Below are 71,571 nucleotides of genomic sequence, written 5' to 3'. Positions count from 1 at the left end.
TTTACTTTGTCTTATTTCTTGAAAGTAAGAATAGGTTTAAAGAAACCCCAAAAAAACACACATTTTCAGAGCAGCCCACTGTGGTGGCAAGACGTTAGAGTCCTACCCATCTTGCCCAATATGCTGCTCCTGTTCTGCAGAATTCACCCTTTGCATTACAAAGGGTTAGGCTTACAAGCCGTGAACTCCGTGTACATTACTTGCCGATTCTGCTGCGGATTTCCCCTCACTCATTTGAAAAGGGTGAAATCTGCAGTGATGATCCACAACATAAAATGACATGAGGTGAACTTCAAAACCTCACCGCATATCAATTTCCATAGAAATTCATTTCTACAGATGAGATATGCAACAAAGAGTCATCAACTTTGCTGCGACTGGAAATTGCCCCTAAAAATCTACAGCATATCTGCCCTGTATGAATATACTCTACTCTAAGGCAACAATCCCCAAACTGTCATAGCTTGTGAGTCAAATTCAGCTTTGAATGTTAACAGAGAGCCACATTCAAGCAAAAGTTTAAAAAAATATATAGATTGAGAGACATCGTAGGAGCCCGGGCCTCCTGCTGACTTGAAGAGATATGACAGGTCCTCTTTAATGTTCAAGTAGTTTGGCCAGAATAACAAGTTGTCCCCCATTCACAAAAAGGGGGGATAAGATGCTGATTGGTGGTGGTCTCACTGGTGAGACGCCTGACAATCTAGAGAACAGGACTCCTGTGTCCCGCTCTCCTGTCACTGTGGGGTGGGGGGGGTCGCTCCTTCCCTAGCCGTGACGTCATTCTGAATGGCGCACGGGCCGAGTATGCGCTGTCAGCACTCCATTTACTTTCAATGGGATGCAGAGTCGCTGAGTGCCACCCGCTTAGGTATTTCTGCCAGCCACATTGGAATGAATGGAGCTCTGACTGTCCAAGCTCGGCTAGTCCTCCATTCAGACTGACGACACGACTAGGAACAAAGCGACCCCCCCCCCCCACAGTGACAGCACAGGAGTCCCATTCTCAAGATTAGTGGGGTTCTCGGCTGTGTTCTTTTTCTCATCAGTTTTATTGCTGATTTTACAGTCTCCATCCTGAATCTCACATATTTCAGAAAATTGTTGAGAGGTTTATTGTTTGTTTGTTTTACATTTTTCTCTCTTAAAATATCTTAAAAAGGAGTTATTAGGAAGGCCCGATCATGCACGTAGTTGCACAAAGCTGTTAAGAATACCAGGGGTGGTTTTTGTGTGGCGTCTCCAGCAGTGTAGGAGACTAGCGTTACTCCAAAAGGAGAGTGTGAGGGGACCACTTCTCTGCCTCATCCAGTATCAGGTGGAGGGCAGTATTCCAAACCTTGAGTCACCCACATGGGTACAGGTAAGGTAACTATACGCGAGGTCAAACCCCTCAGCAATAATCCTCTAAAGCTTTGGTCAGGGCCTGTTATTCTGTGCTCAAGCCCTACCTTAAGGTTATAGTAATTAGAGTACTGCCATCACCCCGCACATACCAGTTGTACTAGCCAAGTAGTGGAAATGGGGAATAGCCAGCCCCCCACCCTCTATTGGCAGGCATAGAATTTCTAGCTTAATTCTCGGAGTGGAACCATGCCACGGTATATAGAGGAGTATGTTTCGGACAATTGTTAGCCCACTTCACCTTAATGAGTTTTTGGATATTGTTATAGACCAGAAACACACTTTTGATATTCCCCTTAAGCTCCAAAAATGTAATCTTTAATTGAGACACCAAGAAAACCTAAGTTTAAATGTTGCTCTTCTAGCCTTAACTAGTTAAAGGGGTTGTCTGTTACTTTTTGGAAAATTGAACAGGTGTAGCTGTGTGAAAATACAGCAGTACTTAACCCATCCTCAGCAATCCAGCTCTGCGGTTGTCCAGGTCTATTGATAATTAAGTCAGGTGACCGTTGCCTAACAATTAGAGCCTGTGTCACATCACCACCATTCGAAGCTCCTGGAATCGTGGTGCCCAAGATATTAGCACTGATACCAGGAAAACGGGCAATGGTGCTGTCCTCTAATTGTCAAGCAGCGGGCACCAGGACAACCGCAGGGGTGCAATGCTGAATCACTGAGGACTGGTAAGTACTGCTGTATTTGTTGTTTTCACACAGCTGCGCCTGCTATAAAATTTTTAAGAAGTGACTGGACAACCCCTTTAATGTCCTTAAGGCCTTTTCACTGCCGGCTGATATGCATGGATTCCAATGCATCAGATCACATGGGCATATTTGTGAGACCGGCCAAGCCAATATAACGCCGGGCGTTTTTAGGTCGGTCCCAAAACATAGCTCTGGAACTATGTTTTGGGACAGAATACGTCAGCGGATCCTATGGGAGCCCATGGCAGCGACCGTAAGTGGGAGAGAGTTCCCTCCCTCTGTTCTCCTCCCCCATGCAGGCTCACCTGTCTTCCTCCCATTCTGTACAATGGGTGGGGGTGGAGACAAGTGCCGGTCCAAACCACCTCCTCTGATTGATGCGATGGATAAGGGGCTGGATGGCCTGGAGCTACGTGCCTGCCCTCTCCCCGCCCCTTGTCCATTGCCATCAATGGGAGGAGTCGGGGAAGGTGCTTAGCTCTGCCCCCCCTCCCATTGTACAGAATGGGCTGGAAGAAAGAGTTCCACATTTCTTTGATTTAAAAATACTGGATGAATCTTTGTCTCCCGACGGTGAAAAACACCTAGAAGGATAACACCTGCCTTTTCCGACCGAAGGCCAACAAGAAGTGTATGTGTGTAAAAGAGAGATATCCATCTATTGACGCTAGGAGCCTTAAGGAATGGCATGCACCCTTCAGGTTGTCCGTCTCTGAAGAGACCCTTCCACCACACCCCCCTTGTCCAGAATGTTGCTCAATAAACTGTAGAATTCACTCGTTCCCCATTATATTTCTATTTAAGATCCTGTTTGTGCTCCATAGTGAATGATAGAGCCAACTGTAGTGGGCCTCACAGCACTTATCTAGCCATCTCATGTGCTGTGTGTAGATGTATTGTCAGTGGTGTTAACTTGTGTTTATTGGCCTAAACAGGTCACTAAGTGGTCGTGTGTTCCAACTAAAGGCCTATTTACATGAAGCGATAATCGTTGCGTCTAAACGCGTGGCCATTGTGCACTGCTCGGCGATTATTAAATTCAAGCCAGCCTAAAAGTCATTGTGCGGTCTTATCGGGAGCGCACGCCGAGTTCTCCGCGGGTAGGGCTGATAGTATTGTTTCAGCTATTTAACCCGTCGGAGAACAAAGGAGCTGAATGCAGATAAGATACCTCTAGCTATCAACTGCATTCAGCTAAAGGCTTCATTTGCACGCTAATACGCTATTAAAGGGAGCCGAGTAGCTACTTAATAGTTTATGCCAAATGATTGCTCAAAACTGTCACTCAAACTGTCGTTTGAGTGATCGCTCCATGTAAATGGGCCTTTACATGTGCATGATCGAGCATAAATTCATCCTAACCTGCTCTGTGCCTTGTCAGTCACCCTAGTATTGGCTAGTGGGCAGCTATAAAAGGTCAAAACAATGACGTGGTTGGGGGTCTAAGAGAGTCCAATATGTAGGCTAAGGGGGAGTCAAGGAGGAGGTCAAGCCAAGCCTCACAGAATCGAGCGAAGCCTGAGCTCAAATTAGATTAAGCTGGATTTAACATGGCTCAGATTTAGTCTGGATCAAGTCACAGAGCCTGGGGAATTCAAGTCATGAAGATGGCCACAGGAGTCATTTTCCACCCTACCAGAAGGCATCCGAGTTAGGTCATACCCCACACAGCTGGAAGGAAATCAGGCCTTGTAACCATGATTTTACCATATCCCTGCTTAGTCAGAAGTCTGTGTGTCCACGGGAGAGCCTGCAGTACTCCCTCCATTCCTCCACGAAGAGCAGCCAGGTAATGTAGTCAGACAGTCTCATTACTAGACAGGTTGAAGGAATCAATACATGTGATTGGAAGTGATTGAGAAGGAGTAAGTAGTTTACCACTGAATTGAACTTTTGTACTGAATCCATGATACTCCGTAAACTGTGCGCCTTCGGTTTTACTGCAACTCATTTGGTCTGGTCTCTTCATCACAGCATTACACAGAATTTACACTATTGTTTAAACCAACGACCCTTGTGTAATCAGTCTGCTGCACGAGCCACTGCTCTAAGAGGAGTAGCCACTGCCGTGACCAGGTTGACAGAGCACCCACTCAAGCTACTCTGGCCACCTCCTGCCCGCTGCGCAGCCGTTTACAGACCACCATATTAATGTCAGTGTGGTTGAGTTACTGCAGTGATTGGCCAGCCCACCCATGTGATGTACTTTCCACAAGGACTACACAGGACTTAGAAGAGATGCAGAAGGAGGTCTTAATATTAAAAGCTTATATGGAGTTTAGCATTTTAAAGTCTTGGACACAAGCTTCCCTTCCTACATCCATCCCAGGAAATTCTTTTAACCATGGTGACTGCAAGGTCCAAGATGAGCTCACCAGGTTTCAACCAGATCTTTCCTCGCTCATGTCACTACACAGTCTAGATTTTAGTTCAGTTTTCATAATGACATGTCAAAGAACCAAGTATACCGATTTCTTAGTTCTTGCGCAGCTTTACTGGAGATTATACCATCATTGACTGCAAGAACTTTACACACTAATCTGTTTTTGTTCTCCATTATCCTTTATTTGAAAAATGTACTCTGCCTAGAATTTCATACTCTAGAACAAGGTTATGACACAAACATCCAGTTACTGTATCCAAGTCATTATGATTTGGCCATTACACCCCGAGAGCTAGTTGTTTTCTCAAATAGTTGTCAAGTGTATCTTTACAATCTAGTGATCTTATGTACATATTTTATTAAGTGAAAGTCATTGGATCTGTGTCCAAGAAAAAGTGAGAACTTCATGGTCATCTCATGGGGTGTAAGGTGGTGGCTGAGCCTCTCCAGCAATCTTCTCATATGCAGGGGGTGCTCCAGGTACCTAGCATTGAAGAGGATAAAGAAAAAAAAAAAAAGGATATAGGCAATGTTATTTGCTGGCCAGAAAATACAAATCTTGATCGTTTTGGATTCTTAAAAATGAACAGTCATTTTTTTGGAGTAGAGACTTTATTAGACCCTCATTAGGGCTATTTCAGACGACCGTATATCGGCCGTTTATTCACGCCGGCCGATATACGGCATCTCTCTGCAGGGAGAGGAGGCTGGAACAGCCAGGAGCAGTGCTGAGCTCCCGCCCCTTCTCTGCCTCCTCTCCGCCACTCTGCACTATTTGTAATGAGGGGGAGGCGGACAGGGGCGGAGCTAATTCATGTAGTGCAGAGGGGCGAAGAGCAGGCAGAGAGGGAGTGGGAGCTCAGAGCACTGCTCCCGGCTCTTCCAGCCTCCTCCCCCTGCAGAGAGAGAGACAGTATATCGGCCGGCGTGAATACCCGGCCGATATACGGTCGTCTGAAATAACCCTAAAATCACCATTCTATTTCATGTTAAATATAGACCATGGTATTATATATAGAGTTTTATTGGAGTAATCTACTGTATTTAATGATAACATGAGTGGCATCAGGGGAGTGGGCACATCCCAGTTTATGCGCGATTTCCATGAAACGGGGACCAGACTTTATAGCAAAGCTTTAGGGGAGGAATGAAGGAGCGCAAGTATAAAAATAATTTACCACATTGTTCAAAGTGTTGTAATCCTGTAAAGGCAGTTTACATTCTCCAGTATCCCGTGTTGGAGCCATCATAGATCTGATTGCAGCTGGATTAAAGTGGTGGGTCTGAAAGAGGAAAAAATTTTTTTTTTTTTTTTTTTTTTATAAAGTGATTGTTACGTTTCAAATCACTTATTTTACACTATATTTTAAATAAGACGTATGCAGCAATGTCAGTGAGGCTTATAGAATTTGAGATTCATTGACTCTAGTTCTACAGCGACCAGGTTTCCATTGGTCATAAAATATACTCCACACAATACATGCAGGTTTGTTATAGAACATATACTAAAGAAGTTCTTATCCACCCGTCATATCTTCTGGGAAAATACATTTCTTACCCCAAGTATTTTGTAGCCATTTCGCCTCTTGAAATACCAACATCCAATGAGCAGGACAAGGGCAGCTATAATGACAAGCACTGCAATGCCAGCAGTCCTAGGAAGACAGAAGTGCAAGAACATTTCAAGTGTTACAGCTTAAAAGCAGTTTGTGACTATATTACCATAGTGGCCACAGCAGAACATCTCCAGGTCACCGTCCTAACACAAGCTTCTAGAAGTGTAGTCCTCATACTTCTTGGAAGGTACAAGGGTCCAAAAGGGGTGGACTTGCCGCAGAATGTCCATGCATACCCTCCGCATTTGGGGCTTATTCAGACAATCGTATATCGGTCGGGTTTTTACGCCCGACCGATACACACTGTCCCTCTGCAAGGGGGAGGCAGCGGCGGGCCGGGCGCTAGTGCGTTGAGTTCCTGCTCCCTCTCTGCAATGCGAGGGGCGGGACCTAGCTCCACCCCCACCCCTCCCATTGCAAATAGTGGCAAGGGGCAGAAGCTCAGTGCACTAGCTCCCAGCCTGGCCTTCCTCCTCCCCTTGCAGAAAGGGGCAGCGTATATGGGTTGGGCGTGAAAACCCAACTGATGCACGATCGTCTGAATAAGCCCTCACAGTAGCAGCAGAGGGCATAAGATTATGAAAATGTCATCCATAAACTGGAAATAATCCACAAAACCTTTGAGAAAGTGTACATGCGGTGCGAAATTTAATTCCGCAGCATGTCATTTTTAATCAGTTTCAGATGGGGGGAAAAAAAAACAAACAAAAAAATTCTCTTCTTCACCTTGTTCTCTGACCTTTGAGCCCCATAATGCCAGTTAGGGTTTAATAAAGAACAGCTGGGGAGGGGACCACACGCACGCACACGCCAAATGTAAGGCAATGGGGTTTTAAGACTGCAGATTACACACATAATACATGTGAGCGGCCACACAGCAATACTAGTGTACTTCAGCACAGTGACCATTTATAGCTAAACTAATTACTTACGCTTCCGCACTGAGGCCCATGTGTGGGCGGCCCTTGTTGGCATTGTATGCCCCCAGTGCCCGAGCAGAATCAGGGCGAGGCATTCTCCACGGTTCACAGAACCAGCTGTTGCCAAACTGCAAGAAAGAATTGTTTAAAATCATCCCTTCAGTCTTGACTTGTGTGTGTGCCCCTCCTCTAAGCACACCTAAATACCCTCCTAGTCATCCAATTAGTACTGGAGGCACATTAACCTCTTCATGGGGTGCTGCACAAGACCCCGGTTTATTCTGTTTTCTTGAAGGGTGGGTTCACACAGGGCGGAATTTCTGCCCGCGGCTCATAATCCCGGGATTAGCCAACAAAGTGGACGAGATTTTGCAAAATCCACACACTGCGGCTAATCAATTGCGGCAAATGTGCACGAAAACTGACTTGCGCCGCAGTATGCAATTCCGCAGCATGTCAATTGTTTTCTCTTTTCCGCAGTGGCCTCTCTATGGGGAGAGAAAGCCGCAGCGGAATTCCGACGGCGAAACGGCTCCAAAAGCCGCAGCAAAATCAGATGTGGTGCATAAAACGAGAAAAAGGCTGGATTCACACAAGTGTATTCTGAAAAAATGCTTGCGTAATCATAACGCATTTGCACCATGAATGACACGCTTTCACAAGTGCATTTGCACATATTACTGTACTGTTGGCGCTTGCTGGGTGATTTCACATGGGTGCGGGACACTGCTGCAGCCCAATTTAAATGGCCATTTCAGATGTGTTCTTTGCTCCTCAAAATTATGCAGCGTATTACGAAATTTCGGGTGTATTCAGTACGCATTTGCGCAACTCCAATACAACTCTATGGGGCCTTTGTTGCGCAAATGCACACAAAAGTAGGGCATGCTGCGTTCTTTTTCATGCGCATGGAATGAATGCACAAAAACGATTAATGGGTTCTATTCTTTGCGAATTGCATGCGCAAATGGCCTTGTGTGATTCCGCCCCCAGGCTGCATTCCCACACAGCAAAAAAAATAAAAACACCTGTGGCTGAAGCTCTACCCAACCGTGGCCACCAACAGCTAGATGTTATCCCTAGAGCCATGCAGTCATTGGTGGCTGGACAGGGTTGTAGCCATAAGTGGTTTTTACTATGTAGGAACGCAGCCTAAGGGTGGATTCAGACGACCGTATATCGGTTGGCTATTCACGCTGGCCGATATACGGCGTCTCTCTCTGCAGGGGGAGGAGGCTGGAAGAGCCAGGAGCAGGGCTAAGAGCTCCCGCCCCCTCTCTGCCTCCTCTCCACCCCCCTGCACTATTTTCAATGAGGAGAGGCGGGATGGGGTGGAGCTAATTCACTGAACTTAGCCCTGCCCCCATTCTGCCCCCTCTCATTGCAGAGTGCAGAGGGGTGGAGAGGGGGCGGGAGCTCAGAGCACTGCTCCCGACTCTTCCAGCCTCCTCCCCCTGCAGAGAGAGAGATGCCGTATATCGGCTGGCATGAAAACCCAGCCGATATACGGTCGTCTGAATGCACCCTAAGGGCTCTTTCAAACAAGCGTATAATGGACGCCGTTTTCCTAGCAGGCCAATATACGCAACAATCTGATGCATTGGATTCCAATGCATCAGATCACATGGCCGTATTCCTGCTGCGTAAAAGCGCCCGGCCGGCCAATATAACACCAGGCTCTTTTACGCCGGGCTGAAAAGATAGTCCTGAAACTATCTTCCCGGCCGAAATATGTTGGCCACTGCATTGACTCATGGGAGCCACTCACAGCGGCCGGAGAAGGGAGAGAGTTTAGCAGCGTGAGTGCTAAACTCCTTCCCCCATCTCTCCTCCCCTCTGGCTGTTTGCAATGAAAGGGGACGGGAACAGGGGTGGAGCTTAGCTCCACTCTGCCTCTTCTCATTGCTGGCTGCGGAGAAGGGGTGGGAGCTTAGCTCTGCCCCCGCTCCGCCCCCTCCCATTGCAAACAGCTGGAGGGGAGAAGAGAGGAGGTGAGCCAGCGAGGGGGAGGGATTGCGGCCTCCGCGTATATGCGCCTGGGCCCATGCTGTCTGAAAGGGCGCACAAACGTTAGATTTGTGTGCCTGTTCACGCGTTTTTATGGCGCCAGCGGGCACACATAAATACGGCTACGGCCGTGTGAAGGAGCCATAAGGCCCCCTTCACATGAGTGTATCTGCATTTGCACGCACATGAGTGTATTGTTCTTGTGGAATGAACAATGCTTTTTGACGTGAGCATCAGCGTATTTTCCTGTACGTTTTGCACATATAAGGCATATTTTTTTGCGCCGGTGCAGGAAAACAGAGCATGCTGCGGGTTTTTTGCACAACTGAAATGCACAGTAATATACATGGATGTGAACAAATCCATTGAAATCAACGGGTTCTATTCTCTACGTACTGTGCAAAAAATGTTTGCGTGTATAAATACACCCATGCCAAAAAGGCCTAAAGCCGGCTTCAGATGGGCATATTTGCGCATTTTCCGGCGCATTTCAATCACGCCCAAAAGAGGCAGCATAAATCTCCATAGAAGTCAATGGGGATGCGCAAATGCACACGCAATAGGAGATGTGTAAAACACAGGAAAAAGAACACATCTGGGACTTATGAGACTAATTAGCTATTTCAATCAGAGCATTTTTTTTTGCCACGTGTAAATGAACATGCCCTTGGATGCAGAAAAAGTACAGTAAAATATGCCGATGCGTGGAAAAAAACAAATATAATGTGCTCATGCGCTCATAAATACGTATAAGCCTGTGTGACGCTGGCCTTAGGGCTCCTGCACACTTGCATTTTTCTTGCGCGTTTTTTTCACGCGATTGTCAATGGGACTTTCTAATGTTAAAAATGCGTCGCACCAACTTGTGATGCGTTTTTAACATTAAAAAGTCCCATTGACATTTGCATGAAAAAACTTAGCGACATTGCATTAAAAAAACGTGCACGAAAAACGCAAGTGTGCAGGAGCCCTTAAAGGCATACTTCCATTTTAAAAAAAGGGGTTGAAGCCTATTGGTCCCATCAGATTTACTTCAATTTATATTAGAAATGGGCATAAATGATACCTGCAATCTGCGGCAGCTTGTATCTGATGTAGATTTCCGGACTGCCCAGACATGTGATACGTATAGTAAGAGGAGTGTGCCTCTTAGGCCAGCTGCACACAGGTGGATTTTTGCTGTGGATTCCATAGCGGGCATCCGCCTCCGGATTCTGCAGTAATAACCCTCCATAGCATGCTATGGAAAAACGATTCTTCATGCACACGAGCGGAAATCAATTGTGGTTTCTGCTCGCGCATGAAAAACCTTATCAAGCTCCATTTTACCGCGGTTCCCGCGCGGACAGCTTCCATTGAGGTCAATGGAAGCCATCCGACCTGCAGCCTGTCCACAGTTGACACTGCAGATGGGCCGCGGATTCCGTGGGAAAAGCAGGAAATCTAAAAAAAAAATCTGTACTGTGCATGTGCGCCGACGCGACGGCCGGCTCATCTGCACACATCCACAGTACAGAAGAAAGAAGACATGGACAGGTACACAGGGTCGCCGGCCACAAACACAGGTGTATTCTGTGCAGGATCCCCATGTGGAATCCGTACGTGCCCGTGGACATGACGCCTTAATGTCTTTGGCACACTGCACTCCGGGGCAGTCTTTACTTAGGCTAGATTTACACAGCAAAATATATGCACGCAATACGGAGAGAACAGACCACGTTGCTGTCAGTGGGTTCATTCATATGCTCGTTTTTTTGCATTTTGCATTTCGGTCGTGCAAAAAAAAAACCACGACATGCTCTATTTTTCTATGCATTTGCGCACCAAAGGTCCCCATTGGAGTCTATGGGGGAAGTGGTGTGCAATACTCAAGGAGATGCGTGAAACGCCGTGTCATTCTGCTGAAGAAAAGAACACATCTGGATATGGATCTCATTAGACTAATTAGTAGAGATGAGCGAACGTATTCGTTTCGAGTAATTACTCGATCGAGCACTGCGATTTTCGAGTACTTCAGTACTCGGGTGAAAAGATTCGGGGGACGGGGGGAGGCGTGGCGGCGCGGGGGGTAGCAGAGGGGAACAGGGGGGAGCCCTCTCTCTCTCCTTCTCCCCCCCACTCACCCACGGCGCCCCCCGAATCTTTTCGCCCGAGTACGGAAGTACTCGAAAATCGCGGCGCTCGGGCAAAAAAGGGGCGTGGCCGAGTACGTTCGCTCATCTCTACTAATTAGCCATTTCAATCTCTGGTCTTTGTTTGGAGCGCAGTAATGAACATGCAGGTGCACAGTTACATATGCTGATACACACGCAAAAAAGTTGCACTCGTGTGGATACACTATGAATAAGCATATTTGCTGACCATTGATTGCACTTGGTTCATTCACATAAGCATATTTCACGCGCACATTTTGTTTGTGCAAAAAAATGCACAGCATGCGCTGCTGTCATGCAGGAAAAAAGGACATATTGAACTAATTGCCCATCTTAATAAATAGGAGCATTTATGCGTGTTTTTTTGCGTGCGCAAAAAGGACAGTAAAACACACATCTGTGCACGGAAATACGGAACGCCCATTGCCCAAATACGTGCGTAAATACGCTTATGACTGTGTGACACCAGCCTGAAACTGCAGTGAAAGCATGCTGGGGGCTTTTATGTGTAGCCTTCATTAAAGGGTGCCTGCACACGGGACGGAATATTCTATTACAGCATTGCGGAATATGCGGTCCTGGAATTCCACACCAAAATCTGCATGTCTGACTGCGGATTTCGATGCAAAATTGCTAACAAAATTAAGCCATTTTCAATTCCACATTAAAATCTACATATGAGCAGGGCGGATTTTGGTGCTAAATATTCCGCAAGACGGCATATTCCACAACACAGTTGCAGAATACTTAATCCCGTGCAAAGCACCCTAATCCTACTCACACCAAAACACTATTTCTTGTCCCCTACTATATTTTTTAACCCTGGTGTTGCCTCCAAATACGTATATATATTTTTATATATATATATATATATATATATATATATATATATGTGTGTGTGTGTGTGTGTGTATATATATCTATATAAAATGTATGTATATATACACGCACATTTATTTGTATATATATATATGTCTATATACGCATATATGGTGTATATATATATATATGTATATACAGTATTGTGTACACTGTGTTGTACGTAATCTTAAATATATAATTATATATATATAAGTATACATTTCTTCAACTGCACATAGATTTTAAAATATGTTTGTAGAAAAATACAAGGCTAATTATGAGAACGTGCTCCAAAAATTGATTATAACCGGTCCAGAATGATTGCTGCATGAATGAGTTGTATTTTTATGCACTGGCATCAAAAACCAGAGGTTTTATGGAAAATCAGAATAATAACTTCAAAATCAAATTCTTCACACGTTCTTAAGGATCTGCAAACTGTTCCAGTCCCAACCTAATTGATGTAATTGACGTGATATACAATGGAAACCGCTGTGGATATCCTAATATCCGTGTTTAGATGATATCATGGGTCTTTAATATAATTCATCGAATATACAAAAATCTAATTTTCAGGAAAGCGACACATAAGCTCGGACTTACCTCTCGGTCAATGGAGCGGCTCTTTGTTTCTGGGCATAGATACTGCCTTCCTCTCTTAATCTTCTTGTTGGAATCTTGTGATCGTCACGGGTTGAACTCTGAAAAAAAACTTCTTTGATATGTTTTAATGAGCGTAAAAGCTGAAACCATTCATTGCTGCTGAATGCCCTCCAGAAACACATTCCCCACTGATGGTTGTAGGAAACATACAGTGCCGCAGGCATGGGCAAGAGTTACACCGTGTCTGTGGGCACTCTGGGCATAGTGATGGGCACAACACCGTACCCTTAGACCTTAACAGGCAGGTATATGACAGCATGGTGCCCTCTTAGATGGTTTCACACATAACTTTTTCTAGCCTTTTTTTTCTGCCGTTTTTGAGCCCAAACTAGAAATATGTTAAAAGGATAGGGGAGATATAAAGGAAAGACACCCATGCAGGATCAGCTGCGGAATTTCTGCTAGTGGAATCGCTGCAGAAATTCCACTGCATTTATAGTAGAAGCCCTGTGGAGGGGACTTACAAAATCCCCTTCACATGGTACAGAAAATTTCCATGATGAATTAGCAGCATTTTTTAAAAACGCCTTGGATTCTTATCCCGCAGGTTATCTATTTATGCTGCAGAATTCAGCCCCGGCAATACAATTTCACTATTCCGCAAGTGAGTATTCAGCCAAATGTCGCAATGATTCTGCCACGTCAGAAGGTGGTCTTAGTACCTCTTCACACGAGCGAATGCGCATTTGTGCATGCCTCAGTGTTGCATTTTTGTGGAGCAAACAATGCTTTTTGTGTGCGTATCAGCATATTTTACTGTACACTTTCAGCAGACAGGGCATGTTCATTTGCTCGCGGCAATCAAGAAGCACCACTTGAAATGGCTAATTAGTTCCAGATCTGTTCATTTAGCAGTGGAATAACGCAGTTTATTACACATCTCCTTGCGTTTTGCGCATTCATTTGCTCAACCCCCATTGTGTTCTATGGGGTCCTTTGGAGTATTTTGGGTTTTGGGTTTTTTTTTGTACCCCCTCTAGCTTGGATACAAGATGTAATACAGGTGGGCATGGAGGCTCTAGTACCCTGTTTTACCCCCTCTAGCTTGGATACAAGATGTGATATGGGTGGGCATGGAGGCTCTAGTACCCTGATGTCTCGTGCAATTGTGCTGTCATTGTCTTCTATGTGTGCATTTGATGTGTATTGCACCTCTGTAGCACTGAATAGGTTAACGTCAGGGTTATGTCTGAGAAATGTATCTTGTTGTGTGTCACGTGATCATGTTATATATATATATGTGTGTATGCAAGGTGCAGTACAAGGATCTTCTTTTTTTCTTTCTTGAAAAGAGCAGTTCAGGAGAGTTCGGAGTCAGTGTGCAAGTTGGTCTGAGAGTAGTCTTGGGAGGAGTAGAACTTTCATTTAGTAGGAGAAAGTGTTCATCGTCTTACGAGGATCCCCAAGATGAAAGAGGCTGAGCGATGGCCTGATGTTTGCCCTTGGAAGAAATCATCCAGTCCTCCTTGTTGCTAAGATAAAGAACTGAGAGAAAGCGAGAGGAACTGCGGGGCAGCGCTGAGTGTGGCTTCTAACTGAGTGTGTACCGGTACAGAGCTGGAGAGAGAGTAAAGAGAGTTGCCAGGAGCAGAACCCCACAGATAACTGGGACTGTGGATTTGTCTGCCATCCTGTGAATTCTCTCTGTCACAGCACTATTCTGTCTACACCAGTGTGCTGCTGGCTGATGCAAAGTTTGTGAACTGTTAATTGTTTATTCAAGTAAGCGAGCTCTACTGATCGTTCCCGGTTTTGCTCAGAAAGTTATCCCTCTGTGTGTGGACTATTTTATTTCAACTTCTGGATTCACCACTAAGGATGGAATGGTGGTGTCATTGCCTAGCAATGGTGCGGCATGATCTGTACTGCGCATGTGTGTCAGTGCAACGCTGGCACTTCTGCAGTACAGATAAAGAAGAATCCGGACAGGTAAGCGGGGTCACCAGCTGGGCACAAGGTCAAATCCCGTTGCCGGATCCGACTCTGTCCTGTGCAGGATGCCTTAGGCTGGGTTCACACAAGGCAGATTTGCAGCGGAAATTCCGGATGGAATTTTGCCGTAGCAAATCTGCCTGCGGCCGCTAATCCCGGGATTAGCCAGCCACGTGGACAAGATTTCTCAGAAATCTCGTCCACACTGGACGGCGAATCCGTCGCGGCAAAGCCGGCAGAAGCTGGTGTTGCGGCGCGGATTTACTGTCCGGAGCATGTCCATTCTTTTTTTTCCCCCGCTGCGGTCGCACTCTCCTCCATGAGAGCGCCGGCCTTAGCGGAAAAGCGTGCAGCCAAGCCGCTTCAAAACCTGCAGCTAAGTGCTGCAGGCTTTGAAGCACCGCTTTCCCAGCGGAAATCTAACGGTTTTTCGCTGCAGCCAAACTGTGAGATTTCCACCAGAAATACATCCTGTGTGACCCCAGCCTAAGACTGGTTTCCCATGGGACATAAATCTTGTGTCCGCAGCGGAATGTCCGCAGCGGGACCACATGGAAATACTGCAAGATTTCCACAGCAGCAAGGCGCTTCAAATCACGCGCCATTTGGCATGAGTTTGAAGCAGCTTTTCAGCCTGTATTCCGCTGCAGAAATCTCTCCCTATAGAGAGAAGAGCTCGCAGCGGAAACTGTACGGATTTGAATTCGGCACTGCATGTCAGTTTTTCATACGGCTTGTCCACAGCGGACTGTTGGCAGCATTTGGATGAGATTTTTGAAAATCTCGCCTATTTTGCTGCTTACAAAATCCCGCTACAAAAAAATCGCTTATGTGAAAGAACCCATTCGAAACCATGGGCTTCACATTGTAGCGATGTTTTGTAGCGAGATTTTGTAGCCTGTGCGGATGCAACCTCAGTCTCAGGTTAAATATGTATGCAGAAATTCTGCTGCAATTCCGGCCCGGGTGAACCCAGCCTTAGGCCTCGGTCAGACGACCGTTTTTTGCCGCGATTTGCGGATCGCATGTCGGATGCGCATCCGCAAATCGCGTGACCGTGGCTGACGATTCGCCGAAAAATCTGCAGCTAGCGGCGTTTTCGGCGAAACGGGCCCGATCAAAAGGAACGCTGTCCAGCCCATTGAAATTCAATGGAGCCGGCAATACAGCCGGCTCCATTGAAAGCAATGGGCTGCCGGCGAGCGCGGGATGAATTTTTGGGAAGGGCTTAAAAATATAAACCCTTCCCTGAAAATCATCCTAAAATGTGTAAAAATAAAAATATATACTCCCCTTGTCCCTGCAGACAGAGTTCAGCCGCGGCCGGCCAGCAGTTCTCCTGAACTGCTCTTTGTAGTATTCAGCTGGCTGCCTCTGATTGGTCACAGCCCTCACTAATCAGAGGCAGCTCTCAGTTATCCATTCATGAATTCAAATCCCCGCCTGCTGAATACTACACAGAGCAGTTCAGGAGAACTGCCGGCCGGCCGCGGCTGAACTCCAGCTGCAGGGACCAGGTGAGTATATATATATATTTTTTTTAACACATTTCTGGATGAATTTCCGGGAAGGGCTTATATTTTTAAGCCCTTTCCGAAAATTCATCCCACGCTCGCCGGCAGCCCATTGCTTTCAATGGAGCCGGCTGTATTGCCGGCTCCATTGAATTCAATGGGCGAACATCGTTCTTCTGTTACAGCTGTGGCAGAGGAGAATGATTTGTCTACTATATGTTCTCAATGGGGTCGGCGCTGCTGCCGCCGGCCCCATTGAGCGCATATAGAGAAGAACAGGAATCGCAGATCGCAGAACGCAGATAGGCACGATCTGCGATTCCTTGTGTCCTATAATTTATCGGACATGCGCTTAAAAAGCGGCCATGTGTCCGATACCATTGTGAAGCAATGGTTCTATATATGCGCAAATCGCACGAAAAAACGCCCGTCTGACCGAGGCCTTAGGATGCTTTCACACACAAGATGATGTGAAATATTCCGTTGTCTGAAACAATCCACATAAGCGTATTTTGAAGCGCATTTGAAAATGGCTTTACTCTGCCTGCAAATCTGCGTTAAAATCCACGTTTGAACATGCAGATTTTGGTGTGGATTTTCACAGCAAAATATTCTGCAGAGTCTTCCGGTAATATCCCTGTATGTGCGAAAGCATCCTAAGGCCGGATCCACACGGCCTAGAAAATCATGCAATATTTGGGCATTGTGACACGCACACATCTCGCACCATTTTTTTAATGGGGTCATATACATGAGTGATTTTTTTCCTGTACTGCACCACAGTGCAATACAATGGGGTTCGGGAAAAGCATTGCACGATGCTATGCGAGATCTCCCATTGAAAACAATGGGAAACACTTGCTGATTTTCATGTACGGAAATACCTCCACAAATACATTCATCGAAAATCTGACCCGCATAACGCGACGAAGCAAAGCCATTGATTTCAATGGCTTATTTCAGACAAATGTATTTCTGCTGTCCAAAAGTTTCCTACGAGAAAACATAGGACCTGCCTTAGCTTTGTCCATGTTATGCAGAAAACTGCCATAGAAGTCTATAGCAGCTTAAAAAAAGGGAGAGGCAGGGAGTTAACCTGCATACAACGGAGAGAAAAAAAGACAACTGGCGCTAATTTGGCGTTTAACTGCCATTCTATTCCATGGGCAAGGTGTAAAACACGAACATGTTATCTGGCATTTCAAGCACAAAAATATCAGTACTCCCCGCTGGCACATATATATCAGCCTGTTTCTTGCCATCTCCCAACCTAGTTCATACGCAAACACGATCCGCAGCGGCGAATGTATTAGTGCGTACACTTGTCTGAAGCTGCCCTAAGGAGGCTTGTAGAAAAATTACCGCGTGCAATGCGCAGGGAATAGATTCCATTGATTTCAATGGGTTTGTTCACATAAGCGGATTTTGCATGTGCAGTTGGTTTGTGCAAAATGATATGATCTATTTTCCTGCGCATTTGTGCATGACAACAGCACATATTCAACTAATTAATAGAGATGAGCGAGCGTACTCGGAAAAGCACTACTCGCTCGAGTAATTTGCTTTATCCGAGTATCGCTGTGCTCGTCCCTGAAGATTCGGGTGCTGGCACGGAGCGGGGAGCTGCAGGGGAGAGCGGGGAGGAACGGAGGTAAGATCTTTCTCTCCCTCTCTCCCGCCCGCTCTCCCCTGTTCCCCGCTGCGACTCACCTGTCAGCCGCAGCGGCACCCGAATCTTCAGGGACGAGCACAGCGATACTCGGATAAAGCAAATTACTCGAGCGAGTAGTGCTTTTCCGAGTACGCTCGCTCATCTCTACTAATTAACTTAATTGCCCATTTCAATGAACTGGAGCATGCCTGCGTGTAGTATTGCGCTCGCAAGTGCGTACGATTTACTCGTAAAAGTAGATTAAAAGACGCAGATTGTTGCTCAAATACACAATGTCCATTACACAGATATGCAGCACAAATCTGCTTACGCTTGGGTGACACTGGCTAGAAAAAACACCAAAAAAAAAACTGTGAAGTTGTTACTGAACTCTACACAGCGTGCCACATTGTCAGCTGATTCCTTGGATTCCCATGATAGTCATGGGTTTTAGTCTAATTCATTCCTTTACAATTAAAGACTTTATTAAAGTGACTTTCACTTAGAAAACAGTTCTGAGAGAAATGAAATGGTATCTAATTAAAGGGATCTTCAGAGATCCCCACAAATGCAGCAAAGAAAGACCTGCTGACTCTGCCCTCATTCCACTGCCACTGGTCTGACCTTGGAGCAATGCAATGACTAATTATGCGTATGACCGCTGGGACCAGTGACTGGCTGCACTGGTCCTGTGGGGAGTCGACTACATCATATCTGCAGCTAGACCACTCCAGCGATGATGTTACTGACTACCCACCTGACTGCTGAAGTAGCCTGCGGGTTTTGGTGTGAAATCTACGGTGGCTTGTGGTGTGTTGTGCAGCCTATTCCTTCCTGTGTGAACGTTCCCAAAACGAAGTAAGCAAACTTCTCGTGGATCCGTTTTGGAGTGAATTCACAACAGAATAGAAAAATCAAGCAATCTGAGCAACTTCAATGGGGCATTGTCATCAGTACTAGACTAGCCGATGATTGAGGAAAAACATCCACCAAAAGAGAATCCTGTGGCATCAACAACTCATTGACAAAAGGGGCCAGAGGAGGATGTCAAGAATCGTTCTGAAGAACAGGTGGTGCGCAGTCAAGCAAGATATAGCCAAATACAATGCTGGCGCTACAACTACAGTGCCCAGTGGCATAACTATAGGGATCACAAGGATCGCAATTGCCACAGCAAATGCTCTGACCCCTGTGCAGTGGCAGGCGCTTGTAACTGCAGGCACAGCTCCCATTGATTTCTATGAGAGCTGTGCCTGCAATTAGAAGCGCTGGCCACAACACAAGGGTCGGAGCAGCGGCTATCGCTCCGACCCCTGTGTATTTGCGGCGCTGTCAGCGAGTGCGCAATCAACTGATCGGTCGGAGTCCCTATCCTGAGGATAGGTCATCAATAGTATTTTCCGCTGAAAACCCCTTTGAGGGTGAAAATATAATTGCACTAGAAGGTTGAAGTCACATTAGCCCCACTGACCCAAATGTGGGTAGCGTCTATGGTGGAATAACGAACAGTAGATGAGACAAAGACAACAAACAAATGTAAGTGGAGAGAAGGAAGAGAGTGGTAGAATGAATAAGAGAAAAGGATAAAGGGGGGCAGAGAAGAGGGAGGTAAGGAGAAGAAAAAAATGTTTAAAGAAACTTGCTGGAGTTGTATTGGAAGGGCCTGAAAGATGCACAGGAATCGAGGTAAAACATCCATTTTTGTGATGTTTATATGCCCCAACCATGAAAGAGGTTTAGTATCATAACTAAGTGGACTCTGAAACTGGTTATTAGTTTAGGGAATAAAGTAGGCATCGGTCTGAGGGGATATGTATACCAAGGTATTTGACAAATTTCTCCATTTAAAAGGGAAGGACTTTGAGACATGAGCAGCCTTCTCTCCAGGAAGTGAAATGTTTACGGCGGCAGTTTTGGTTAGGTTTATACTTTAAAATGACTTAAATGAGTAAATCTCTGCAACTCTTGAAGAATTGGAGGAAATGAGATACTTGGCTGGGAAGCATAATAACAAAATGTTTCATAGAGACAAGAGCCAATCTGTGAACCGTACACACTGGGGTTGTCCTCGAAAACAATTGTCATTCCTAATAGAAAAGGGCCCAGAGAGGATACCATTGGCTCTGACCTGGGCAGTTGGAACACTATAGTGGGACATGATTTTCTCAATAAAAGTACAACAAAGTCCAATTTTTTCCACAGGGGCCCGAAGGAAACCCCAGTGTACATAGCCAAACGCCTTCCCCGCGCCAACAGTAAGAAGGTATACAGGAGATTTGTGAGTCTGAGCATTATGAATCAATAGTAGGGTCTTGTTAGTATTGTCCATAGCTTGACTTTCCCTGTATAAACCCAACCTGGTCATTGGGAAGCAAACCTGATAGCAAAGGAGCTAATCAATTTACTAGGATCTTGCAGAATAGATTGTGACATCGATATTGATGAGAGAAATTGGTCTGTAGCTTATGGAGGTGGGATCTTTACCCGATTTCGGGATAATTGTGATAAGAGCTGAAAGTGACTGTTTAGGACAAAGAGAGGATGGAGAAATGGAGAGAGGTATTCCCTAAATAACTTACAAAAAAGGGAAGTGAAACCATCTGGCCCTGGACACTTGCCCGTCAAGAGTAGATTGAATCACGAGATCACTTTTGTCCTTTGTCATATTCCTCTACAAGGAGGATCTGATCTCACTAGACATGGTGGGAAGAGCAGTGTCAGAAATATAGGCTCTGATTTTGGCCTGTAAGGTCTCTGGAGGAAGGTCCCCAAATTGCTCCTTGATATTATATAAATCTTGGTAGCAAGTCTGGAATACTTCGGATATTTCTATAGGGTCATGAACCTCCACACCACTTGATGTCTTAATCTGGGGAATAAAGGTATGAGAAATGTGAGGGTAAACCTAAGGTATTGGTAAAATTCCTCTAAGTTTTTCTCAAGTGTTGAGAAGCTCGTTGAGTGAGTTGGTAAAGTGAACACTAATGACTGAGTTATGGCGAGTGGATTTTGGATAATAAGAAGGATATCTTGGAGGCCCATTTTTTTCTTCAAACATTCTTAATTAAAACTCCTCTCAAGACGCACTTCAGTACTACATTACTTTGTCTCCAGCCTCCTCTGTTCAGCTCCCGCTGAGTGCACCACCTGACCAGTGTTGGCGGTACCTTTAGATCTATAGCATGTCAATTTATGCTATGGAAGTTGCATATTTGTTTGAATTCAATGTCTTGTCAAAATCCACAACAAGTACACATTGTTCATCCACAAAACAACAGCACATAGAGGCAATTAGATAGGGGATAGAACTGTATGCCAACTATATGCGGTTTTGACTAATCTATTTTTCTTTTCTTTTTTTTACAGTTAGTGGATATTTTTTTGACAGAGACAAATGTAAGCCTATTTCTGGTACCATATCTATGTATTGGTTGGTTCTAAGTAGGCTGGGCTCTGTAATCATACATATGCAGTAATTTTATTTCTGATATTGTATATACCTTGATTTTGATACTATACCTACGTAGTAAACGTTGTTCTGGTATCATCCCTATGTAATAAGGTTGGGTCTGGTACCGTATCTATGTAGTAAGCTTGGTTCTAGTGTCTAATCTATGAAGAAAGCTTGGTTCTGGTACCATATCTATGTATAAAGCTTAGTTGTGATATCATTTCTACATATTAAGGATGTCACATAAGGAGTCTGAGGAGGAAATTGTTCAGTGGTGCCAGGATGAGAGAAGCCACAGGAGCTACCTGCCTGCTATTGGATTTACAGGTTTTGCAGAGCAGCACAGGTGATCTAGGTACTGGAATCTAATAACTTTTTAAAATTTAGTCTGTTCTGGCCTGAGGTCTGAGAACTGGGGTAAAACTGAATCATATTTGCTTTAATTGTACTGAGTTGACTGAATGTGACTGTGTTCTGTGGCTGGCTGGTAAATTTTAGCCTTTGGGGCAAGCACACAGCAATGGCCCATGAGTAGCAGACCACCCTAATTTGTTCACATGGTAGAAATCTGACGCAGAATTTTCTGCAGATTCCACCTCTAAAGCCACAGCAGAAATCTGCAAGCAGTTTTAGCCCTGTCTATGGACAAAATCTGCATGCAGAATTTCATTCACTATTCTGCGCGCATCTCACTTCTTCACGTGGACAGGGCGAAAACTATGTGTGGATCCACGGCAGAACAGGTGCAGATTTTTGCCACAGTTTTAGGGTGAATGCCCACGGACGGATTATCGCTGCGGAATTCACGGCCAAACGCCTGCCGCGAATTCCGCAGCAATAACCGGCCATAGACATGCTGTGGTAATCGATTCTCCCCTGCCCATGAGTGGAAATCAGCTGCAATTGGAGAATCACAGCATGTTCTAAATTGTGCTGAAAAACGCACGGACGGCTTCCATTGCAGTCAATGGAAGCCGTCCTTCCATACTTCCACTGTGAGCACAGCGGAAGTATCACAGGAAATTGCGTCACCGCCCAACGCCGGCGCATTGTGCACTGCACTGCGCATGTGCGCTGGCTTGCCGGCAGAGAATCTCGCCCGGAGAAGTGAGTATAGGGTCTCTGGGGGGGCGCCAGGTCTGATTCCGCTGTGATATTTCGCAGTCGGAATCCGACCTGGCCTTAGAGGCAGAATACGCACTAAAAATTCTGAGTCTGTCCTTCCATTTGTAGCCTGTTTATCTATTTAGTATAAATACAACATAAGAACTAACGTCAGTACATCAACAAAGCACCAAGCTCATAAAATCAATGTAGTACCAAAATTAACCTCAGTACATAGATACAATACCAGAACCAAGCTCATAACATAAATACAGCACCAGAACCAATGTCATAACATGAATAAGAATTTCTCCTGCTCCTGCCCTGGCTGACCCACACTCCACAGGCAAACAGATCTAATCATTAACCCTTTTGGGACCCACCAATTGCTTGTATGTTTTAAACACCAGCTGAACTGACGAAGGGGTTATCCCCGAAACGCGTTTTCATAAGCTGATCACGTACTTTATTAAATAAAAGGAGAAGTTTCCTAAACCTTTGGTCACTTCCTATTTGCTCTAACCTGGAGTGTTGCGCCTTCTCCACTGCCAGATTTTTTAATTCTATTCTCTTATAACATGAATAAAGCACCACAACCAAGCTTATAAAACAAATACAGCACCAGAACCAGGATCAATATTTCTTCTTTTTATGGCCAGTTTCAGACACGTATCCTAGCTTGATTGTGGGTCTACAGCTATTATATAATGTACTCAAGCACCAGCTCTACACAGTGATAGTGATTACAGTGCAGTTACCTCCAGTGATCAGAGATAATGTTGTCTCTGTTTGGAGTTGTCTGTATTCAGTTTTCTTCTCTGTGGGTCCAGCCACCACTGAGATTTCTTCCAGCCATGACTCGCTTCTGCACAGTCTCCTTATCCTGCTTCCACAACCCCTAATGAACTGCTCAGTGCATCCTTTTAGTATTAGTGCCCCTGTTGTTGTTCTACTATGCAAAAATGCCCCTGCTTTGGCCCCACTAAGTAATAGTGCCCCCTCTGTTGTCCCACTAAATAATAGTGCCCCCACTATGGTGCCCCTTAATAAGAGTGCCCTCATTGTTGTCCCAAAAAGTAATAGTGTCCCCCATATGGTCTCAGTAAGTTATGGGACCTGCATGTGGGCAACTTAGTAATAAGATCTCTTCTGTGGTCCCAGTAAGTAATAGGTCCTCCACTGTGGTCCTAATTAGTAATAGTGAGCCCTCTGTATCCCCAATTAGTAAAAGGACTCCCGCTTTGGTCCCACTTAGTAAAAGTGCCCGCATTGTTGTCCCAAAAAGTAATAGTGTCCCCCATATGGTCTCAGTAAGTTATGGGACCTGTATGTGGGCCACTTAGTAATAAGATCTCTTCTGTGGTCCCAGTTAGTAATAGGTCCTTCACTGTGGTCCTAATTAGTAATAGTGACCCCTCTGTAACCCCAATTAGTAAAAAGACTCCCGCTTTGGTCCCACTTAGTAAAAGTGCCCCCATTGTTGTCCCAAAACGCAATTGTCCCGCTGCTGTAGTCCCACTAAGTAATAAGACCTACCCTGTGGCCCCAATGAGTAATAGGCCCCCCACTGTGACCCCAATTGGTAATAGTGACCCCTTCAATTAATATAAGCCCTCCTTTGTGGACCCCAAAATCCGTTAATTTGCAGAACTTACAGCAGCTTCCTGGCTGACCTAGACATAATCACACAGGAGCTGCAGCCACTTCTAACAATAGCCAAATTGGGGCAAGGCCTAGCCAGCAGTGGGAATGGATGCCATATCAAGAGCTCCAGCGTGGGGGAGGCTTCCCAGGGAATTCCTGCTTTCCTGAGTGCCCCCCAAGATCTGAGGACCCCACCGGACCAGAAGCTATAGTGTAGTGGCCCAGAGCATATATTTCTGGCCCCTCCATAAATGTCATGCATGTAATGTCTTGTGTAGATGCACTATGCAGAAATTGTCTAGTCATTTGTTATGTAGCTGCAGCAAATGAAGAGTTAATGTCTGCATGTGGCTGGGATATGTCTGCAGATGTAACAATTCATGTCCTGTCATGTGGTATGCTTGAGATTATAAATATGAGTGATTTGGGTGTGGTAGTGAATTCCATCACAGAGTCAGCCAGAGTCAGAGATCCATCAGAGAATCCATTAGAGATTGGGGTTCTCTTCGGACCTGTGCAGAGGTATTGTGCTTGGAGTGTATCTGTGGAGAGTCTATCCCTTTCCCCCTTCCAGGAGCAGTCCCTTCCAGGAACATATAACAAGGACTGTCAGGTCGGTGTCATCCTGAGTATATCCCCTTCCAGGAGTGGTCCCATACAAGTATCAAGTACTGTAGTGCCAGCATCATCCTGAGTTCCTCCCAGACCTTCTTTCTCTGTGTTGCCTGCATTGGTGTATCATTGTGCTTTTCTAAAGTGTTCCAGTTATCTACAGTAAAAGTCTGACCAGGCCCTGACCATTCCCAGGGACTGAGATACTTAAAGGGGTTGTCTCGCGGCAGCAAGTGGGGTTATACACTTCTGTATGGCCATATTAATGCACTTTGTAATATACATCGTGCATTAAATATGAGCCACACAGAAGTTATTCACTTACCTGCTCCGTTGCTGGCGTCCTCGTCTCCATGGTTCCATCTAATTTCGCTGGCGGCTTGCTTTTTTAGACGCGCTTGCGCAGTCCGTTCTTCTGCTCTGAGCACGAGCCGCTTCAGCGTGCCCGCCGCTACAGCTCTTCTGCGCATGCGCAGACGAGCTGTAACTTCTCGGGAGCGCGCTGGAGCGGCCATTCTGCTACCATCCTCTCTTAGAGGAAGGTGCAGAAACTTGAGCCGCCCAGCCATGCCGAGAAGCCGCCCAGCCGTGCCGAGAAGCCGCCCAGCCGTGCCGAGAAGCCGCCCAGCCGCCCAGGTAAGTGATGGGTCAGGGGTGATGTGTGACCAACTGGCCTGGGCCCCGGAGCCTAGCGCTGGGCCCCGGAGCCTACATCTGTAGCGAGGGGACTGCCGCTGGGCCCCGGGGCCTATCGCTGGGCCCCGGAGCCTACATCTGTAGCGAGGGGACTGCCGCTGGGCCCCGGGGCCTACCGCTGTGGCCCCGGAGCCTTCGTCTGTTGTCAGGGGACTGCCGCGGGGGAGCCGGGGCCTAGCGCGGGGGAGGCGGGGCCTAGCGCCGGTTACCTGCTGCCTGGCGGTGGGTGACTGTGGCCCAAGAGCGTGTGCCGTGGTCGGCCGCGTTCAATCCCGAGGCCCAGTCGGTGGCTGTGGGGTCCGGTCGGCGGCCACGGTGGGTCTGGTCAGCGGCTGCGGGGCGTCTGGTTGTCAGGGAGACACAGCTGGTAGCGTCTCGGGAGCGTGCACGTCGGGCTACAGCAAGCGCGGTGCACCATGGGAGAAACCCGCGGTGCACCTTGGGAAAAGAACCGGCAGCCATCTTTGGGAAACGTTTTATAAGTTGCTGAAACACAAGAACTGTGAGTAGAAACCTGCTTTAAAACCCATTTACACGTGTGCATAGTAATGTATGCTTAAGATGGGGGACTGGGCAATAAAAAAATTCCACCCTTGCCTCGAGACAACCCCTTTAATTATTACACAGTGTGTGGACTCTGCTTATTACCCCCCGAAGTCTTATTCCAGGGAACAGTGGTGTCCCGCATGACAACCTGCAATACCACCAAATGTTTATTGGCCATCCCTATCCTAGGGGTGTCAGGAAGAGGCCTAGTGGTACTTGGGCCGAGGTTGCAGTTAGCCCTCTGGAAAGGAGACTGGTGAATGCCGCCGTGACAAGTGACAGCTTTACCCTCCCAGCTGCCATTGGCAGGAGAAAGCCAGCCAGAGAGGAGACACCGCCTGAGGGGAGGTGAAAGGGGCTCAAGCCTGCCCATGACTGCCAGGAGTGCAGAGGTCATCTGGCGCAGTGGGACAGAAGCTGCAGAAAAGGGAGGCAAGATCAGGACTGAGGGCCTCCCGTGTGAGCTGTCTGGAGGGCTCTAGAAGAAGAGGAGGGGGACTATTCTCTGCCTTGGGACTGGTAGCAGTGAGGATCAGCAGGGGAGCAGGAGTGCACTGTGTGCAGAACAGGGAGTGCTGTGGCATATAAAACCCCACTGAAGATATGGCTATAGTTAACCATTAACCAAGGCAGATCACCAGTGCATTAAAGTGGACTATAATTTTAAAAAAAAGCATTATTAGAAGAGCCTAGCTCCAATTTTTTTTATTAGATATCACCCCAGAGATCTAGACACTGTACATCTTATGATCAGCAGGATAAAGGTGCTGGTCTGCTTTTCAACATCAGTTGTGTGCTGGACATTTAGAAACCTGCTGGTTGTTCCAGTTTCTAAAAGTCTACATTGTTCTCCACTGGAATCCTGCTGCCACCTACTGTCAGATCAGGGAATAGTGGTAGTTTAGATTTTCTATTATCAACATAGGCCCTCCTACGACGCTTGTGCAGAGCGGGATACTTCAGACTTGATTATATATTGATATCTAAGTTCCTTTTACCCCACCTAACAACCACCAGACATCACCCTTGTGTCTGGTCAGATCATGACCTTGTACTTTCTCAGATTAATTGTGATATGGCCCCTAGAAATATATTTAGATGGCGGCTGAATGAGGCTCTTATCCGGGATCCTATCATTCCGGGTCAAATTTTCAATCAGATCTCTGATTTCTTTGGTCTTAATACCAGCCCTGAGATGCGACCTCAATAGATATGGTTGTCTCATAAAACGTATATCCGAGGACAAGTTATATGATTGTCTTCCCAAAGGAAAAAGGAAAAGTCGCAAGCTTTTTTGGCTCTGGAAAGAAGGCTGTTTTTGTAGGAAAATTATAACCAATGCCTTCCTTCACGAGTGACAACCAAGGAGGTCAGAGATGTCAAGTTGCAGCTCAATGCCCTACTGTCAGAAAGGGTGGAACAGGCACTCCAATGGACTAAATACAAATATTATAAATACGCAAATAAACCAGACAGGTTATTAACCACAAAATTGCAATATACACATAGGATGAATTTGGTCTTTAAGCTCTATACACCCCATAATACAACCACCACCAACCCGGATAAGATTTATATTACTTTTGCCAATTTTTATGCATCTTTACACAAGGAACATAAAGGAGGTGGGGAGCTTGTGGGGCGCGATTTTATGGAGTCCCTCCTGATTCCCACCATTTCCCAGGAAGAGAGGGAATCTCTGAACACAGACATTACGGCTGAGGAAATAGCTGAGACTATCAATAACTTGAGAATGGGAAAGGCCCCGAGCTCGGACGGCTTTATAGCCATTTACTACAAAAAATATAAAGACATACTAATTGAGCCTCTACAGAATATGCTCCAGACTTTAATGAATGAAGAAATCCCACCTCAGGAATTTATCAATTCTAATCTATCGGTGATCCCTGAAGCCAATAAGGACCCTCTTTCCCCCAAGAATTACAGATCCATTTCGCTGTTGAACATAGACTATAACATTTTTATGTCAATTCTGGCGGTCCGCATAAATCAGTTTCTTCCTGATCTGATCCATAAAGATAAGGTGGGGTTTATCCCACATAGACAAGCCCGGGATAATATTAGAAAGGTTCTAAATATCATGGACCGGGCGCAAAAGAGGAACACTCCCTGACTCTCTTAGCCCTAGATATAGAGAAGGCATTTGATTCCTTGTCGTGAGATTATTTATTCTATGTACTGCAGCATATGGGGTTTGGGGGGGCGTTCATACAAGCCCTCGGGTCCCTCTATTCTACTCCTTCTGCTCTTTCAAAACTCCCTACTAATAAGAAAACTCCTATCTTAATTAGGCGGGGTATACGCCAGGGGTGTCCCCTCTCACCAGCACTTTTCGCACTAGCAATTGAACCCTTGGCAATAGCAATTCGACAAAATCCCAATAAAAAAGGCGTTAGTCTGTGGGAAGGGGAATATAAATTAAGCTTATTTGCAGACGAGGCCCACACTAAGGAGCTGGCGGGGTAGAGTTGGCTCTACCAGATTCCTCCCCGGAGGGACACACGCAACCTCTGCCCACGTACCGCTAGGCCTCTTCCAGGCAATGCTGGGATAGCGGTTACCTGTATAAGTGTGGTGGATAGTAGAGTTGTCACGCGTGACGCCACCATTCCTTCTCACTGTAGCTTGTACCCGGCAGTTAAATGAAGAGACTCCACACACACAGTTGAAACTTGAATACCTCCGTCACTGGCAATAGGCAGTGACCGGAGAACTTTACTGGAAGCTTGTCAGAGTATAACATTACACACGCCAGTGCAGGAAAGACAAAGGATGTGAGGTCAGGGAGGAGACACGGGATGACACCAGTCCTACAGTCCAGGTTATCTGTAAGGTACCGCTCCTGCAAGGGGAACACTCCGGAGGAGGATGGAGTTAGGAACACTCCACAGACACTCACTCAGTATTTGCAGCTCTGCACGGCGGACTCTTCACATCAGTCGCTCCTTAGAGATGGTACCTGGAATAGCAAGCCTCAGGAAACCCCTCCTCTTCTTCTGTCTTTTAACCACATGAGGGTTGAAGGTACCCCCATGTGGCCGGCACTCCACTCCGCACTCAACCGTAGAAGATGATGAAAGACCCTTTCCCGCTCTCAGACACTCACATTTATAGGGTCTAACATACTACGTGACAGGACATAAATTGATACTTTTCCAGACATATCCCAGTCACTTTCAGACATTAACCTCTCACATGCTGCAGCTATGAAATACACATAACAGCAGACAAGACACTTTGCACAGCACATCCACACTGAAGACATGACATGCATGACATTTATGGAGGGGCCAAAATATAGACTTCGGGCCACTACAGGGCCACTGTTGTGAAACAATCTCTAAAGGCAGTCATCAGGTTACCTTGATGGAAACTTCTTTAAAAATATTGCACTGTACCCATTTGGTACCTGCCAGATTAAACAAATTTTACCCAGCATCATCACCCCTTTGTTTCAGAGGTTGTATAGAGGTAGGAACCCAGTAGCATATTTGATGGACTTGTCCTGAGGTGGCTCGGCTCTGGGCGCAGGTGCATAGGCTACTTCATAGACTTTTTGTCGGCCTATTTCAAAAATCTCGATCAGTATTTCTCCAAGGAGATCGTCAACCAACGGTAAAATATCAGGTGCATAAACTGATTCAGGTTATCAGGGTGCATATTGCGCCCATGTGGAAACAGCCACATCTTTCTTTTCAAGACATGTTGAGTAGAATCTCGCAGATTGCATTGTATGAAAAGATTAGTTGCTATTGGGTCAAATATGCTAGAAAGATATGGGCAGGTTTGGGGACCATGTCTAGAGCTAGTTGATGTTTCAGGACTCCGGCATACCCTCATGTCGACCTAGAGCGACCTGATTGACTGGTTTCAGATTGAAATTTTTTCATAAACCTGTTGAAGGGATTAGGCTACTTAATAAAAAGACGAGCTTAGTTTAGTTTGGTTAAGTTTTATTGTTGAAATGTCAAATACAAAGCGTAATATATATCTTATATCTTAAAATTAAGGCGAAAAAGCCCTTCCCTGAAAATCATTCCTAGCTAGTATAAAATATATATATATACTCTCCTCTCCAAATGGGACCCTAAAAATCCTCCCCAGCTTGTGTTAAAAATAAAAATATATAAATACTCACCTCTCCACTGCTGTCGGGGTCCGGTGGGGCTTGCCGCGTGGCATCCTGGCTCTGTACTGAAGAACTTTCAGCTGGCGGGGATTTAAGATCCCCGCCAGCTGAAAGCACTGTGTCTAATTGGCTGAGCGCTCAGCCAATCACAGGTAGCACTCAGCTGTCATTCAATAAATGGCTGAGCGTTACCTGTGATTGGCTGAGGGCTCAGCCAATCAAACACAGCGCTTTCAGCAGGCGGGGATTTTTAAATCCCCGCCGGCTGAAAGATCTTCAGTACAGAGCCAGGATGCAACGCGGCAAAACCCGCCGGACACCGACAGTGGACGCTGAGGTGGGTATATATATATTTTTTTTTACACGTTTGGGATGATTTTCGAGAAAGGGCTTGTATTTCAAGCCCCATCCCCCCAAAATCATCGCCACGGGGACCCCTCATCACTGAACACTGCATTGGGATTAATGCTGCATAATTGATACTTTTTCCAGTTTTCATACTGTAATAAAAATCTTTTGAAACTAAAAATAGCCACATGCTACAAAATTTGCGCCAAATTTTGGCACAGTTAAACTGAGCATACCTAGTGGGCACTTACTGATTGGCTAATGCCTAGCAGATAAAAGGGATTTTCTGTCACAGGAAGAGCACAGGGACGAAGTGATTGAACCGAGGTGCTGTTGGGAAGCTGCTGGTTTAGAGAGGGCACCTGGAGGAAAGAGATTGGGCTAAACTGAGTCAAGTACTAGACATCGAGGAAGGCCCAGAGATCTTCTGTCAGTGTCAGGAGAAAACAGAGAGCAACAGCAGGAGATAGGATGGCCATCCAAGGGAGGAGAACCTGCACTTCAGCCCTGAATTGGAGGAAACAACTGGACTGTGGCAAGGAGCACAAAGTCATCTTTCTGACCCCCTGAAAGTATCGGGTTAGTAGAAGCAATGACTCCCATTCCACAACTTGTAAGTGAGGCTGGCCTCAATAAAAAGAAGTGTCCACACCACTGGAAATCAAATAGTTAGCCAGCAGGCCTGCTGCAAAATGGGACAGAGCCGTTAGTAAACATTTGATAGGCCAGAGTGGACTAGAGATAGTTATAGATCAGAGTTGAGCCTGCAATCACACAGACACTGACGCCTCATGTCGACTTGCACGCATGGATTCCACTGCTGAATCCCGCATCGGAATCCCTGCATGCCTGCGGACATGCATACATTTTCTTAACTATCCAGATCCAGTGCGGGTCTCCTCCTTGCCGTCTGGATCTTCTTTCCTCAGTACGGTGGATGCGTCTGGCGTTGCCGGCTGACATACAGGACACATGCGCAGTGCAATGTTTTTTTTAAATCTCCTTCTTTCCCGCGGATCCGTGGCACGTCCACAGTGACAGCTGTGACTATGCTGTGGATCAGGTGGCTTCCATTGACTTCAATGGAAGATGTCCCGCGGGATCCGCAGAAAAATGGAGCATGCTGCGATTACTTCCTGCGAGTGTGAGACGCAAAAAAAAAATCACATCTGCATGCTTTAAATTGTTTTGCGGATGCGAATGCATCCCTATGGACGCCTTCATTTGCGAAAATATCTTTGGAAAAAAATAAAATTATCTACCGCCATCTTCTGACCGCCATAACATTTTTTATTTTTCCGTCTACAATAAGTCGTGTAACGCTCATTTTTTGTATAACATCCTGTATTTGCTATTAGTCCCATTTAGGAGTACATAAAACTTTTTGATAACTTTTTTATTACTTTTTTTTCTCATAGACAGAGTGACCAAGAAAGAGCAACTCTGGCGTTGTGTATTTTTTTATGACGTTCACCGTGCGGGGCAAAATAAGCTTGACTTTGATACATCGGACTTTTATGGACGCAGCGATACAAAATTTGTTTTTGCTTTTTTTATTTTCTTATTATAAATATGGGAAAAGGGGTTTTTTTTACAATTTTTATTTCCTTTTATTTTTTCTTAAAATCAATAAGTTTTTTTTTTTACTCCTTTTTTTTTTTCCAAAAGTTCCTACAGGGGTCTTGATCCTGCAATCATTTGATCGCTCATGCAGTATAATGTAATATCGTAGTATTACATCATACCGCCATCTGACAGCTATTCTACCAAGCCATGGCAGAGCTGGGGGCCTTCAGAAGGCGCAAGTTTGCCATGGCAACGGAATGGCACCTCGCGATCGCATCACCAGGGATGGCTGTGCGAGACCCCCAAATTGATCAGGGGATTTATATGTTGTTCTCAGAACTGACAACAGCATTTAAAGGCTTAACAGCTGCGCTCAGCATTTAAGCGGGTGTCAGCTTTAAGGCTGGGGTCACACGGGTCATATTCCGGGCAGAAATCTCGTGGTTTTGCAGCAGCGAAAAAATGTGAGACTTCCGCCGGGTAAGTGCAGCTTCAAAACCTGTGACACTTAGCCGCGGGTTTTAGAGGGGCTTGGCTGCATGCTTTTCCGTTGCGGCCGGCGCTCCCATAGAGAGCAGCGTGGCTGCAACCGGAAAAAAAGTAGAAATGCTGCAGTCGGGGAATCCGCATGGCTGCGACGGATTGGCCATCCCGAGTGGACGAGAATTTTGTCAAATTCTGCACGGAATTTCCGCAACAAATCCACCCTGATGTGAGACAACATAGGACATGCCGCCATTTTTTTTAACGTGCATTAAAAACGTACGTCCGCATAATCAATGGCGTTTACGCTGTCCGTATTACGTGCACCAAAAATATGCGCAAAACTGAAAATACGCCAGTGCGAATAACGTGTAGTCAGCAGAAGGTGAAATGTACTTGTTTCTATATTATTAGTGCATTTTGCAGTATTGTCCCCTGCACGCCCGCACACTGCCCAGGGCACTCCACTCCCGGCTTGTGAATGAGTGACGAGGTTTGACCCTCCCCGCCCCCTGTTACTTGCCGGCAAGGACAAGCGGGGATTCTCTGCTTGTCAGCTGGTTCCCGCTCTACTGTGATTGGACGAGTCCCTGACAGCGCGTTATGTGATTGGCTGGGGGTTACCATGACGACGGGAGGCGGAGCTCTGGAGTGTCAGGCATGGAGAGGTCTGGAGGCGCGGGGTTGGCGGTCCGCAGGTCCCGGCATAATGCGCTCAGCTCTGGCTCAGCGTCCGGCCATGGGAACCGGCGGGAGGATAACGGCGGCAGTGACCGGAAGACCCGGAGCCGCGGCCTGGTGTTCGGGGCCGGGGTCCCGGCTGTGCTCCTGCTCTATGTGCTCGGGATGAGAGGGCTGGTGCACCTATCACTGCGGCAGTTAGTGACCCCCGGCGCCCGCAGCTCCGGCTTCAACGCCACCACTGCCAGGTAACTGCCGGCCGCTGTAGCACGGGGGCTGCAGAGCATAGGAGGCGTGCGGGCACAGGTGCCCGCTGCAGGGGAAGAAGGAGGCGTGAGGGCACTGGGGGCGCTGCAGGGAGAGAAGGGGGCGGCAGGGGGAGTAAGGGGGCGTGCAGGAGGTGCCCCCTGCAGGGGGAGTAAGGGGGCGTGCAGGAGGTGCCCCCTGCAGGGGGAGTAAGGGGGCGTGCAGGAGCTGCCCCCTGCAGGGGGAGTAAGGGGGCGTGCAGGAGGTGCCCCCTGCAGGGGGAGTAAGGGGGCGTGCAGGAGGTGCCCCCTGCAGGGGGAGTAAGGGGGCGTGCAGGAGGTGCCCCCTGCAGGGGGAGTAAGGGGGCGTGCAGGAGGTGCCCCCTGCAGGGGGAGTAAGGGGGCGTGCAGGAGGTGCCCCCTGCAGGGGGAGTAAGGGGGCGTGCAGGAGGTGCCCCCTGCAGGGGGAGTAAGGGGGCGTGCAGGAGGTGCCCCCTGCAGGGGGAGTAAGGGGGCGTGCAGGAGGTGCCCCCTGCAGGGGGAGTAAGGGGGCGTGCAGGAGGTGCCCCCTGCAGGGGGAGTAAGGGGGCGTGCAGGAGGTGCCCCCTGCAGGGGGAGTAAGGGGGCGTGCAGGAGGTGCCCCCTGCAGGGGGAGTAAGGGGGCGTGCAGGAGGTGCCCCCTGCAGGGGGAGTAAGGGGGCGTGCAGGAGGTGCCCCCTGCAGGGGGAGTAAGGGGGCGTGCAGGAGGTGCCCCCTGCAGGGGGAGTAAGGGGGCGTGCAGGAGGTGCCCCCTGCAGGGGGAGTAAGGGGGCGTGCAGGAGGTGCCCCCTGCAGGGGGAGTAAGGGGGCGTGCAGGAGGTGCCCCCTGCAGGGGGAGTAAGGGGGCGTGCAGGAGGTGCCCCCTGCAGGGGGAGTAAGGGGGCGTGCAGGAGGTGCCCCCTGCAGGGGGAGTAAGGGGGCGTGCAGGAGGTGCCCCCTGCAGGGGGAGTAAGGGGGCGTGCAGGAGGTGCCCCCTGCAGGGGGAGTAGGGGGGCGTGCAGGAGGTGCCCCCTGCAGGGGGAGTAGGGTGGCGTGCAGGAGGTGCCCCCTGCAGGGGGAGTAGGGGGGCGTGCAGGAGGTGCCCCCTGCAGGGGGAGTAGGGGGGCGTGCAGGAGGTGCCCCCTGCAGGGGGAGTAGGGGGGCGTGCAGGAGGTGCCCCCTGCAGGGGGAGTAGGGGGGCGTGCAGGAGGTGCCCCCTGCAGGGGGAGTAGGGGGGCGTGCAGGAGGTGCCCCCTGCACCTGCTGCAGGTGCTACACCTGTGCTTTACGTGTGCCCCCTAGTGTATGGTGCTGTTGGCTGATGTATGTGCCTCCTAGTGTCCATGGTGCCATAGGCTGGCACGTGTACCCCTTCTCTATGCATGGTGCCATAGGCTGGCACGTGTGCCCACCTAGTCATCATGGTTCGTTAGGCTGGCACGTGTGCCCCCCACACTCTATGCATGGTGGTGTAGGCTGGCACATGTGCTCTCCACTGTACCCGCGGTGCTGTAGGCAGATAAGGCAGCTTTCTCCTAACATTCCGCGGGTGTGAAGTCTGGCAGCTGAGTTGGACGCAGCTGATCGGGGCTCAGTAGTTAGGTGGCCCTTGTGGACGATGTGTCAGCGCCTCCAGCAGGGGCGGTCAGTGGATGCAGTAGACATAGCGGTCTATTTCTGAAGGGCAGCTTCACATGGGTATAAGTGCGTTTGCGGGATGAACAGCGCAGCGGCGGTTGTAACTGTACTTTTTGCGCCGCAGGGCGTGTTAATTTCCAAACAAAGGTCCAGCGATTGAAATGGTTAATTAGTGTTAGGCCTCGTGTCCACGGGCGGGTCGGAATCCCACCCTGCCTGCGGGCGCTGACCGTGCATACCCGGCCGGGTCTTCTGTTTTCTTCATAGTGGATGTGTGGCCTGTCCGCAATTCAATTGGGATCAGATTGCTTCCATTGACTTCAGCGGAAGCCGTCCGTGCGGGATCCACTCTGAAATGGCGCATGCTGCGACTTATTTTCCGGACCGAAGGGTCTGCAGAATGAATCCGTTCAGGTGCGGACGCCATGTTTCTCTACAGGCGGCTTCATTTGCGGATCTTCCACAATGCCGATCCGGCTGTGGACATTGGGCTTAATGTTTTTTTTCCAGTGCATTTGCTCGGTGTTCCACACGTCTCCTTGCGTGTTCTGCACACCATTCCCCCCCCCCCCCCTTAACTTCTATGTGGACCTTGGGTATGCTAATTCTCCTCCGCCGCGGTCTTGGCACCCCTGGAGTAAATGATTAGACCGATGGATACTTGTTCTGCGACCAGAGCGCTGCAGGATCGGGCATGCGGAATCTGGTGGCGCGCCCGTGTGTAGCCAGGATAATGCTTTTCTTTGGAAACTTCTTAATCATGGCTTTATTTGAAGTTCTGTAAGTTTTTATCCTCCCATGGATGGAACTCTTAGAGGGCTTGTCTCCTTGGGTGAGGGCCAGTAGTTCTTACTGGTACCGTATTTGAGTACGGACGGCCCTTTTTTCATTGCATTTTATTTTGGTAGGCAGAATGAATGAAATTAGTGTTCAACTGATCGTACCGATACGATGATGCCAAATAAGGGGTTTTATGTATTTTTTTTTTTGTTTTGAATTTTTTTTTAATGCCTTTGTAGGGACTTGAACCAGAAAAACTATGACAATGCAGTGCAATACTTCTGTATTACGTTGTATTATTGCTTACAGTAACTAACAGGCGTGGATGCCATTGTCTGGTGGTTATGGTAACCGATTGGCTCTCTGTGATTTAAATAGTGGAGGGCTGATGTTGGAGAGGGACCGCGCTCCCGCTGTGACCCCTTTATATGCTGTGATCTACACTGATATAAGGGGTCAGCAGCAGGGATCAGAGTTCCCACCGATCCCCACTGTTGCAGCTGGAGGCTAGCTGTTGGCATGAGACCCCGCGCGCAGGATTTAAGCTTGTACCCTGTTGTCTGCGTGAAACGAACAGTGAAAGATGAGCAAGCCATAGACTATCGTCCAGTCGTTGGCCTCGTTTACGTGGAGCGATCACTTGATTTTTGCACAATTCAGCAATTACTTAAACCATATCGTTCTCTATAAAGGGACCGGAGGCCCTCATTCCGTAAGCTGAGGATCATGTAATCCTTCGGCTGCCTTCACACTGGCGAGAAAATTGTACGCTATTTGTGCGTTGCGAGATGCACATATATTCTTTTGAATGCGGTCGTACGCATGAGCGATGTCTCCCTGACGGCACAACGATGCAGGAAACAAGTCGCAGCATGTTGTAACTTTCTGCAATATTGCCCCTTGTCCTCAATGGGATCGGCGGCAGCAGCAACATCTGCCCCATTGAAAGCAATGGAAGACCTCTGTGATCCCCTGCCGCGGCTGTGACGGCCACGCCAGGGGATTCCTTCAACCCCCTGGGATGTGAGGCTGTTTCCACAGGGCATCCAGGGGTTTCACATGCCCGATATCGCCCTTGCCGTTGTGAACTAGTCCTTACTGGAGTACGACCCACCTGTGTATGTAGAGGGCACCTACACACAACTGTGCCAGCCATGAGCTGGAGGAGATTTCTATCATTTATACCTGTTTCTGGTGCAAATTAGACTTAAATCCCTCAGGTGGGGGTGGCCGTGCCCCTCACAACAAGCTTCACCCACTTTATTATAAAGTAGCATAACTTCAATTAGTGAATATGTTTTGCGCAAGTCAACCCATACCCCCCCCCCCACGTCCGCAGCGGCGGGCACAGCAGATCGGTAGTGGAGAGCATGCCTCCAACCACCTTGTGCGTATTTCTGTGCGGAATTCGCCCCCTGCCCTACTTTCTGTAGAGCGGTGTGAGCGAGGGAAATCCTATCAGTCCATCAGCTGGCCGCTGCCAGGTCTTGTTACAAGGTGACCTCCTCCCACCCTGCTGGCTGTTAACGAAGTGTTCTCAGCTCAGATGTGTGTCGGATAACACCTACACCCATTTCCCAGGCCTATTCATTACCAGCTCCCTGTGGCACCGCCGTCTAATCTGCTCCTCTGTAGGATGAACCGGGGGCTTCGCATCCTGCCGCTTGTTGCACATTTCTGTTTACGGCTCTCATACCGCTCTGTTTTATCATCAAAAACTAGATAAAGTAAAACAAAACTTTTTGCTTCTCTTTATGGTTCACATCAGCGACAAAATCTTCATTCGGTGAGTGGTAGCGACTCGCCGGCACCTGCAGTCCTACCCGCTCTCCTGTTATGTGGCTCCCTCCGAAGAGTACAGTGTTAGTAAAAGCACAAGACGTGGCGAGCAGATCTGAAGTCCTTCAGCATGGCTCTTAAGTGTGAGCAATAGTGTCACCGAGTCACTTCCGTCTTCTACGTGAAGATGGGTAAACCACGTCTCTGACTACCGGATGGACAGTGTGCACGTTGGTAGTCTAAGGCTGATTTCACACTGGCGATAAAATCGCATGATTTTCGCTCAATGCGAGCGTGAGTAAAAACGCAGAATTATGAAACCAATGGTTTCCTTCACATCTGAGATGTTTTCACTCATGCGATGTTGCGAGGGGAAAAAAATTGCGACATTTTGCGTTTTGTTTTTTTTTTTCTCAGCTCCCTATGGAGCCTCCTTTTTATCGCATCGCAAAGCATGAACTTGCAATTTTTGTGCGATGCGTCTATTATTATGAGATAGACCTATTGACTTTCGTGCTAAAAAAAGTGTGAGAAAATCACAAGCGGCAGCGATGTTTTTGCGAGAAAAAACAACGCTTACACTAAAAAATTGCAAGGAAAAAGATGCGCTTTTTGCTTTGTTTTTTTTTGCAGCAAAATCCAAATTGCCCGTGTGAAAGTAGCCTTAGACACCCCTGGCTGATCTGACACTGCCCCTGAGCGTGGGCCGGGCTGGTGCGGCCCCTGAGCGTCAGCTGTGATCTTCAGTGGAAAAGTCAGGAGACAAAGCCTTTTTCCTCCCCATACACTTTTAGTAGCATCTTGGGTAAAAAGTGCCGTTGGATGACTGAGATGAGACTTATGATGATTCTGTGAGCTGCGCTACTGGCTATACAGAGGTCGCACTTGGTAAGACCAGGTCTATGTTGCCTCCCCTGAAAAGTTTTCATAAGAAACTTTTTGTTCTTTCTGAAGCCATGTCCTAATATGAAGGAGCAGTCGTAAGGTGCCTTTACCCCTGATCTTTCTTTAGAATCTAGATCGTTAGGATCAGTGTTTGTTACTTTGACTTCAGTTGGAAGTTCTTACATGATAAGCGATCTACAAACAAATCCTTCTTGCTTCAGTTTAGAGCTGAAGCTAAACTCTGCTTGGGCTTGTCCTGAGGTGTAGCACCCTGTGTGCAGTCTGGGTGGAATATTAGATTCTTTTCTTGAAGTCGCCCTTCCCTTTTTATCAAGATCCTAGGAATAATGAAGTGGGTGAAGCTCTACAGCCAGAGCCAGTTGGATCCCGGGGACTAGCGAGCCGGTATAGAATGTCCATTCATGCATGAGAACTGCATTCTTCTTGAAAAACGTTTTGCAATCACATGTAAGATCGTACGTCCAAGGCTGGGTCCAAGCGCAGCCACAACAGGAGAAAAAAGACATGCTGCGGCCGGCAATCTGCAGCGACGGATTTGTGTCCGCTGGTGGATTTGCTGCGGTGAAATTCCGGACAGCAAATCCGCCTCGTGTGAACCCAGCCTAAAAGCTTGATTTCGATCTGAGTTTCTTGGGCCAATGTCGGACTCACCTGTGTGAATACAACCTAAAGGGGGATGGCATCCATGTCTGAGAAGAGAAGCAAGAGAGAGGTGGGGTGAACAGGAGTGCGACATTTGTAAACTAGATTCCTGCTACTACTTTCCATGAAGGGGTAGTAAGTAGAAGACTTGACTGCAATGGAGACTGAGGCCTCTTCCACACATGCATTTTTCTCGTGCGTTTTTTTTCCACGCAGTGTCGCATTTAAAACGCATCGCACAAAAATTGCAAGTTTGTGCTTTGCGATATTTTTTTTTTTTTTTTTGCGATGCGTTTTTAACATTAGTCCTATTTACAGTCACATGGGAAAAAAAAGGCCGCGATATCGCGTGAGAAAAGTGCAAAAATAACGCAAGTGTGGAAGAGCCCTTAAGCTGCAGTTTTGGCGCTCGAAGGCCGGCGCGCTCTCTGGCTGAATGGCCCTTTCATTCACCTAGGCTGATAGGAAAACTACTATATAATGACCTAATTTACATCTGCTGCTTCATAGCTGCTGGCGTGTCTGGTTTCAGGTGATTATCAGATTTTATGACAGACACACCTGTGCTACATGATAGGCATAACTTTCTGATAACATCCACTTTACTTAACCCTTTAAGGACGTGGCCCTTTTCCCCTTTTTTTCCCCCCCTCCACCTTTAAAAAAATAAATAGAAGAAAAAAATCATAACTTTTTTTAAAATTAATACTTATCCATTGGCATAGATGTCCTGAGGGCTTGTTTTTTGTGGCACGAGTTGTATTTTTCATTGGTACTATTTACTGTTCCGTATAATGTACTAAAACATTTAAAAAGTTCTTTAAGTTGAGTGAAATGTTAAAAAAAACAATTCTGTGATCTTTGTGGGAGTGTCTTTTTTTTTTTTTTTGCTTTTCTCTTTTTCCAAAGATATTTATTTTTTAATTCTATTTTGGCAGCCATAACTCTGCACTGCGCATGTACGGCTGTCCGCCTGTCTGGCAAAGACGCTGGACAGATAAGCCTCGGGTCACTGCGAGGCCCCTGAGCGTCGGCTTGGCCGGCGAGGCCCCTGAGCGTGAATCGCAGTCGGAATCCGACCTAGCTGTCTGCGTTCAGCCTTAAAGGGGTTGTCTCGCGGCAGCAAGTGGGGTTATACACTTCTGTATGGCCATATTAATGCACTTTGTAATGTATATCGTGCATTAAATATGAGCCATACAGAAGTTATTCACTTACCTGCTCCGTTGCTGGCGTCCCCGTCGCCATGGATCCGTCTAATTCTGATGTCTTCTTGCTTTTTTAGACGCGCTTGCGCTGTGCGGTCTTCTTCCTGGTGAATGGGGCCGCTTGTGCCGGAGAGCTGGTCATCGTAGCTCCGCCCCGTCATGTGTGCCGATTCCAGCCAATCAGGAGGCTGGAATCGGCAATGGACCGCACAGAGCCCACGGTGCACCATGGGAGAAGACCCGCGGTGCATCGTGGGTGAAGATCCCGGCGGCTATCTTGGTGAAGGAAGACGTCGCAGAGCGGGGATTTGGGTAAGCAATTTTTTTTTTTAACACATCCCTTGGGGTTGTCCTGCGCTGAACGGGGGGGCCTATGGAAAAAAAAAAAAAAGTTTCGGCGCGAGACAACCCCTTTAATGTCGTAGACTCCATATGTAGCTGTCACTGCCATAAACTGGCGTCTGCTTCTGAGTTGATACAATGTTATCTACTCAGCCAACCAAGAGGAAGTAAGAGAAGTTTTTGCAAAGAATGCAAAAGAGCTTTTTGATGTAGTTCTGAATTATGAATGGCTGTAATGTATTTTCAGTGTGCAGTCTGGGTATGTCCACAATAGGAGATGGCTAAGAATGCTGGCTGTCCCTTTTCTAGTAATGTTTTATTGATTTAAGGTAGTACACTGCGCAGCTCTTCTGGAAGCCATAAGAAGCTGAACAGAGGCATAGCTAAAGACTCATGTACCCGGGCGCAAATGTTCACCTTGGGAGGTGCTCCACAACTTTACTTCATGGCCGTGTCTTGTCCATCGCTTTTAGCTGCATCACTGACTTATTAAGTGACCCATCAATGAAACACAAACCAAAAAAAAGGTTAGGATCATAAGACTGTTAGTAATACAATGGCAACTAGTGTCCCAAAAGAGGCACTGGGTTTAACTTTCGGGGAATGGCTTATTATTCTTGCCTAGCAGGCTCGGTCCTTTTCCCTCCTGCTGCTTTTCAGAGCTCTGATGCGCTGAGCCGCTGCATTGATTGTCCAATTCATAAATCCCGCCTCCGCAAAGCAATGGCTGTAATTCGCTGAGCAACGATCAAAGAACCAATCAATGCAGCACTCGATGAACTAATCGCAGCCATTGCATTGGTTCATCGAGCTCTGAATTGATTGGTTGAGAAGCACTCGAGAGCCATTGCTTCCTGGAGGTGGGATTTATGAATCCCGTAACCAGGAAGTGAGCATTTGTGGGTGTACGAGGGCTGCTGGATGCATGGCGGAGCTCTGGAGAGCAGCAGGAGGACACAGACCAACCCTACTAGGGAAGTATTCCTTTTTTTTTTCTTTTTTAAATCGAAGCTAGAGCTTATTTACAGGATAGGGCTTTTATTTGAAGCTTTCCCAAAAAGTCAGGGTAGGTCATATTTTCAGGAAAATTGGGTACTAACTGTGCAGTATGAAGAAGTCAGACAAAGAGTTGTTACTAGTAAATGAAGGGGGGAAAAAATATTATATATAATACATATGTGCGCTAAGTGTTCCAAAAATCTGGCGCTGTCTGTCACCAGCGCATTAAAGCAATGCGAACAATATGCTAATTCGCCGACTATTACAGATGCAGTCTGCAACGGGTTCGTTCACATAAGCATATTTTTTCCCCGAGATGTTCAATTGCGGGGAAAAATGTGTCAAGCCCTAATTTGGCGCAAATTATGCACCACAATTGGCCGGTGAAGAGAATGAGCCAGTACAAATACACGCTCAGACAAAAACCTGCAGGAGGTACAAAATATGTTGGCGCAAGCAATTTCCTGACGTGTGAATGGGCAGCGTATTTACGCAGACAAAATGTGCTTATGCCCTGTGAGTTCTAAATACATGTTTAGCATTTCTTTTAAGATCGTAGGGGTACCAGATTGAACCATGTGCTCTACTCATAGCTGATTGCATAAAAACGTTGGGTAGGGTAAGGGATGTATAGATGGATAGTGCAAAATTGTAGCCACTGATGTCCTGACCTGGAGGCTATAAAATAGTGTCTCCAACCGTGACCCCCTGTAATAAAGTGCTATTATATCAATTGTGGACACTATAGCCTTTTTAGCATGATTGCATGACCAGAAGGGTCTACAAAACATAGGTAAACTGCAAATTTAGTTGCTCCTTATGGTCTTCCCCATGCATGTAGTAGTTGGTGAGGTTGTGAACATTTATTGGGTGACATTTCAAAGTATCCTAGAATGGTAGAGTTGGAAGGGACCTCCAGGGTCATCGGGTCCAACCTCCTGCTCAGTGCAGGATTCACTAAATCATCCCAGACAGATATTTGTCCAGCCTCTGTTTGAACACTTCCATTGAAGGAGAACTCACCACCTCCCATGGTAACCTCTTCCACTCATTGATCACCCTCACTGTCAGAAAGTTTTTTTTCTAATTTGTGTCTCCTCCCTTTCAGTTTCATCCCATTGCTTCTAGTCTTCCCTTGTGCAAATGAATATAGGGCTGATCCCTCTGCACTGTGACAGCCCTTCAGATATTTGTAGACAGCTATTAAGTCTCCTCTCAGCCTTCTTTTTTGCAAGCTAAACATTCCCAGATCCTTAACCGACATGGTTTGCAGACCGCTCACCATCTTGGTAGCTCTTCTCTGAACTTGCTCCAGTTTGTCTATGTCTTTTTTTTAAAGTGGGGTGCCCAGAACTGAACACAGTATTCCAGATGAGGTCTGACTAAGGAAGAGTAGAGGGGTATAATTACCTCACGTGATCTAGACTCTATGGTTCTCTTAATACATCCCAGAATTGTGTTCGCCTTTTTGGCTGCTGCATCACATTGTTCACTCATGTTCAGTCTATGATCTATTAGTATACCCAAGTTTTTTTCACATGTGCTGCTGCTTAGCCCAATTCCTCCCATTCTGTATGTGCTTGTTTTCATTTTTCTTGCCCAGATGCAGGACTTTGCATTTCTTATTGTTCATGCTTTTCTAGATCTTTTTGAATACTCTCCCTCTCTTCCCTAGTGTTAGCTATCCCTCCTAGCTTTGTGTCGTCGGCAAATGTGATCAGTTTCCCATCAATTCCCTCCTCCAGATCATGAATAAAAATATTGAACAACACTGGGCCTAGGACGTAGCCTTAGGGAACTGCAGTTGATACTCATCTTGTATTCTGTGACTATAAGAATCCTTGTAATGTGATCAGTTTGACTTGACATTCTTGTGTTTTAATCTATTTGTGGTTTTTACAGGGTTTACTTGGAACATATTACTGCCATAGACTCCAGGACAGTAGGGAGCCCTGCAAATGAAATACTTACTGTCAACTACTTATTTGACAAGATCAAGGAGATAGAAAAGAAGAGCAACAAGGTGCACAAAGTCACAGTTGACATCCAAAGACCTACTGGCTCATTCAGCATAGACTTCCTTGGAGGTTTTACCAGCTACTATGACAATATAACGAACATTGCTGTTAAGCTGGAGCCAAGCCGCGGGGCACAGCACGCTGTACTAGCAAATTGCCACTTTGACTCTGTAGCCAACACTCCAGGTAAGAATGACCTTGGCTTGTTTGTAGGACACGGGTCATCGCTTGTATAAAAATATACAGTGATGTTTACAAAATTTTTGTACATGCTCCTTTATAATTCCATTCACAAATCGGTAATACGAAGGCTGCTTTTAGACGGAACGACATTGTTCAAACGAGTGAAAGTGAACGATCTCGTTCAGTCTAATCGCGAGCCAATGGATGAACTACGAACAAGAATCATTGGCTTCTGGATTTTTGTTCATTTTACGCAGGCATACAAATCGTAGTTGGCTCGTCCACTTAGTGGTCCATTTTAACAGCGCTCGTTCAGTCTTTCACATTTGCCCTTCTGAAAGACTGAACGGGTCAACGATGGATCTGCTAGCCTAAACGGGCTGCGTGAGAGCAAACAAGGCTGCACAAGAGGGGCACTCACTCTCTCACTCGTTCGCTCGTGCGAACAAGAAGCGGCACGTCTAAAAGGTGCCTTAGGCTTTGTTGTTTGTCTCTAGCCAAAAGCAGGAGTGGACATAAGCCACAAAAAGCCTATTAGAGCCCAACTCCAGATGAAGTCTGAAAGTTGAGTTTCTGTTACCTCATTCTGTGTGAATCCCCCCACACACAAACGTTTTTGGGGAAGCTGAGATATGGGAAGTTGTTTGAGATGCTAACCTTTAAGATCTGCTAGCACTTTGATTTGCTAACACTCAAGAACCTGTGATGCTGTAGTCATTGGAGCATATAGAATGCTGGACTCCTATGGAAGTGACATAGAGGTAGTAGGATATTGAGTTAGTGTTTCTCCGGCGGACATTCATAAGCAGTGATCTCAAAATGTAAAATAAAGCAACTTCCCAGTTCACTTTCAGAAGTCCCGGATGGTTCTTGTAGCTAATGAACTGAACCAGGCAACCAGCCCCTTTGGGCACATTAGCCATGGGAGATGGGGAGGAAGCACTATGCTGCATGAGACTGACAATGGCTTATGTGAAACCTCCGCTTCTGTGACCATGAAAGCAATTCACGATCCATGCCGTTTTTAAAAAGAAAGCTCCTTCAGTAATCTGCTTTATTCTACTAGCAGTGCTTAATGAGGTTTTCCAATGGCAAAACTTTATAACACCAGTCACATCTAAATGTTCAGTTTTTACTGCGGTTAGACATTACTTGGGTTAATTTGCAAATTAAAGGGCCTTTCCAGAGAACCCTTTTTTTTTTTTTTTTTTTTTTTTTTTCCTTCTCCTCTTCATCGCTGCACATGTTACATTGCCACATCATCTCGGTAGCGGTTGCAGGGTGACTGTGTGCTGCACTCTTGGAGATGACTGTGCAGTATTCAGAGGTGAGAGAAGCACTTGCTTGCAGGTTTAAATCGGCTGCAGATGGGCTGCTGAACCTGAGTCAAAATTTGCAGTGGTGCAGATTTTGACACTGTTTTTGATGCAGAAAGGCTACAGATTTTGGCGCTAAAATGTTCGATGTGAAGGTACACTAAGGCTTTATAACGGCATAGTGCTGATTTTTCTTCTGTCAGATTGATGACAAATTAACTTTTCTTTTTACACTTTGACCACTTGTCAGTACATATTGCCGGCATTCATGTTACATCAAGTAAGCTGTATGAAAGGGAACCTGTCACCAGTTTCATGTTGCACTAATCTTGGGCATGAAACAGTGAAGGGCTCCCTGACTACGAAGCACTATAGCTCTTAGTGAAGAGGTGTTTGGGTGGTTTCCCATACGGGTTCTGGCGTGCTGACTCCAATTGATTGACAGGTCTCTCCCTATACCAAAGAAAAACCTGTGAGTCAAGCTGAGCTGGTTGGGTAGACGGCGGAGGTCACACGCCCGGTGGATGCTTCTCCACATGTTTTGCTGCTATGAAACGGTTTTCTTGGAAACGCCGAAGCTTTCAGAGTTAAACATAGTCCTTTTATAATGAGAGAGTCTGTCTCTGTATCATGCTGCCTGTGGTTGGGGTAGCAGGAATCTTATCGGAGATTCTCTTTAAAGCCTTCCCTGGATAGTTTGGTCAGTCATTTCTTTAGTAATACACTATATGGCATTACAGACATTCGGCCATTTATTGACTGGTACAAAATTGATACGCTTGTAGCCGCTCTTTTATAATGTGTGATCAGCTGCAAATTAGCCATTTAATAAGGTCACGTGATCATTTCGTTCAATCTGAGCCGATCTGTAGGACATAATAACATAACCAATTTATGGCGGCTGGTCATGAAAAATAGTCAAAATTGTATGTTCTGCCCAACAAATATCTCATGTCTGTAGTTGGTTGAAGGTACTGAATATGTTTCACAAATATTTGGGTCGGGAGGGGTATCATGTCTCATTAAGGAGAGCACCTAGAAGGTGAGTGAGTTGACTTATAAGGCCATGCATGCTCCTCTGGGAAATATATGTAAATAGCGATGGAACAATACCTCTGCAGCGCCACCTATTGGATGGCAGCATTCCACCTTGTAGGCCTCTCACTAAACAGGCCAGAAACCTACTGCACACTAATGAGGGGCAAAAACCCTGAAACAGCTGTCTGTGTATGGATTCTGGCTTGGTTTTCAATCCCCAATTATTGTTATAAAGATCTGTATAAAGGGTCGTAGATTGATTTGCAGGAATGCTGCCATCCAATAGGTGGCGCTGCAGAGATATTGTTCAATCTCCCTTATTCACAAATATTTGTGACTGACCGTTTCAGAACCTTTTCATCACCTCCATCCCTGTTGCAAATTGTTTTAGTCAAAGTAGTACTACCCAGCAAATATGGCACGCTGTGGAGGGATACAGCGGGTCACATCTCTAATCCTACAAATATATCCCTGGCCTGTAGCTTGGCATATAACTCTGTCGGTTCAGACATTCAAAAGTGACAACTAATTTGGCTGCTGTTTTTGACACATTTCCTAAAAATATGGCTAACGTAGCAGACTGGACAATACATTCTCTCTAAGTAAAGACAACCTTATCAACAAGATTTGGCTGCTGCTTATTTATCAATTTACGTGGCCAAATTGATGTACTGGCCCATGCCCTAATGTTGTTAAATATATTGGTCTGACTTGCGCAGCAAGAAAAATGGTCTGGCACCTTGTCAGCCAGAAAAATCCATGTGATGATAAATGCTCTTGTATAAAAAAAGGCAAAAGTATCGGCAAAGCAGAAAAATTATAGCTGCAAGCTTTCAAATACATACGCACTTTCTGAACACGTGACATGGCTGCAATTCCAAGGGGTTAATCTATCTTTACTTTCTCAACCTTTGTGCTTACTTTCCAGTAAATTAAGCAAAAATCACAGCCCTACACAGTCCATACACACCCACCCCTCCTTGTAAACGGGCAAGGAGTCCTACGTACACTCATGCACTGCTCCCCAGAGGATAAGAGGTTCTTATGATCAAAGTATGTGGATTCAGAGCAAGCAGGGACTAGATTATTAAAGTTGTAAGCTTTAAAGAAGTTGTCCAATTTACGATTAACTTTTTTTTAAAATTTACAGTCAAATGGGCAAAAAGGATGAAACAAATGGGTACTTGCCCTCCACAGCCCCTCTGTTTATAGAAGAAATCATGTGACCACTGCCAGGATTCATAACATTTAAATGAGCACTTATGCCTCTACATCATATAACGGACAGCTCTCTCCTTATATATAATAGGGATGCTGTCAGCCTACATGATTTAACTGGGGACAGGCCAGCATGTCCCTCCTGTGTGGCTTGGAGCTCAGCATAGGGTCCACTTCAAAGTGGGTCCTACACACACACACTCTACCTTCCCATTCTTTTCCCCCTTCGCCATCCCTATCACTTTCTTGGGCTCATGCTACCAGTGGTTCAGACAGCATGAACCTGGTGACATGCTACCAGTGGTTCAGACAGCATGAACCTGGTGACATGCTACCAGTGGTTCAGACAGCATGAACCTGGTGACCGAATCCTTTAAAATAGTTGTCCTTATTAGAACTTCAATTCCTAACCATTGCTTGTTCATGGATAACCCAACTTGTTCTCTCATTCTAGTATTGCGGTATCATTGACTGCATACATGTTGTGATATTGCTGTAGGTGCCAGTGATGACGCCGTGAGCTGTGCCGTTATGCTTGAAATCCTGAGTTCCTTGTCGAGCACATCTGTTTCTCTGAAACATGCCATCATCTTCCTTTTCAATGGTGCAGAAGAGAATATTTTGCAGGTAATAAACCTCTTCCCTCTATGACTGACTAACGGCTATTCACATGGTGGGCTTCCAGAGTTCTGTCTCCAGCCGATCAGAAGGTGACCACTTATCCTAGTGGTATGCCGTCACTTTGGAAGACTAGAAAACACCCTTAAAAGTATAACTTCCATATTAAAACCGCTTTATTTTTCCTAGTTGGATTAGTTTTTCTTATCTAGTTGTACAGTTTGGATTAAATATACAGTATTTTCTAATATACTCCTATGGGAATGTTGCCATGACTTCATGCATGCTAGGGCTACCTGCTGTACACTACTTGAAGTGTTGCTAGAGGTTGACCCTATTCTTAAGAGCATATTACAGATCTGGGTAGGATTTGAATATAAATGGGATTCAAATGGAGTAAATGTGTTCCATAGTTTTTTGTTTTTTTGTTTGGGGGAGGGGGGGGGGGCGGGTGTCAACATTTTGGTGCTAAATATACCTCTATTGACTGGTTAACATATGCACATCTGAGTAAAGTTGAGGATCTGGACATGATATGAGAAGTGTACCATAATTATTTCTCATTGTGTAATACATTAGAATTCACAAAGCTTTGGCTGTAGGCTATATATTATATACTATATGTATCTGCTTGCTTCTGTAGACCCTGTAAAGGCAATTTGTAAAAGTAATATATTGCTGTTGTAGGAACGTGTAATATTTCCTCTGTCTCATATGCCGCGCTGTTGACACCGGCTTGATGTATTGGTACAGCAGACTGGCATTGAGCGTGGGTAACAATCCACCTGGTTCTCACCTGACAGGGCAGCCATGGATTCATCACTCAGCACCAATGGGCCAAGCTGGTTCGTGCTTTCATCAACCTGGAGGCTGCAGGAGTAGGAGGGAAAGAGCTGGTGTTTCAGACTGGTATGAAACATGCTATATAAATGGCTGATGTAATACTATTGTAATGCCATCTCTGAGCTGAGATCAGTGGTACCATGGCTGTGCAACGGCATTTGCCTACACCAACATACATACTAGACAGCCTCTGGATATGCTGTACTCATTTCTGTCTAAACTGCTTTGAAAATAGAGATATCTATTTGCCTTTCTATGCAAACTATACATCCAGGCTGCACCGTATAGACTGGGGACCAATAGTGTGTGTACTGTACTTTATACTATTTTACTGATTTCACCTGCAGTACAGATGGTCATTAATTATAGACTCCTAAGCTCAGACTTGTATCTAAATATTATTGGTCTATGCTGTTACACATCCACAACACATGGTTTGCAGGAAGCTAGCTAATGTTTTCTGCTTGCCACAATTGTTGCAGGTCCTGAAAATCCTTGGCTTGTCCAAGCCTATTCGGCTGCTGCCGTTCACCCGTTTGCATCTGTGGTGGCCCAAGAAGTGTTCCAGAGCGGCATAATTCCCTCAGATACAGACTTCCGTATTTACAGAGATTTCGGCAATATACCAGGTCTGTTTCAATCGTTTTTTTTTGTTGTTGTTGTTTTTCCTGAAAAGTGTGGCTTTTCGAAATTTAAAAAATCTTTACTCTTTTTTGGGTCTGTTTGATTCTGAGGAAAGATTCTGTTCCCCCAAGTTTAACTGAAAATCTTGTTGGATTGCAAGTTTAAAGGGCTTTATGTAACTTTCTGCAAATTGATACACGTACATCATAAGCCAGGTAGTACCTCACATACCAGGGGGATTGTGTGGGCATTTGTGACTGGCAGCTCCCTAACTGTACTAATAGTCATGATCAAAGTAAATTTCACATCCATGCCTACCCCGAGTCTACTAAAGACCGACGGGGCTGTTCAGTGTTAATACTTCAGGTATGGCCCGACATAAAAATAAATACATGCAGATTATTAGACTGGGGTAATTCTCTCAGGCCAATGCCGTATCGGTCACGTGTAAACCCTTTGCATTGACGCTGTAAGTTAAGCAGTTAACTATTGGCATCGAGTTTCAACTAGATTGTAATACAGTAGGTTATATAATAGATAGGCCTCATGTCCACGGGCGGGTCTGATTCCATGCAGGGAATCTCGCAAGGAATCCAGCCTTGCCCTCGGCCAGTGAGCCCTGCTTACTTGTATTCCTCCGGAACCTGCGTCTGCCCGGAACTCTCCACTTCTGCGTTCGCTGTACCGCGCATTGTCCTCACGGGTTGCCGCAGTACAGTTCTTTTTTTTCTTTTTCTTTGGGAGTGGGGTTAAAGTTTTCCGTGGTTCCTGTGGATTTGCGGACGCCCATGTGGTGTCCCGCAAATCAAACCCGTCCGTGGACGTGAGGCCTTACATGTGCTATTTGCTATCATTGAGAAGGGTGTTTGGTTTATCTGTCATATTCTGTTACATAAAAATAATCATAAAACTGCTAAGAAACAGAAGGTGTTTTATGATTATTTTTTGTTATATGGTACAACTTCAATAAAATGTAGAAGGCACAATTCTTTAATATATATTCTGGGATACACATTTAACTGGTTTTAAGTTTTTTTTTTTGTATGGTCTGCATTTAGATTGGCCCAATAAATTGTCACTAAATGCATTGAGCTGAACAATTCTGAAAGAAATGCAGCAGTGCATCTTGGGGAAAGACAAATCCTTGGCCACCTCCCTGCAGGCCACAGCTTGTGCTGCCATGAGGTGTGGACTATGTTATGTAACCTGTTCACAGTGCAGTGGTCAGCGGTATGATTTCACTGCTGCTACAAATTATTGGCTTGTTCTTGCTCTTATATGCAATGATTTCTCAAGTGGCCCTTACACTGTGTCATCCAGGACGACCTGTCCTATTTCACGTGGGACCATAGAGATAACGTACTGATTTTTCATTGAAAACCCTTTTAGTGGTGCAATGCATTCTTTTTCTAAAGTGCATTCATGTTACATCGGATACCAATTCTTCATGGAATAAAAAAAAAAAATCAGGCTGTAATTTTTGTGTGTTGCGTTTAGAGAAAAACGAAAACTATCGGAATGTACATAATACTTCCCTCAACACTTGGAATAAACAGATATAAACTAGGCTTTTCAGTCAGTTACTGCCCTAAGGGGAATCTTCACGGACTCTGCTGTGAAGAATCCAGTTCTGTAGCTCATGGCCTCCAGGCTCTGTATTCTGCACTTTTCTTCCAGCCCCCAGGTCACATGACCAGCACTCTGACTGCACTCTGTGTCCTGCAGTTAGTTTCCAAAAAAACCAAAGCCATAGAAGAAAATGACGGGCAGCAGCAGCAATCTGCTTCTAGCTGGGCTTGCTCGTTGGGTTGCGTTACACGCGCACAAAACCTTTTACTGTATAGTATGAGGTACTAAATGGCTGGGCACAGAGTGATCTGTACTGAAAGGGTAAATGCCACAAATAGGTGGACATTAAAGTGTTAAATACATTAATGAGGAGCAAAACTATAAGCAAGGTATACACGATATAAAAAAAGCTAAAATAAAGGATATTAAGGCTGTATTGCACTAAGGGAACTAAAGGCGCGATAAGCATGTATGTTCCAATGTAGGAACATCAATATAGTGTATATACTGTGTTTTATAGAATCTCACGTCTTACAGGCATCGATCTGGCATTCATTGAAAATGGCTACATTTACCACACAAAGTATGACACCGCAGACAGGATCCATATGGACTCTATCCAGAGGGCAGGTAATTCACACTTTTCAACCTCCAGTTTTATATTATTTAGTATGATGTTTTTTGATCACTTTTTATATATGTACTCAAATGGTACCAATAGAAACTACAGGACGTTGTGCAAAAAAAAAAAGCCCTCATACAGCGATGTCAATGGATGAATAAAAGTGGGGAGGAAAAACCAAAACTGGAGAAGAAAAAAAAATCAGCGTCCTTAAAGGGGTTGTCCCGCGCCGAAACGGCTTTTTTTTTTTTTTCAATAGGCCCCCCGTTCGGCGCGAGACAAACACAAGGGATGGGTTAAAAAAAAAAATTTAAAAAATTTAGTACTTACCCGAATCCCCGCTCTGCGGCGACTTCTTACTTACCTTACCAAGATGGCCGCCGGGATCTTCACCCACGATGCACTGCGGGTCTTCTCCCAGGGTGCACCGTGGGCTCTGTGTGGTCCATTGCCGATTCCAGCCTCCTGATTGGCTGGAATCGGCACACGTAACGGGGCGAAGCTATGCGATGACGCGTAGAGGGTGGCGGAGCCAGAACCCCGCTCGTGCCGAGACCCAAGAGAAGGGAGAAGACCATTCTGCGCAAGCGCGTCTAATCGGGAGATTAGACGCTGAAATTAGACGGCACCATGGAGACGGGGACGCCAGCAACGGAGCAGGTAAGTGAATAACTTCTGTATGGCTCATATTTAATGCACGATGTACATTACAAAGTGCATTAATATGGCCATACAGAAGTGTATACCCCCACTTGCTTTCTCGGGACAACCCCTTTAAGGGGTTAAAAGTGACTCCTCTTCCCTCAGGGCCATTGCACATCTTGATCGGTTTCTCCTTGTCCCGGTCTTGCTGTTCATTGGGTTATTTCAATATTTGTGATATATAACTGCCTGTTTGTGTTTTCGCTTTCCCTAGGCGACAATATCCTGGGTGTCTTGCGGTATTTGGCATCTTCTCCCCTGCTTGCCGACTCCTCAGAATTCCGGCACGGCAACTTGATCTTCTTTGATGTCAGCGGCATGTTTGTTTTTTCTTATCCAGCTCGCATTGGAGCCATTGTAAACTATGTTATAGCAGCTATCACACTGTTTTACCTGAGCAAGAAGACCATTAAATACAGAAGAGCAGGTAAGCTGTACAGATATACACTCAAACCATAATGCTGTCCCAGTCTCTCATTGGGTCAAATGCAAACCAATCGGCTTACCTGTATGTACTTGTATTTGGTGTTTTATATCACCATAGATTATTTTGTTTCTTTGTGTTTTTTAGGTATAAACTACGCCCGAGACCTTATGGTTGGATTGTTCATCAGTGTGACTAGTTGGATCTCTGCGCTTGTAACAGTCCTCATTCTAGCTGTGCTGGTCTCTCACACCGGCAGTTCCTTGTCCTGGTATACACACTTCTATGTTGCCGTGTGTCTGTATGGGGCTGCTGCCGTGGCCAAGATCATCCTGATGCACACAATGGCCAAAACCTTTTACTTTGGTGTAAGTTGATCTCCATTCATTGTGAATGTGTGATGATTCAGAGTTAAAGGGACCCTGCTGGTCAGACTGTAGGTAGTGTGGTATAGGGCAGGAGGAGTGGAGGAGATTCCTATATAGCTTTGTGGGGAAAGATTTAGTATAACCTAGACATTTTGATCTCGTTCTGAGCTTGGAGGTCCAGTGGGCGGTCCTTACAGTGATTGACAGCGGTGTATGGCTGCATGCAGGAATAGCGGTCAGTCACTTATGGGACTGCCCACTGAGCTTCATAGTGTGAACAGTCCTGATTATGAGATCTTCTGACCCAGTCGTTGGCTGTTTTGTCAAAATTACTAAGATCCTTGCACTTGCCCATTTTCTTTGTTCCAACATGTCAACTTCAAGAACTTCCTATTCACTCCCTGCCTAATAGTCTCTTTCCCATTGACGGGTTCCATTGCTATGAAATCTATTCAATAATATTCGCTATATTGTGATTAGAACGTTTATACTGCATTGTGGCAGAATGAAGCAAATTCTGAAGACTTGATATTTTATGGTCCTTTTATATGGAGCCTACTAATGTCAACCTATTTTGCTTATCTGTAGCGACAATCACCAACACTTTCTATCTCAGCGTTTTTTCAGTTGAGCTAGTGTGTTCATAAATATGCCAAATATTGCCTCAATACGGCAGGTTTAGGGCTGTGTTCATATCTACATTGGGAGCTGTGTTACCATCCTCCATCGCAGATTTGGGTAAAAAAAAAAAAATGGACCTCATGATGGAAACCCACCAGACCCCATTATAGTTGATTGAGTCCATAATGTCAGGAATCTGGCACTTCCGTTATTTTAATTTGTTCTGCTCCTGTGATAAAGCAAGGCATGGAAGTGATAACACAGATGTGAACGAGGCCTATGATGAGGGTTTTCTTATGGTAAGGGGGTTGGGTAAGGCAGTAGCTAGGCTTCAACCAGAAGGAAGGTTCAATTTGCTGCTCTAGCCCTGCATGTAAATGGCTTGGGGAAAGAATTCTCGAAGTTCACTTCTACTGAAAACTGATAATTTTTAATTTGAAAGTTTCACAACTCGTCAAAGTGTAGAATGACCTGGAATTTTAAACACTAACACAAGGTTTTTAGCTTTCCCTTAGTCATCTTAAACCTTGCCCAGATTGGCAGACTGTCCTAGTAATCATGGTATTCTGTAGAGCCTGCAGATCATTGTTCTTCGTGTGTGTGTGTGTGTGTGTGTGTGTGTGTGTGTGTGTGTGTGTGTGTGTTGTTTTTTTGTTTTCCTCCATATCTCTGGAATGGACTGTGACCTTTTTTTCACTTTTCTGCTTTCACCAATGCATTATACAACTTTTAGTCTAGAAAATATCAGGTCAAAATGGACTTTGATCGTTCTTTCCCTGAGCCCTTCAAATACACTAGGCAAGATCAAGTGACTTGTTGGCAGCTCATCAGCACTCGGGACTTGGCTCATGGGTTACCATTCTGCAGTTAAGTTTACCTGTGCTGGTGATGATGCAAATGGTCCATGGCTAATCTATGAAAGTATATATGGCCCTAGAACATGCAACAGAACCAGAGTTGTCACTGATGCGTAGCTTCTGCAATGCCTTACATTTATACTGAGTCCTTGTGAGATTAGAATTGATAGAAACAAAAAAGTAGATTTTAGAAGTTGTATAAAAAGTGGATTTGTTTTGACCAAAGTGTTCTTTTTTTTTTTTCTTCTTCTTTCTTTTCTCCTAATTCTTCTTCCCTGTTATTCAGAGCATGAGTAGACCGTATTTGGGAGACCTGTTCTTCGATGTTTCCTTACTGTCGTGGGGCATTCCAATGATGCTTCTTACTCAGAAAGGCCTGTGCTCGGCTTACTTCTTCGCTATGTGGGTGATTTTTCCATTGGTCACAAAATTGTTTGCTGAACAGGAATCTGTCCATCAAGGTACGGAGCTCCTCTGTGCAGGCGCTGTCCGCTTTGGGCTAAAATATGAAACCCCTTTGTTACTGAAATTTGTCAGGTATTTTATAAAAATATACGTTCTTTCAATAAAGAGGCCTCCGCTAATGCTGCAGAGGTCACGCTAAATATTTTACCGTAGAGTAAAAATATTACTCCTAGAGTTTGAGTATTTTTAGCCAAGGAGAAGTATGTAATTTGCGGTACAGTAATTCAAATGACTAATGCGTAGGAATACTTCTAACTTATAACAATGTCTGCTACACAGTTCATGCATCAATAGGGAGTTTAAGTAATTTTACCAACCTTGGAAGGATGGAGGGCAATCTTGAGCCGGCTACCTGACCCAAGCTGGGATTGAACCTGCAACCTGCAGGTTGTGAGCGAGAGCTTAGGACTGCATTTCTGCTGCCATAACACTCTGCGCCACATGAGGCACATAGTTTGCAGACAAAGTAAATATCCCTAGGCCTCATGTCCATGGGGAAAATCAAGCCCGCTACGGATTCTCCATGGAGAATCCGCTGCGGGTCCCTCCTGCCCCGCGGACATGCTAAAAAATAAGAATAAACTCACCTGCAGCAGTCCATGTGTGTCTTCCTTCCGTTGCGGCCGGATCTTCTTTCTGCGGCCCGGCGGATGTGCTCGGCATGTCGGCTGCATGCCTCGAGCATAGTAACATAGTATGTAAGGCCGAATGAAGACAATGTCCATCTAGTCCAGCCTGTCTATCCTACTGTGTTGATCCAGAGGAAGGCAAAAAAACCCAGGGCCAGAAGCCAATTAGCCCTTTTGGGGGAAAAATTCCTTCCCGACTCCCTAATGGCAATCAGACTGTTCCCTGGATCAACCCCTAATAGTTCCTACCTGCCTGTATACCCGGATTGACAATTGACCTAAGATTTATATCCTATAATGTCCTTCCTCTCCAGAAAGACATCAAGTCCCCTTTTAAACTCCTCTATGGATTTTGCCATCACCACTTCCTCCGGTAGAGAGTTCCACAGTCTAACTGCTCTTACAGTAAAGAATCCCCTTCTATGTTGGTGATGAAACCTACTTTCCTCTAATCGTAGCGGATGTCCTCTTGTTACCGTCGTGGTCCTGGGTGTAAACAGATCGCGGGAGAGATCCATGTGTTGTCCCCTCATGTACTTATACATGGTTGTTTGGTCGCCTCTTAACCTTCTTTTTTCTAGAGTAAATAGTCCCAATTTGGATAGCCTCTCTGGGTATTCCAGTCCCGTCATTCCATGTATTAGTTTAGTTGCCCTTCTTTGAACCCCTTCAAGCACTGTGACATCTTTCCTGAGCACCGGTGTCCAGAATTGTACGCAGTATTCCATGTGAGGTCTGACAAGTGCCTTATATAATGGAAGGATGATGTTCTCGTCCTTCGCTCCTATACCTCTTTTAATGCACCCCAAGACTTTATTTGCCTTTGCAGCAGCTGACTGGCATTGGTTACTCCAGTTTAGTCTATTATCCACTAATACCCCCAGATCCTTTTCCATATCATTTTTCCCTAGTGGTACCCCATTAAGTGAATATTTGTGACATCCGTTCCTCCTGCCCATGTGCATAGTCTTACATTTTTCAACATTGAACTTCATTTGCCATTTTTCTGCCCAAGCCCCCAGCTTATCTAGGTCCGTTTGTAACCGCACATTGTCCTCCGTTGCATTAATTATATTGTATAATTTTGTGTCATCTGCAAATATTGATATTTTGCTGTGCAGCCCCTCTATCAGGTCATTGATAAATATGTTGAACAGAGTGGGGCCTAGTACTGAACCCTGTGGCACCCCGCTAGCGACTGTGGTCCAATCAGAGTATGAGCCATTTATTACCACCCTCTGCTTTCTATCATTGAGCCAATTTTTTACCCACTTACACAAGTTTTCGCCCAGTCCAAGCTGCCTCATTTTGTATATTAGCCTATTATGTGGCACGGTGTCAAAGGCTTTAGAGAAGTCCAGATATACAAGATCAATAGATTCTCCCTGGTCCAGCTTAGAGCTTACTTCATCGTAGAAACTGATCAGATTTGTCTGACATGAGCGACCCTTCATGAATCCATGCTGCTGAGGAGTTATTCCCTTAATCTCCTTGAGGTACTCATCGATGGCATCTCTCAGAATCCCCTCGAAAATTTTTCTCGTTACTGAAGTGAGACTTACTGGCCTGTAGTTACCAGGCTCACTTTTGCTCCCTTTTTTGTAAATTGAATGCGTCGGCCACATCCGCCGGGCCGAAGAAAGAAGTTTTCGGCCGCGAAGGAAGACCTGCATCGCCCGAAGCAGGTGAGTTTAATTCAGGCGCGGGTCTCGCGTGGATCCGGACGGCTTCCATAGGCTTCAGTAGAAGCCTGCGGGAGCTGTCCCCGCGGGAGACCCGCGCCTGAATGGAGCATGTCCGGATTTTTTCCTGCACGCGGGACCCGCGCCTGCAGGGAAAAATGACATCCGCAGGTATTTAACTACCTGCGGGTGTCTAATGCATCCTTATGGGGCGCGGATCCGCGTGCAGGAAAAACGCTTGCGGATTTAAAATCTGAATTTGCCCGTGGACATGAGGCCTTACAGTTTACCAAAACCGTTCCAGGTCAGTAAAAATTGCTACTTGGCCGCTTACCATATATGTCCTGGAGGATGCACCAGCTACGTTCTACAAAAGACTTGCTGTTCAGGAACTACATAATGTAGCAGAGACAGGGCTGTAGTCACTCTTGCACCTCACCCAAACCAACCAATCTACTTCTTGTAAATGAGGTCATTCTGCGCTGCATTCAAGGCATGCTTTTGGTCTGCTGACAAATGTTGCGGGTCCCACTTGGCGGACACTTCCTCAAGCCTAGAGGATCATGAATTATGGATCCAGTTTCTCTGCAAACGGTCAAAGCCTCCGCTATCGTCTTAGCAGATGTTAACCAGTCTACTAGAATAATATCATGGATGGGGTCTATGGCTTCTTGAACCGTAACCACTGGAGGTCTCCTGGAATGGTCTTTGTCATCGGTATTGAAGAGACCAGTTTTAAATTTAGCAACCCAGTTTTTCACTGTGGGGTACGAAGGGCACTCGTCACCTAATGTTTGCACAGTGTCACTCCTCTGCTCTCCTTTGAAGACAACATAGCAGAATTTGCAACAGATTTCACTGCAAACATGTATAACTTAAGAATGGCACACGGGGTCATGCCCAATTTGCTCACAAAACATTGCAAAGAGTTGAGGGGTCATGTGACCACCTGGGTTCCCTGCTACAGCAGAGCTGGAGGGTCAGACTAGACCCTGTCCAGCTCTGCCAGTGACTAATGTCACCACAGGAGTTGCTTTCCCCTGTAACTGGGGCTCCTATGGATGCTACAGCTACAGTGGGAAAGTGTCAAATAAAAAAATGAATGTCCCCCAGAGGTCTTATGACGCCATGGGGGACATAGATGTTACAAAACATAATTCCATACACAAGTAAAACAAAATTACAGAATAAAACAATATATACATAAAGAAAGAAAATAACGCAAAGCTGGCGCCATAAAAAACAGTCGCCGTATGTGCCCTGTAATCCAAAACCATACATACTATATATCAAAACGTCCAAAATAAATAAAGGAACACGTTCCCATACTTTATTTTAGCATAAATATACTAAATAAAAAAAATAGCTATAAATGTTTAAAAAAAAAAGGTTTTTTTTATAAGCATTTTACCCCCAATAAAACTAAAACAGAGAAAAGTCAGTGAAAAAGATATTTTAAAAATCCCCCTATTTGTCACGGACAAAAAAAAGCAGTACAAATAATTTTGGTAGCTGAAGGAAACAAAATCGGGCAGTAAAACCGCCACATGGGTAAAATCCCTAAAGTGTCTGGTCCTTAAGGTACAAAACAGCCTGGTCCTTAAGGGGTTAAACCTCCTTTTTTTAATTTTTATAAAGAACTTGCAACTTAAGGCTGGATTTAGACGACCGTATATCGGGGCTGGGTTTTTACGCCCAGCTGATATACGTCATTTTTCTCTGCAGAGGGGGAGCATGGAAGAGTCGGGAGCAGTGCTCTGAGCTCCCGCCCCCTCTCCGCCTCTCTGTACTATTTGCAATGAGGAGAGGCAGGGTGGGGCCTATTTCTGAAGCTTAGCCCCGCCCCTGTCTTGACTTATCTCATTGCAAATAGTGCAGAGGGACAGAGAGGGGGTGGGAGCTCAGTGCACTGCTCCTGGCTCTTCTAGCCTCCACCCCCTGCAGAGAGAGACTCCGTATATCGGCCGGCAGCTGATATACGGTCGTCTGAATCCGCCCTAAAAGCAGATTTTCTGCCTTTTCAGTTCTGGTGATTTTATGAAGATATGTGCATGTAGACATAGGCCTAGGTGCTATATATGAACTCTGCACATGTTACACTTTTTTTTTTTTTTTTTTAATCTGTAGGAGGAAGTTTGCATCTAATTTTTTTTTACTTTTAACCACGAATATAAACCTTTTACGCATTTTTATGCAAAAATTGTGTTTTGATTCAAAATTACATGTGCAAACTGTCTTTCAGGAAATCTATAAGTGTGGGGGGTTAGTATGTTTGTTGTTTTTTTTTCTTTTGTAATTTAGAAGTTATCCTGACATTTCAATAATGTGAAAATTAGTGTGGCCACTGGAGGTGCAAAATGTAAAAAAAAAACGTGAAAAGAGTTAAGTAGTTTTAATGCACAAAGGTGTGAAATATATTTGTCTCTGCAATAGCAACAGCTCCTATAATAGGTTGTCGACAAAGCAATTTTTTTCCATGCGGTGTCTGTACGAGTTGTGAAATATTTAGGTATACAGCAATTTTTAAACTCTCAATGCCGCATGATTTTACTTAAAAAAAAAAAAAAAAAAAGGTACTTCCAAAAACCCTACATACAGCGGTGGGATAATATAGCACCGCAAAATTACATATATCTGCAGTTCTTCATGCCAGAGGAGGCTGAGTTTATGGGGATTGTACCAGAAGCAATATTTACTCATCTGTAAGGGTGTGTTCACAAGTACAGTTTTTGGGTTTTTTTTGTGTAGTTTTGTGAAGCCAAAATCGGGAATGTATCCAAAGAAGAGAAGTTGTAGCCATGCTTTATTCTTTTTTTTTTTTTTCTTTTTTTTTTTATGATCTTCACCCAGTTTGGGTCCAAAAAGCAATTTGGCACTTTGCAGTGTGCAAAATGATTGCTTCCAGTGGATTACCAAAGTTTTTCAACCCGTTCATAAAACTCCATTTTGGGTAATAACTTTGAATGGAGCAGCTTTGTGTAAAAATTCCATTCTAGCTAATTCCAATGCTGGAAATGGTCAGCAGAGACCAATGTAACGAACGTGGCTGTTAGGATCATTGGGACCCAATCTACCATATACTTTAGGTTAGTATTGTGTCCATTTCCCTGCATAAATGTAATCTCTTTATCCACAGGCTCCTCTTACAGATACATAGCGGTCTATCTGCTGGGCTTATTTTTTCCTTATTTGCACACAACTTACCATGTATGGGCAGTTTTTGAGATGTTCACACCTATATTTGGTCGCAGCGGTACAGAAATTCCACCAGATGTTGTGATGGCCTCCTTCCTCGTCATTTGCTCTATCATTTTGATGACTTGTTTTGTAAGTATGTTTGATATTTTACCAATCAAATGGCATAACTAACTTCTACTGTATGTGCACTGCAGCCGTGGGTTCTGTGCAGCAGGCATCAGGGCTGCAGCACTGGACAAGGAGTGGCTGGGATAGGGGAGTCTTTCTTTTTTCTTTTTTTTTCCCTTTCAGTCCTGGAAAAGCCCTTTAACCCTTAGCAATCCAATTTTGGATTCAGGGTTTTCCTAGGGGGCTTTATCTTTTTGCCATTATACAATGGTGCCATCTGCTGGCTAGAGATAGTACTGCAGTATGGGACATGCTGGAGAGGCCCCTGACAACAGAGCGGCCAGTAATATACAGTAAGAATACCCTGCCGGACATCTTCCGACATCGGAGCTGTACAGCCTTCAATCAGAATGTCTTCAGACGTCAGACAGTGGATTGGAAAGGGTTAAGAATGTGTTGCTGATTAAATCTGAAACCTAATAATTTATTAATATACCCATATCAAGTAAAGACACATGCACATTAACAACCCCATTGTATTCACTATATTTACAGGTCAGATGTATATCTGTCCATAATAGAAACTCCAATTGCCATAAATCTAAATTGTAAGGGCATTGAAGATCGCTGTTACCTAGAACATAGATCCCAAAGTATGCTTAACAGAAATCGACACCTGATAAAGCCAGTCAAATAGGACCATTAACCCTTTCCAATCCACTGTCTGACGTCTGAAGACATTCTGATTGAAGGCTGTACAGCTCCGATGACGGAAGATGTCCGGCAGGGTATTCTTACTGTATATTACTGGCTGCTCTGTTGGGGGCCTCTCCAGCATGTCCTATTCAATACTGGCTCTAGCCAGCAGATGGCGCCATTATATAATGGCAGAAAGAGCCCCCTAGGAAACCCTGAATCCAAAACTGGATTGCAAAGGGTTAAGGCTTACCCATAGTGAAGGTAATGGCATTGACACGGTCCCCATGCCAGTCCTGAACTTTACTATATGACTATATGTAGATACTATGGGGTTGTTAAGGTGCATGCCTGATGACTTGATGTGGGTATGCTAATATGTCTGAAAGCTAATATTATAAGTAACACATGAATGTTGTCAAACTTGGTGAGGCTTTGGCACGCTTAATTCTTATATTGTTACATAATTACCCTCAATACGATGGGGTTTAACCTGATGATTGATTTGATATAAAAAATATGTTTCATATTTAACTAGCGTAGCAAATGACAACGCCCCACCCCACCTTTTTTTTTTTCTTTTTTGTGATGCTTTTCAGATGTAAGGGAGTTCCTACCATTGTTAGGGAATATACAACAAAGCAAAGCAAAGGTGACCATAGTCTTTTAGATATCCAGTTATTAGTAAAAAATCTTTGCAAATTTTTTTATTTTTATGTAATCTGTCTAAGGAGAACATCTGCATGAAGTTTGTATGTCCTCCCCATGTTTGTGTGGCATTCCTCCAACACTTCAAAAACATGCTAATGGTGTTTTCCTGCAAATAAAACCCTGTCTTATATTAATTTTTTGTCTCAAAAGAGGCACTAGGTCTTATGTTCGGGAAATGTCTTCATTTACTTACCTAGTAGACTCGGTCCACATCCCTCCCGCTGCTCTCCTGAGCTTTGCTGTGGAAGTGATGGCTCTGATTGGTTCTCTTTTTAGCCAATCAATGCTGAACTAACGTGATGGCTGTGACTGGTTCTTCGACTGCTGCGTTGATTGGCCTAGCAGCGGTCGAAGAACCAATCGCAGCCATTGCGTTGTGGATGCGGGATTTATGAATCGGCCACTCATTGCCATGGTCCAGCTAATTCATAAATGCCGCCTCCACAACGCCATGGCTTCAATTGGCTGAGCAGCGATCGAAGAACCAATCAATGCAGCGGTTGAAGAATTGCAGCTGTTGTGTTAGTTCAGCAAGCGCTGCATTGATTGGCTGAGCAGCGCTCGAGAGCCAATGAGAGCCATCGCTTCCTGTAGGCGGGATTTAAGAATGAAGCTGGGTTCACACAGGGCCTGTGTGCTCAGCGATTCTGTTCCAGGGTTCCATCTGAATCTGCAAATATGGCTTCCAGATGGAGCTTTTCATTAGTCAAACGAATATCAGCGATACAAACAATTGGTCCCTGAGCAGGTTTCCGTTCTGTAATTTATGCTAGACCAGCAGAGTTGGCTATACTATTCTGTTTAGCGCAAATGCTGGAAAGGAATGCCAACTGCTCAAATGGAGATCAAAGTGGAGTCTAAGTAATGGAAGCATATGGCTCTGCCCAAATGCCATTTTTCGTCGGACATCCTGGGATGGTAAGACTGGCCATGTACAAACGATGTGTGAATCCAGGCGAAGATGAGGATATTGAAAATATTAGCATGTCAGAATGTAGGGTGTACCACAGTATACCAAATATACATTCCTCTATTTATTTTTTCGTGTAAATGTATGAGGTTCAGTTTTAGATGGACTCATAGTTGTGCTTTTTTTTTTTTTTAGGTCAAGTTTGTTTACCTTGTGAAGAGCACCAAAACCATAATGTTCTTGTTGGCTGCCGTGTCTGCTGTGACATTTATCCTTGTGTGTTGTGGGGTATTCTTCCCTTATAGTGCCAGTATGGAAAGCCCAAAACCAAAGAGAATCTTCCTGCAGGTAATTGTATATCATGCATTTTACGTACTCCATTCTAAATACGTATGCCTTTGAAAGCTAAGTCTTTAGCAGTCTATTTAAGGGGTCTTCCAATGCTGAAACCTTTGAAGTGCCAGAAGATTGTGTCCGTGACCTGGGCCCCATTGCCTTTTTGCCCTTATCAGTGATTTCCATAACTTTCCGCCCTATTCAGTAACGAATAGCTCTTTATTATGCAGGGTGATTCAAAAGTCGGGGCCACCCACAATGTCTTCTGGATAAAAAAGAGATACAGATAGGAAATTTGTAGAACACTTAGATGAGTGGGGAAAACATTTTGGCTCTATTGTGGTGCCCGTCAGCTGAGGTAGTGGCAGCCATCCTGGATTCTGTCTAAGAAACTTCAAAAGAAACTGGTCAAACTTCCCCAGTGTATATAAACCTGTGTTCTCTTTGTTATTCCTTTCTATCTGAAGCTCCTGGAGTCCTTGGGAGATTCTCTCTATAGTCAATAACAGACGTTCACGTAAGCCTTGCAATCAAGAACACCCAGGAAGACAGCGATTTAGTACACAAACTCTCGGAAAACTGGCTCTGAAGTACCAGGAAACTGCTAATATCCAGGACAAACTGAGATCTGGTTGTCCATGCAATGTTTACAAATTGCGCATCTTCACACATTTGTATCCCCCCACTGACAGAACTCCAAGCGCCTGTCAGGGTCCTCTTCACACTTCTGCTGCAGTTTATATGGGTGTCTCTTGAGGATTCTTACAACAGTTGGTTGATTCATACCATCCTTCAATGCCAGACTCCTTGTGAAAACGGCTGGCATGGCTGTCATCACCCGGGCATTGGGAATGCTGCTTGGATGACCAGTTCTTGGTTTATCCTGGACATTACTAATTTCGCCGGACCTCTGAATCGGTTTCCTGACCGTTTCTACACTCGCTGAAAGCCTTGTCTACCTCACATAAATTTCTGTTACCGACCATCAGGATGATCTTCGTTCCATCCTGGATTGTTAACAGCATCTTCTGATACCTGAAATCCATCCGACAAGTGTTTTCCATACAACAGAATTCAACATAACTTTATTAAGACTTAACATAACATCATCCATAACTCAAAAATCGTTCCAGATATTGAAAAAAATGACTGCATCTATCCATTCCTGATGAGCCTAATGTTAAATCCTATATCCCAGGACTCTTTCCATTGAAGTTTCTTGATGGTAGCTATCTTGGAGTCAGCCCAAGATGGCCGGCGTGCGTTACCATAGGTGCTAAAGAGCTTCTCCCTCACCCAGCTAAGTGTCCTACAAAGACAAAGTTTTCTACTCGTATCTCATTTCGTCAGGCGGCCCTGACTTTTGACTCACACTAAGTGAAAAGTCAGGGCCGCCTGATGAAATGAGATACGAGTAGAAATATATTTGAAGTAAGCTCCTAGCGGACAGATCTTTGCTGCTGATCTTTCCCTCTAACGTGCTGCACCTACATACTGAGAGACCCTTGTAAGTATACGATGTACTTGTGTATGTGAGGAATAACCATGTTCATTCCCGACTGCTTCAGCACACAACCCGAACGATCCACAACTTGGATGGAGATGTTGTAAAGCGAGATTCTGGGATATGGATAAATACCTTTGATTACACTGGAATAGCACACCTCACACCTCATATACCTGAATTAAATGATACCGTAAGGGCCCCGTGTGATGCTGCGCCATTCTGCGGATTCCCTTGGTATTTCCCGGTTCACCTTTTGATCAGGTTAGTATTTGTTTGCTGTAATCTAATCTGATTTATCTTTTATCATGTGACAACTAATATGTAGCATATTGCATAAAGAACCAGAGGTTTGTGAACAAGATACTTGTCCCAAGTTATAAGCGGATATCAAAGTGCACATATTCTATTGTGTTTAGTTTAGATTTGCTTTTCTTTACTGCCATGCAATATGATGGGTGCGGCAGTCTGGGATAATAGACGTAGCAGACAGAATTGAAGTATGGCGGTGTAGTGTACACATTTATTGCTCGTGAAGTTCAAAGAAAAGTGAATCCTTTGAGTCAGCAATTTTTTGTTTTTTTATTTTTCATTTGTGCTTCACAGAAAAAATTGGTACATTCCTGCTCCTCCTCCTCCCGTCTCAGAGGACATAAATTTTAAACTGGAGTCTAAAGAAGAAACGCCCTGGGGTGCTATACGCCTGAACTTTGAAGTTAAAGGTTAGTATTGCTTCTGCTGCTCTTAACCTTCTATATTTAATTTTCCCTTATTTAACCCTTTGCAATCCAATTTTGGATTCAGAGTTTCCTAAAGGGCTTTCTCTTTCTGCCGTTATACAATGGCGCCATCTGCTGGCTAGAACCAGTACTGCACTATTTGACATGCTGGAGAGGCCCCCAACAACAGAGCGGCCAGTAATCTACAGTAAGAATACCTTGCCGGACGTCTACCGATGTCGGAGCTGTACAGCCTTCAATCAGAAGGTCTTTAGACGTCAGATAGTGGGTTGGAAAGGGTTAAAGTCTAGATTTTAGCAAATCATTTAAAATCCTTTTTAAGTAAATTTTAATTTTGAATACAATGTCGTACTGATATTCATGTCCATCAATAGTGCGTTCATCACTAAAACATTTATTTTGGAGATGTATCAATAACATGGATGGTATTTTTTTGCCCACTGGCAGGACCCAGTCATATAACAGTGTATATCCGACCACATGAAACTTGTCTGCTGTCTAGCTGGTCCTTGGGTGATGGGATACCAATATCTGGCAGCGGCGGCGAACATTTTATATACTATTCCCATGGCCTGCATGCTCCTGCATGGAAATTTTGGATTGAAGTTAAGGTAAGCGGATGGATCTGACTTGCTTCTGTTGCAGAAAAACACTTCTGGGGAATATTTCTCTTCCACCGTAGAATCCAATCCTACTTTTTTTGGAGCTTATTATACAGCTTGCACACCAAGCAGTAATATGCCCATATGGCAGCTGACTGAGGCCTCCTTTGTATGGGTCTATTGTCTATACATATCAAGGGGCTTTCAGCACCGCAGCATTTCTATTGGGCGACTCACCCCTGCGTAATTTTCAGGCATGTGGAAAAAAAAGCAGTATGTCCCATTTTGATGTATATTATGCACCAATATAGGCTATGCGGCATATGCAGCAAATATGTATGTTGCGTGTGTACGTGCTGCGTACTGCGTAATATACTGCGACAATATTCCCGTGTGAATGATCCGTAAAGAAAATTGTTTAGCATTTCCCAAAGAAGTGCTTTTGTTTTTCTCTTGTACTGCTATGCAGTTACTTCATGTCTTCTACTCCCTTCACACCCAGAGTTGCATTCCACATTCCTTTGCCCTGTTTAACCCTTCTAATGCTAAGCATTTTTAGTTCTTTTAGTTACCAGGCAGGTATGTGTGTTTTGTTATCCATATAAACCACACATGTGAAATGCAAATGTGGCCCTCTGGCTGTGCAGCAAACTAACAGGCGTTCCGCTCGCCCAGCCTGCAGCTCCAGTGTCTGCATGAGCCGTCCTGTACATGGCGCAGACGTGGAGGGGAAGAGATCAAAGGTCGCACTCTGCACTGCCACCACAGGCTGGGAGAGTGGAGTACCTGTAGGGGTCAGTAGGGGGTTTACTATTAATATTTGGACTACTATGGGGCTCATGTAATACTACTGGGGACACTATTTCTACTGGAGCCACTAAGGAGACATTATTACTACTGGGATCACTATAGGGAGTCACTATTACTATATAGTATAAGTGCATTCACACAGGCATACTCCTATTTAGGTCCATTAATATACAACATATTCACAGGCTGAAATACACTATTGCCCTACATTTTTCTACCAGCGGCAGCCTTTTTAACACTCTTGTAAATACACATACACAATCTCATTGATCTTGTGCATAAATACACAGCAAATATTCAGGTTTCCTGTGTGACTCTTGCCTACTTACCATTATCTTGTACTTGCCAATGAGGATACGCTACAGCCATAACCTGCAGTGGAATGGGAGATCCCGCAGCTTGAGTGCTAGGATGTAAATGACTTGGTAGATGGAATTGGACCCTCGCCTGTTCCATTTACTTAAATGTACCTGTGCTGCAGTACCCTAGCTGCATGTTCTGCTATCAGAGGGTGTAGGGAAGTCCAGACGGGGTGGATTTGCCATGGAACATCTGCGGCATTTATAATGGCAGCAACTTTGGAAATCTGGTCCATCAACTGTGAAAATAATTGGCGCTGAACCTGTTCGGAAATTGACATACCATTGACGTTCAATTTTGCATTATGTCAATTTTATCATGGTTTCCACTGTGGAATGGACTTTTTCTTCTTCCGTTGTCTGGTGTATATCACATAACCATTGACACTTTTTTTTTTATTTTATTTTTTTCATTTTCAGGGTTCTACTGGAGACCACCATGGAATAGTTACAGTTGCAGCTGCTTCACATTATTTCTTTGGGGAGAATCAACACTCGCCAGAGCTGGACTCTCTACTGCAGAGGTTCCCAAACTGGAGCTTTCCATCCAGTTGGGTCAGTTCGTATAAGCAGTATATGTATTGATGTCTTTCTGTGCAAGCATCACCATAGTGCTGTACGCGCATGTACCATGCAACAACGTTAAGGTGAAAGCATTACGGGAAACACGTTTGCATTAAGTATATGACGGCAATGACAAATGGACCGCTGCGGTTCCTTGCTCTGACGCTTAGGGAAGTGGGTGATTTCATAATCATGAAAACTGCACTGAATGTTCTCAAAGAACATGGAAACTAATTATAGGAAAACCTTGAACTTGAATATACCCTGTGTATTTTGAACGACTCTCAATGCAAAGAAGAACATTATATACAGACTATTTAATATTTTTCACACTGGATTATCCCTGTTTACATAACATCAGTGAGGTCTTAACTAATATTACTTGTATCGTCTGTATTCTAACATTTGTTTTATACTTGCTCCCACACGGCTCGTCCTCATGGTACATGTGCGATGTGTCACAGGCTGCTAACGTTGGTCGCTACATTGTTACATGTACTCTAATACATGGAATGTAGGAGTTTCATCTCAAGAGCCTCTTCATGAATTTTCTCCTGAAGGCAATACCCCCAAAACTGCTTAAGATCTTGTATTTTGCAGTTTTTCGGCAGGGGGTCTGTTGCAGCCACATTGAGAAAGGACCGGTCTGCTATCCTGAAATGCCAATTGTAGTAAACACTTTTTTTTTATGGAGAATACAGCAGTTTTCTTTAAAACTTTTTTTGCATTCTGCTCGCTCTCTATTTTACCTCTGGAAATGTATTGATAAGTTAAGAAGTTGGAGCTGCTGTTCTTGAGGGGGTGTCCCTATTCACGAACGCACACCCTTCTAAAGGGAACCTGCCATCCCTTGTTACCCAAGTAACCCAAGCATAGCACTACCATTATGACCGAATGTCTTTCCTAAACTTGTTGTTGTCTTTCCTAAACTTGCCATGTCTTTTTATAAAAGTATTTCTGAGGAATCGCTGCTAAAGTTTCCTGTGCCTTGGGGCTCTGTCCCATGAGCGTATATGGGCTGGCTGGTTTCACAGCCGGCTGATATACGCTGTGATCTGATGCATTGAATTCCAATGCATCAGATCACATAGCTGTATTACTGAGATGCAAAGCCTGCCAGCCAATATAGCGCCCAGTGTTTTTATGTCAGGCCCAAAAGATAGTCCTGGAACTATCTTTTGGGCTGGAATACGTCGGCCGCTGCATGGGTTCCTATGGGAGCGTGGCTGCTAAACACCCTCCCTCTGCTCTTCTTCCTCTGTGCAGGCTCATCTCTGCTCTCCTCCCTGCGTGTTCTTTGCAATGGGAAAGGATGAGGGTGGAGCTAAGCACTGTCCCATCCCACCTCCCATTGCTGGCTGCAGACAAGGGGTGGGATGTGGGCAGAGCTAAGCTCCCTCCCTCTCCTTGCCCCTTGTCAATACCCATCAATGGGAGGAGGGGGGACAGGCCAGCACTTAGCCCCTGCCCTGCCCCTCCCATTTCAAAGAACGAACAGGGAGGGAGGGGAAAGTGCTGACGGCATGGTGACCTCAGCGCATATGCGCCAGGGCCCATACCATGCTAACGGGTGCACAAATGTTAGATTTGTGCGCCTGTTAACAAGCTTCTACGCCCTAGATGATGGCATATATCGTCTGGCTGTGAAAACGCCGGCCGATATACGCTCCTGGGTAAGAACGCTTATGCAGAGTGGTCCGTTGAGCAAGTCAGTCTCTGCAGGTTTTTCCCAAAAGTCTGCCGCTCTGTGAATGAATGCATCGGTCAGCTAAATCATGGTGTTCGCTTGAGACTTTGCAGCACTTCGTATCATAGGGCAAGTGAGGGACGGACTTTTGGACAAAACTTGATAGTCCAGCCCTCCCTGCCTAATTTTATTGACTTAAGTTTAAAAAAAAACTTTTAAACAGTGATTCCTCAGGTAGGCTTTTATAAAGGGACATGGCAAAATAAGTTTAGGAAAGCTGTGTCGGACATAATTGTAACATGGGCCTTGGTTTACTTGCATAAAAAGTGATGACAAGTTCCCTTTAACAACTTCCAGTTGTCAATTTATTAATTTATAGGAGGTATAACAGAAGAAAAGCACAACACACATTTAAAAGATGCTCCAGGAACACTTGCATTAACCATAAAACATCATAGCGGGAGCTCTGGACGTTTCTCTTTAAACAAAAAATAAAAATGTGCCATATGAAGAGTCTACTAATCTGTAATAATAGATGGAGACATGTTAAAGGGCCACTCAGGTGACTAAAAAAAGTAATTCATTCATTATGTTGCTATACTTTTAGTTTGTAGAAGTTGGCTAGTGTTACTTTGGCTAGTTATTCTTTCTGTATGAGCCTCACAGCCTTTTTTACCTCAAGTAGTCATGTAATCTCAATTCTGATCAACTGACATCTACTTGGGGGTTATGGAATCATTTTCTAGTTAATTTCTCAGTCTATGTGATGCTGTTACATGACTCTACCACTGAAACTATTGAGGGGTAGACAGCCACGCCTGTCAGTTACTGATGTTCATCACACAGTTGTAATAAAGGAGATCACAGCTCATCCTCCTGACTGTATACTTATTTAGGGGACTATAGAAGGTAATAACAACTCTCCCACCCCCCACAATGAAAAATGGTATAGCCTGCTGTGCTGATGCTTCATGGGATTTATTGAAGTGAAAGTAAATATTCTCACTCTGAAGATGGTGCCTGACAAGCATCAGACAGGCATAGAATTGGCTGGAATACACAGAGAAGACCTGTGTGACAGGCGATCAGGGGTGCAGACACGGAAAAATGTGTTTTCATTGTAGTGGCCCTTTTAAATAAAAATGAGCAATAATGACAATTAGTGCAGGCAAAAGTGTACAAAGTTTACCAGGTGACGCATCTCATGTGCTAAAAAATGACAGAAGGGATCTGGTTAGCTTTGATAGATTACACATCTGTCACCTGCACTAATTTCTATATATGACCAAGTATATTTTAGTTTAGAGTTTGAAATTTGCAGCTACAGCTCGTGGCCGTCCTTACGGGGCGACGTTGGAAACTGCTCCCAATGGCTGTCATCTGTTGCCCATAGACTCCTATGTTGAAAAGCATGTATATGTTTAAAAAAACTGTTTTTTCTACAACTATATGAAGCGAGATTGTTATGCAATTTTGTCAATCCGATGTGGATCAAGGTAAGCGTGGGCACGGCTGTAGATCAGGCTTTAGAGTTCAGAAACTGGTTTTTCAGCATCTGAATCTTTAAAGCTCTTGGATATGGACGTGCTGCGCTGTTCTGGTTTATTTGCTATTACTTGAACATTTATACTTCAATTGTATTTGATATGCTTAACATATATGTTCCTAAGTGGCATTTGGTTGACTTCTACATTGTGGCTGTACACCTCTTCTTCTTTAACTAGGTTGCCGGTTCAATTGCTACAGCAACCGCTAAAACATTTTCCAAAGAGCGCCTTCTCTTCTGTTGTCATTTGTTTCAATGAATCTGTAATATATCTTGTTCTGAACAAACAGACCTCATTATGGGAAACTGTTGTATTTGTGTATTGCGTATTAATATCCATTTTAACAGTACGTCAGA

General features: G+C 45.3%; 2 protein-coding genes across 2 annotated transcripts; one reads left to right on the top strand and one right to left on the bottom strand.

Annotated features, from left to right (window-relative positions):
* Nucleotides 1-4,649: 4,649 nt before the first annotated feature.
* On the bottom strand, nt 4,650-12,755 carry MLANA (melan-A). Its single transcript, XM_066602011.1, has 5 exons — nt 12,652-12,755; nt 7,040-7,155; nt 6,050-6,146; nt 5,670-5,774; nt 4,650-4,975 (listed from the first exon to the last, which is right to left on the bottom strand). The coding sequence occupies exons 2-5, from the start codon at nt 7,120-7,122 to the stop codon at nt 4,907-4,909; spliced, it is 354 nt and encodes a 117-aa protein (XP_066458108.1). The 5' UTR covers nt 7,123-7,155; nt 12,652-12,755; the 3' UTR covers nt 4,650-4,906.
* Nucleotides 12,756-33,053: 20,298 nt separating this feature from the next.
* Nucleotides 33,054-70,539, top strand: ERMP1 (endoplasmic reticulum metallopeptidase 1). Its single transcript, XM_066604251.1, has 15 exons — nt 33,054-33,337; nt 43,549-43,850; nt 47,919-48,046; nt 48,841-48,946; nt 49,363-49,509; nt 51,611-51,703; nt 52,612-52,824; nt 52,969-53,189; nt 54,954-55,128; nt 60,580-60,770; nt 63,262-63,414; nt 64,971-65,170; nt 65,513-65,628; nt 66,094-66,257; nt 67,838-70,539. Exons 1-15 carry the CDS (start codon nt 33,069-33,071, stop codon nt 68,000-68,002), a joined length of 2,643 nt encoding a protein of 880 aa, XP_066460348.1. The 5' UTR covers nt 33,054-33,068; the 3' UTR covers nt 68,003-70,539.
* The last annotated feature ends 1,032 nt before the right edge of the window (nt 70,540-71,571 follow it).

The sequence above is a fragment of the Eleutherodactylus coqui genome, chromosome 5, assembly GCF_035609145.1.
Source record: "Eleutherodactylus coqui strain aEleCoq1 chromosome 5, aEleCoq1.hap1, whole genome shotgun sequence".
Taxonomy (NCBI): Eukaryota; Metazoa; Chordata; class Amphibia; order Anura; family Eleutherodactylidae; genus Eleutherodactylus; species Eleutherodactylus coqui.
The sequence above is the reverse complement of the archived record's forward strand: the minus strand, read 5'-3'. Positions and strand labels throughout refer to the sequence as shown.

Excerpts from the sequence above, each read along its gene's own strand:
- MLANA (XM_066602011.1), bottom strand. The coding sequence starts at position 7,122 with ATGCCTCGCCCTGATTCTGCTCGGGCACTGGGGGCATACAATGCCAAC. Across the intron at positions 6,147-7,039 it reads ATGGGCCTCAGTGCGGAAGC|GACTGCTGGCATTGCAGTGC; the intron begins GTAAGTAATTAG and ends CTGTCTTCCTAG. Across the intron at positions 4,976-5,669 it reads ACAACACTTTGAACAATGTG|GTACCTGGAGCACCCCCTGC; the intron begins GTAAATTATTTT and ends CTTCAATGCTAG.
- ERMP1 (XM_066604251.1), top strand. The coding sequence starts at position 33,069 with ATGGAGAGGTCTGGAGGCGCGGGGTTGGCGGTCCGCAGGTCCCGGCAT. Across the intron at positions 48,047-48,840 it reads CAGAAGAGAATATTTTGCAG|GGCAGCCATGGATTCATCAC; the intron begins GTAATAAACCTC and ends CTCACCTGACAG. Across the intron at positions 65,629-66,093 it reads CCTGAACTTTGAAGTTAAAG|GACCCAGTCATATAACAGTG; the intron begins GTTAGTATTGCT and ends GCCCACTGGCAG.